General features: G+C 41.6%; 1 protein-coding gene across 1 annotated transcript; it reads right to left on the bottom strand.

Annotated features, from left to right (window-relative positions):
- Window positions 1-19,803: 19,803 nt before the first annotated feature.
- Window positions 19,804-34,183, bottom strand: LOC138847811 (vomeronasal type-2 receptor 116-like). The gene is made up of 7 exons (XM_070067625.1): window positions 34,155-34,183; window positions 33,641-33,932; window positions 31,606-32,412; window positions 25,954-26,217; window positions 24,667-24,790; window positions 21,136-22,028; window positions 19,804-19,857 (listed from the first exon to the last, which is right to left on the bottom strand). Exons 1-7 carry the CDS (start codon window positions 34,181-34,183, stop codon window positions 19,804-19,806), a joined length of 2,463 nt encoding a protein of 820 aa, XP_069923726.1.
- Window positions 34,184-72,089: the final 37,906 nt, after the last annotated feature.

The following is a 72,089-nucleotide window of genomic DNA, read 5'->3' as shown; positions in this document are numbered from 1 at the left end:
AGGGACTGAAGTCAGTGTTAGGTCTAAGGCACTCACGCTGGGTGTCATTGCTAACAAGTGTGTCTGGTAGAGAAGCTGTTCATGCCTGAGATCCACCACTCAAAATACAGCCTGTCCCCCCATATATCAACATTTGAAATCTACTCCATAGAAGTCTTTGGGCATCAGATCCTGAAAATAAGGGGCAATCCTTAATCACTGGTATTCTATATGGGAAAAGTCAGGGCCTGCCTTGTTCAGGAGCCCATGAGACAAGTGTGGAGGCCAAATTCTGCATTCTACTTTCTGTTTTCCAACTGGCAGATGTCTGTCCATCTCCATTCTATGCAGAAGAGAGCCTGCCATCATGTGTGTACTTGTCATGTCCCAGAATTTACTATTCCTAGATGTAGAAAATTCCTTTATGGGCACAGTCTGCCAATTCTATGTGTCATTAGACTTCCACATGAAGCTATATGTTATGAAAGTATTTCCTCATAACTGATGGACATTATGTTATTGTTTCCATGACCACCAAGTGTCATTTTGTATGCATAACCCTCACTTGTTTACTCAATATTAGATATTTGGAATGCCATGCATTTTGTGCAACTATATGTATTATACTGATGATCATTTTATTTGCATATTTCTCTGATGAAAATAATTAGGGAAAATTCTTTGATCATGAAGTATGTTCCCTTATAAAGCTTTTGATACTTCTTGACAAATCCTTGCTGATAAAACTACTCATTTCTGTTACCTCACAAATTCCAATACCCATTGTCTCCCCATTCTTCAGTCCATCCTCTTGCATACCTTGTGTCTCTATGGATCTGCCTGTTGTGGGGACTTCATATAAATTGATTCAAATAAACCTCTGTTGACTGGCACCTTTCACTGCACAATGTCTTCATGCTCTATCCATTTTGAAGTTTGTACCAACATGTAGCATACTTTTCTCATAATATCTTAATAACTAGGTATAAATAGGTATCGAGATACTTCTGGTTAGCTATTATAGGTTAAGAATATTAAGAATATATAATTTTAATCTTCTGGATATAAACTATACCATTGGTGTCATCTAAAACTTACACATCTGGCAAAAAACTTTGAGCAATCATAGATCTTGTTCTGCCTCCAGATACCAGATTCTCAAATCAATCTTGCTTTGTCATCAAATTTTTTAAAATCTTCCAAGTGTTAAAAATGTTTGACACAAGCAGTTAAAACCAAAATTAACATTTGGGATTGCATAAAATTGAGAAGTTTCTGAACTTCAAAAGAAACAGTCAGGAAAGTGAAGACACAACCGACAGAATGGGAAAAAATATTTGCAAACTAATAAAAGAGTGGGAACAAGAGAGGGAAGAGATGTGCAATTCGGGACATGCTCAAGCTGACTTACTGCAAATGGCAGAGTTAGAAACATACCAGGGGATTCCAATTCAATCCCATCAAGGTGGATTGTACCAATGCCATCTCACTAGTCCCGGTGATCAATTTCTATTCACAGTTGATCATGATGATAGGACTAAGAGCCAAAGGGAGCACATAAACACGATTAGTGTCTGCAAATAGTAGCTGATAGAATAAAAAAGGGAGAGAACGATCCAACATGGGAAGTGAGATACACAGCAGACCCATAGAATGGCAGATGTCCTAAACAGCACTCTGGCCTCAGAATCAGCCCTTACGGCTAGTGGATCCAGCTGAAAAGCCCATGAGAGTATTTCAGGCATGGAAAGCCAAGACACTCTGGGAAAAAACAAAACTAAATGAAAGATTTCTACAAGTGAGATCCCAGTGGAAAGAACGGGTCATCAAAGAAGGAGGTACCTTTCTCTGAAAGGAGGAGAGAACTTCCACTTTGACCATGGCCTTGTCTAAATATGATCAGAGTCGGTGAACTCAAAAAGCTTCCATAACCTTGGAGACTCATGAGAGAGCCTAGGGTGATTACTGATGCCATAAACAAGAGTGTCAATTTGTAAAGTCAACAACAGGAGTCACTGTGCACTTACTCCTCATGTAGGATCACTGTCCTTAGTGTGCTGTACATTGAGATTTAATGCTATAACTAGTACTCAAACATTATTTTTCACTTTATGTTTCTGTGTGGGAACAAACTGTTGAAATCTTTACTTAATGTATGCTAAAGTGATCTTCTGTATATAAAGAGAATTGAAAATGATTCTTGATGTGAATGGAAGGGGAGAGGGAGTGGGAAAGGGGAGGGTTGTGGGTGGGAGGGATGTTATGGGGGGGAAGCCATTGTAATCCATAAGCTGTACTTTGGAAATTTATATTCATTAAATATGAGTAAAAAATATTTGCAAACTGCAACAAATAAATGGTTGATAACCAGAATCTACAAAGAAATCGCGAAACTCCACAACATCAAAACAAACAACCCACTTAAGAGATGGGCCAAGGACCTCAACAGACATTTTTCAAAAGAGGAAATCCAAATGGCTAACAGACACATGAAAAAATGTTCAAGATCACTAGCAATCAGGGAAATGCAAATCAAAACCACAATGAGGTTCCACCTCACCCCGGATAGAATGGCTCACATTCAGAATTCTGCCAACAATAGATGCTGGCGAGGATGTGGGGGAAAAGGGACACTAACCCACTGTTGGTGGGAATGCAAACTGGTCAAGCCACTGTGGAAGTCAGTCTGGAGATTCCTCAGAAATCTGAATATTACCCTACCATTCAACCCAGCCATCACACTCCTTGGAATTTATTCAAAGGAAATTAAATTGGCAAACAAAAAAGCTGTCTGCACATTAATGTTTATTGCAGCTCAATTCACAATAGCTAAGACCTGGAACCAACCCAAATGCCAATCATCAGTAGAATGAATAAAGAAATCATGGTATATGTACTCTTTAGAATACTATACTGCAGTAGGAAACAATGAAATCCAGTCATTTGCAACAAAATGGAGGAATCTGGAACACATCATGCTGAGTGAAATAAGCCAGTCCCAAAGGGACAAATACCATATGTTCTCCCTGATTGGTGACAACTGACTGAACACCAAAAAGGAAACCTGTTGAAGTGAAATGGACACTATGGGGAATGGTGACTTGATCAGCATAACCCTGACTGTTAATGAACAGCTTAATACATTATCCCTCTTAGTAGTTTTTTTTTGTCTGTTCTACTTAATATGACTGGTTTTATTCTGTAATTAATACACAGTTATTCTTAAGTGTTGCAATTTAACTGAAATGTGATCCCTGTTAAACATAAGAGTGGGAATAAGAGAGGGAAGAATGTACAATTTGGGACATGCTCAGGCTGACTTGCCCCAAATGGTAGAGTTAGAAACATACCAGGGGACTCCAATTCAATCCCATCAAGGTGGCATGTACCAATGCCATCTCACTAGTCCAAGTGATCAATTTCAGTTCACAATTGATCATAATGAAAGGACTAAGAGTCAAAGGGAGCACATAAACAAAACTAGTACCTGCTAATACTAACCAATAGAATAAATAAAGGGGAGAGTGATCCAACATGGGAAGCGAGATACTCAGCAGACTCATAAAATGGCAGATGTTCTAAACAGCACTCTGGCCTCAGAATCAACCCTAAAGGCATGCGGATCCGGCTGAAAAGCCCATGAGAGTATTTCAGGCATGGAAAGCCAGACGCTCTGGCAAAAAAAAAAATCTAAATGAAAGACCTCTGTGAGTGAGATCCCAGTGGAAAGAACAGGTCTTCAAAGAAGGAGGTGCCTTTCTCTGAAGGGAGGAAAGAACCTCCACTTTGACTATGACCTTGTCTAAACAAGATAAGAGTAGGAGAACTCAAGGGGCTTCCATAGCCTTGGAAACTCATGACTGGTGCATAGGGAGATTACTGAGGCCATAAACAAGAGTGTGAATTTGTAAAGTCAACAACAGGAGTCACGGTGCACTTACTCCTCATGTAGGATCTCTGTCCTTAATGTGCTGTACATTGAGGCTTAATGCTATAACGAGTACTCAAACAGTATATTTCACTTTGTGTTTCTATGGGGGTGCAAACTGTTGAAATCTTTACTTAATGTTACTAAACTGATCTTCTCTAAAAAAAAAGAAGAAGAAGAAGAAGAAGAAGAAGAAGAAGAAGAAGAAGAAGGAGGAGGAGGAGGAGGAGGAGGAGGAGGAGGAGGAGGAGGAGGAGGAGGAGGAGAAGAGGAGGAGGAAATTATCAATTCCCAACTTGACTCTAACTGGGATTAAACATGACAATAGGTCTGATCTAATTTCATCATCATTTAAAAAATCATCTATTATTTTTCACTTTATGCTTCTGTGGGCGCAAACTGTTGAAATCTTTACTTAATATATGCTAACCTGATCTTCTGTATATAAAGAGAATTGAAAATGAATGTTGATGTGAATGGAAGGGGAGAGGAAGTGGGAGAGGGGGGGTTGCGGGTGGGAGGGACATTATGGGGAGGGAGCCATTGTAATCCATAAGCTGTACTTTGGAAATTTATATTCATTAAATAAAAGTTAAAAAAAAAAAGAAATTATGCGACATGTACTCCATAGAATACTATACAGCAGTCAAAAACAACGAAATCCGGTATTTGCAACAAGATGGAGGAATTTGGAAAACATCATGCTTAGTGAATTAAGCCAGTCCCAAAGGGACAAATATCATATGTTCTCCCTAATCGGCGACAACTAACTGAGCACCAAAGGGGATACTTGTTGAAGTGAAATGGACACTATGAGAAACAGTGACCTGATCAGCTATTCTGCTGACTGTTGATGTACAATGTAATACTTTAACCATTTTAGTATTTTTTTTGATCTAGTACTATTGGTTGAACTCTGTTAGTAACATACAATTATTCTTAGGTGATTAAATTTTAACTGAAAAGTGATCCCTGTTAGGAATCTGGAAAGCATTATGCTGAGTGAAATAAGCCAGTCCCAAAGGGACAAATACCATATATTCTCCCTGATTGGTGACAACTAACTGAGCATGAAAAAGGAAACCTGTTAAAGTGAAATGAACACTATGAGAAACGGTGACTTGGTCAGCCCGTGCCCTGACTGTTGATGAACAACTTAATACGTTATCCCTCTTAGTATTTTTGTTTGCTTGTTCTACTTAATACTTTTGGTTGAATACTATAATCAATACACAGTTTTTCTGAAGTGTTGAAACATAACCCAAAAGTGATGGCTGTTAAATATAAGAGTGGTAGTAAGAGAGGGAAGAGATGTGCAATTCGGGACATGCTCAAGCTGACTTACTGCAAACGGTAGAGTTAGAAACATACCAAGGGATTCCAATTCAACCCCATCAAGGTGGCATGTACCAATGCCATCTCACTAGTCCCGGTGATCAATTTCTGTTCACAGTTGATCATAATGATAGGACTAAGAGCCAAAGGGAGCACATAAACAAGATTAGTGTCTGCAAATAGTAGCTGATAGAATAAAAAAGGGAGAGAACGATCCAACATGGGAAGTGAGATACACAGCAGACCCATAGAATGGCAGATGTCCTAAACAGCACTCTGGCCTCAGAATCAGCCCTTAAGGCATGCGGATCCAGCTGAAAAGCCCATGAGAGTATTTCAGGCATGGAAAGCCAAGACACTCTGGGAAAAAAGCAAAACTAAATGAAAGATCTCTACAAGTGAGATCCCAGTGGAAAGAACGGGTCATCAAAGAAGGAGGTACCTTTCTCTGAAGGGAGGAGAGAACTTCCACTTTGACCATGGCCTTGTCTAAATATGATCAGAGTCGGTGAACTCAAAAGGCTTCCGTAGCTTTGGCGACTCATGACAGAGCCTAGGGTGATTACTGATGCCATAAACAAGAGTGTCAATTTGTAAAGTCAACAACAGGAGTCACTGTGCACTTACTCCTCATGTAGGATCACTGTCCTTAGTGTGCTGTACATTGAGATTTAATGCTATAACGAGTACTCAAACAATATTTTTCACCTTGTTTTTCTACGTGGGTGCAAACTGTTGAAATCTTTACTTAATATATGCTAATGTGATCTTCTGTATATAAAGAGAATTGGAAATGAATCTTGATGTGAATGGAAGGGGGAGGGACAGCGAAAGGGGATGGTTGTGGGTGCGAGGGAAGTTATGGGGGGAAGCCATTGTAATCCATAAGCTGTACTTTGGAAATTTATATTCATTATATTAAAGTTAAAAAATGTTTGACACATAAGCAATCTTATGCACTTCTTTGTGAGACAGGGCCATATTTCAAAACATGTATGCTGCATCAAATCACACCCTTCTAGACTGCTTCATGTGCCCTGTGTTTTGTAATATAGCATCAAGAATACCTAGTGTAATCAAAGGAAAATCATTTCTTATATCCTAAATTTTTTTCAAGTTTATGGGGTTCTCAGAAATAGTTTGGAGAGTTCTCTACTTTATTACTTGATCGCAGTTTAATGTAGATGCTGGAAAGTTGAGTTAAGACCATTGGTAAAGATTTGGTTTTGGAGTGGCATGTGGTTAATAAGTTTATACATGTACCTTTGATACTTAAGATCTCTGCATATTTTCTACAAACTTTGTGCAGGGTCTGAAGGAAACACTGGGCTGCCTTGTATTTGGAAAAAGAAGAATTAAATCCATCAGCATGCAGCTGACAGCAAGTGCTGTAAGTAACCCAGCAGTGAATAAAAATGACCTTTTCAGGGAAATTAACTGCAATTAAGCAAAATGATTAAAAGCAAGAAAAATCTCAATGTAATGCCCTTAATGTATCATTAAAACAAGTAAAATGAAGTATTGAACAGATTTCAGAAGCACATTTTTTGATAGATCTACTTAGTAAACTAAAAGTAAATGCTACTTCTGAAGTAAAAAGATTTTTTTCCTCAACTGTTTAAGGAAAAGAAACAAAATTTGACTATTTTAGGCAAAATCTCAGAATTTCAAATTCTGCATGTAAGACTAATAGAAAACTGTGAAACTAAGAAAAATGCACTTAACATAAAATCAATACTGACTTTTAGAAATGGTATAAAATTATTTCCTGAATTTAACACATTAAAATGACAATCTCTCAACCTCAACATTTAAACACGTGAATCAATGCACCCCAACAGCAGATGATTACATAGACTTATTATATCCCACGTAATCTATTGACAAGTATGAACTTCCTTAACTCTCAAATTATGGATGAAATATAAAAATAAGAAAAATTTCCTAGGAAGAGGAGCAAAAGTATCCATTGTGAGAAAACAAAACATCTACTCTCTTGGACATGAAACATTTGAGAGCTATTATGAAATACCAAGACTCATACTTTTGCTTAACATATGTAGAAAAATGAGAATGTTCAAGACTCAAATGTGATATGATAAAATAGAATTCAGTGCATGAAGAAAACAGTGAATAAAAAGTGAATGTTGTGAATATTCTGACATATTGATGTTCTGAATGAAAAAGCAAACATAATTGAATGAAATTACCTCTGTGAGTGTTAGTATATTATATGGGAAAATTACAGAAAGGGCTCATGAAAATCCCTTTGGTGAATAGATTACAGATGCTCCCAAACCCTTGGATAACTGACAGGTCAGATGTGTTCAACTATTTCAGAAGGTACTGAAAAAAAAAAAATGCTTCCCTCTTGGGTTCCATCCCTAAGTAGAAGTGAAATCCCATGTTGGCACACACCAAGGCTTTCCTGAAGGGCTCGGGAAGGTGAGTATGATCATGGACACCGTTTTCTTCAGAGGAGTCCATGGGCCATTCCATGATCTTCTTGAGCCGTTGGAACCTCACTCACACCTCCTCCATATGCCAGAGCTGAGGCACCGCTGAATGAAAGTCTGAAAAACATAGTTCCATTGTTGCTCTGAAATCCTTGTTCTCACACTTCTCCCTGCTGTTGCCCCTCTCTTTAGATGGCTGTGGAAGAACTACTGATATGGGCTGGCCTTCCATTTTGCCATCCAGGAGAACAATAAGGACACCCAGCTCCTCCCCAACCTGACCCTGGGTTTCCAACTCTACAATTCTGTTACCAGTGGTCAGTTCACCCTGAGAAGCACTCTGCACTGGCTGACTGGAAATCATCATCTCATCCCTAACTACATCTGCTAGGCACAAGGGAGACATTTTGCCATCACTGCTGGAACCACATCAGCATTTTCGGCTGAAATTGGAACAATGCTGGAGCTGTACAAAACCCCACAGGTAAATGGGTTGTGACTTCTGGTGAGAAATATTTCCATCTCCCACCAGATCTGTCACGTCTAATGCAAGGGTCATGTGGAAGCCAGTTGCACTTATACTACTATTAGTTTAAACAGATTCCACAGAATTCCTTGGGCTGTGAGAAAGAGAAGGAGCAGTGGATCCTGAGAGCCTCATCTGAGATCCCTGTCTAGGGCAGATGTATGCATCCCCATCTGCTTGGACTGTTGATTGCTGACTATTGACAGGGAATATCCACAGCACAGAGATGTCCTAGGATGACTCCATGTTAGATGTGGGGATATAAAGATCTTGTCCTGAATTTTCCATTTGGAAACCCACTGAAATGATGACAGTCCCAAAGATCATTAAGGAGTATTTGGGCCTCAGTTATACTTAGATGAGATTTCACCCTCTTCCTATGCCCAATCCTGACCTCGTCACATTCAGCAGATTCCTTCACAGGGTTCCCAGTTCACTTTGCATGTGAAACTCAGAGATTTAAATCTTAGTGTGTGTTTGATTGCCTGAGAAACAAAGAGAGGCAGGCAGTGTACACACATTCACTGGTTTAGTCACCAAATACAAACTTTGGTGCTGGTGCTGACTAACTGTGGTGAAGCCTCAGAGTCTAGCACTCAATTCAAATCTCCCAAGTAGGTGTCAGGAACCCAATCACATGACCAATCAAGCAACTACCAGGGGCTGCATTCGCAATTCCAGGATTCTGAAAGGAGACCCACTTGAAACAGGTAGTGTTCTGCACACATTACCAACAAACTCAGAGTGCAACAGCATAGGGGAATTCTGGTTTGAAAAGCAATTTTCAAAAACTCAGAGATGGTAGGTGATTGTATTCTTCAAAACAATTTAGGTTATGCTCTGAAAACAAATGAAATTCAAAGTATTAAGAGATCAACACATGAAACAGTTGTTTGTCCCTGAGGTAACATCTAATACCAGTTGCAGTGGGAGCTGTTCTCCACATGTGATATGGGGTGAGAGGTGGGAAGACCAATGTCCTGGTGATGCTGCATCCAAAATCCATGCCGCCTTCTCCCCACAACTGGAAATGAAGATACTTGGATATCTTACAATTTTCATTCTATGAATAAAGATTTACATTTCTCCTCCTAAAGCAAAAGGCATTGATGCTTGGTCTTCTCTGAACCTAGATGATAGAACATGGTCATGTCCACTCTGGAAATCACTTTTTATTCTCACTTGCCAAAACAGAAAACTCATATCCCACAAAAGTCAGATCATGGTGGTTTTCTTTCCATTCAGATCACATATGGCCCTTTCGATCCCATGCTAAGTGATAGAAAAAAGTTACCATCATTCTGTCAGAGGGCCACCAGTGACAGCTCTCTGGACTGTGGAATGCTCTCCTTGCTGCTACATTTTGGCTGGATTTGGGTGGCGATCTTTGTATCTAATGATATGAAAGGAGAGAAGTTCCTTGAGGATATTGAAACCGAGATGATAAACAAAGGTGACTGAATGGCCAATATAATAAAGCTCCCAGACACTAAGTTAAAGTATGAAGAAATGGAAATGCCCTCCCCAGCAGGGCTTTGAATTTCATCAGCAAATGTGCATATTCTATATGGTGATGTATGGAGCCTCCATATCATGGAATTTCTAAGTGAATTCTATTTAACCCTGGGGAAGGTGTGGATCATGGCTGCAAGGTGGGATATTGTGAAGGAGACACACAGCATGCTGCACTCTTTTCATGGAGGTTTCTCATTTTCACACCACAAGGGGGAAATCCCTGGTCTCAACCACTTTGTCAAGACAGTGGACTCTTCCCACTACCCAGAAGATTTCTTCCTCAGTCAACTATGGCTTCATGCTTTTCACTGCTTGCCACATGGGTCACTTTGTGGAACAATTGGAGTCTGCCCACCAAATGCTTCCTTTGAGTTTTTCCCGGGACACATTGACATGCTGACCATAACTGACTCCAGCTATTTCATCTACAATGCTGTGTATGCAGTGGCCCATGCCCTCCATAAGATGCTTTCAGAGCAAATAGAAAAAGGATCTTCAGGAGATGCAGCTCAACCTAGGATTCTTCCATGGCAGGTAACATCTCCCAGAAGAGGACATGCGTTGAACATCTGTTTGCATCCTCAGTTATTTTTATTGCAGTACCACGTGACCATGTTTTCATGTTGAAATTAGCATGATCAGGTACAATGGAAAGTGGATTCTTTCACAACACACTGGGCATAGATATATCTGTAATTGTTATCTGTGTGAGGAGGATTTGATATGGAACATTTTAAAATACACTTCTTGCTATGTGACATGATAAAAGCCTTTTAAAATGCTATATATGCTAAGAATTGCACATAAATCTACAGATAAATGAGTTTTGTTCATTTGAACACACTCATAACCAACACCCAAATTAAGAACATAGCATTATGAAAAAAATATTTCTTGGAGGTGCTCAAAGATGGTGGAAGAGGTAGGGAGCACACTGATAGTCCGGGAAAAGATAGTTTAATAAAAGTGGAGATACTGTAGTTTCAGGGAAGAGTTAGGGGAAAAAACTGCAAAGGAAACATGTCTGGAACCAGTGGGACACGGTGGACCTATGTAGAGGGCATAGGCGCCCATGGCTCGGGTACCCAGCCACCTAGTCTATGCACCAGCACTGGAAAGGAAGGTAAGGCAAAACCTCAGTAGCCTGGGACACTGGTGGGAAAGCAGCAGGAAGAGCCTAGAGGGTACGAGGCTTGAAGCCCCTTGGGGGAAAGTTCACCAGGCTAACTACAGAGGGAAAAAAAGGGGAGACCGGTATGGACATGATTCTCTCTCTCCAATAACTTTACAAAGGTGAGCAAAACAAACAGAAGGTGCCATTTTTGACATATGTAACAGCTGCCCAACTTCAGGGCTGCAACCACCCTCAGCCAAACAAAAAACCTGACTCTGGTGGGGAGAAATAACAGGAGGGTACAATCTAGTGAATGTGTGGAGCTTATGAACTGAGGGTGTGTGAAGGAACTCATGGAGTGCCTGAGATGTGAGTACTCAGTGGGAGATGCACAAACTCGGTAACCTTGGCAAACCAGTGGGAGATTGCAGGGGAATCTGAGCTTACACTGAGGACTGCACAGATCCTTTGTGTGGTTCTTGGGACAAAGCAGATGATTATTATACCAGCTGGGGCCAGTGCTCAGACACTGACTGCCTTCAAGGAGAATAGTTCAGCTGTGTGGAATTACTTCACTTCTGAATAAAAAGTGAGAGAGAGAGAGAGAGAGAGAGAGAGAGAGGAAGAAAGAAAGAAAGAAAGAAAGAAAGAAAGAAAGAAAGAAAGAAAGAAAGAAAGATTGATTTACCACACCAAAAATGGGTGTGTCACCTTTGATACACCCTTAACCCTGAAGAACTGAACAGAGCTCTTTGGCCACACCCATCACAGGCCTCCAAAGATCCACCAAAAGCAGACAGTATGCTTAATCTAGAGTCAAAGTATAACGAGAAAAGCCACCACAGCAAGGAAAAAAAATGAAGAAACCAAATAATATCTCCACAATGCCAAGCAACAAACACAGAAACTGAGGAAACAAGAACAATGAAGACATTATGATGCCCCCAAATGAACATGACACTCCAATTCAAGATTATGAAGATGATGAGATAGAAGGGATGCAAGATATGGGTTTCAAAACATTTCTCATGAAAACATTTAGAAATTCTCAAAAACAAATGCTTGAGCTACATAAATCCTTACTTGACAGGATAGAAAATCTCTCTCAAGTGGCTGGGAGGGAAGTTATTGGGGGGGGGAACTATTGTAATCCATAAGCTGTACTTTGGAAATTTATGTTCATTAAATAAAATATAAATACAAAATTTTTTTAAAAAAACACAGTAAAAAAAATGAAACCTTAAGGAGAAATCAAAATGAAAGAAGAATCTAGTAGAACAAGAAATGGTGATATTGAAGAGAAAGCAAAATGAAATGAGGAATACAATAGATCAAATGACAAACGCATATGAGAGCCTTAAAAACAGAGTCAGTGAAGTAGAAAAAGAATATCAGACTTAGAAGACAGAGCACAGGAAACTATACAGTCAAACCAAAGAAAAGGAGAGGAAATTAGAAATCTAAAAAATATTCTTGGGAATCTACAGATTAGAACTTAAAAACCCAACATTCGGGTTCTAGGAGTTCATGAAGGCATAGAGAGAAAAAAAGGATTAGAAGGCCTTTTTAGTGAGATACTAACAGAAAACATACGTGGTATGAAGAGGGCCAGAGACATCCAAGTACAGGAAGCTCATAGAATCCCCAATAAACTCACCAAAAGAGATCCTCACCATGACACATTGGCATCAAACTCACCACAATGAAACATAAAGAAAAAATTCTAAAATGTGCAAGAGAGAAATGTCAGATTACTCTCAAAGGATCTCCAATTAGACTCACAGCAGACTTCTTATCAGAAACCCTACAGGATAGAAGGGAATGGCCAGATACAGCCAACGTATTAAGAGAAAAAAAAAAAAAAAACAGTCAGCCCAGAATATTATATCCTGCAAAGCTCTCATTTGTGAATGAAGGTGAAATCAAGACCTTTCATAGCAAACAAATTGAAAGAATATGTCACCACTCGTCCAGCCCTGCAAAAGATGCTTAAAGATGTATTACACACAGAAACACAGCCATCAGTATGAAAGAAGGTCAAGGAAGAACACATCCCAGGAAAAGATCACAGGAAGTTCAAAGCATATATTAGAAATATCTTTGGGAAATTGAAGGGCAAACTTACTATTTTATAAAACTTTTATTTAGTAAATATAAATTTCCAATATACAGTTTATGGATTACAATGGCTCCCCCCCATACCTTTGCTCCCACTTGCACCCCTCCCATCTCCCGCTCCCTATCCATTCCATTCAAATCAAGATTCATTTTCAATTATCTTTATATACAGATCTATTTAGTATATATTAAGTAAAGATTTTATCAGTTTGCACCCACACAGAATATAAAGTGAAAATACTCTTTCAGTACAGTTATAGCATTAATTCACAGTGGAAAACACATTAAGGATGGAGATCCCACATGAGGAGGAATTACACAGTGACCAATTTGACACTCTTGTTTATGGCGTCAGTAATCTCCCTAGGATCTAGTCAAGAGTTGCCAAGGCTATGGAAGCCTTTTGAGTTCGCCAACTTCAATCTTATTTAGACAAGGTCATAGTGAAAGTGGAAGTTTTCTCCTCCCTTCAGAGAAAGGTGCCTCCTTCTTTGATAGCACTGTTTTTTCCAATGGGATCCCACTTGCAGAGATCTTTCATTTAGGTTTCTTTTTTTCTTTTATTTTTTTTTATTTATTTTTTTTTTTTGCCAGAGTGTCTTGCCTTTCCATGCCTGTAATACTCTCATGGGATCTTCAGCCAGATCTGAATGCCTTAAGGGTTTATTCTGAGGCTAGAGTGCTGTTTAGGACATCTGCCATTCTATGAGTCTGCTGTGTAACCCACTTCTCAAGTTGGATCATTCTCTTCCTTTATTATTCTATCAGTTAGTATTCGCAGACACTAGTCTCGTTTGTGTGATCCCTTTGACTCTTAGACCTATCAGTGTGATCAATTGTGAACTAAAATTGATCACTTGGACTAGTGAGATGGACTCAGTACATGCAATCTTGATGGGATTGTAATGGAATCCCCTGGTAAGTTTCTAACTCTACCATTTGGGGCAAGTCCGATTGAGCATATCCCAGATTGTACATCTCCTCCCTCTCTTATTCCTACTCTTATATTTAACAGGGATCACTTTTCAGTGAAATTTCAATACCTAAGACTAAATGTGTGCTAATTATAGAGTTCAACCACTAGTATTAACTAGAACAAAAAAAAAAAACACAAAATGGATAAAGTATTACATTGTACATCAACAGTCAGGACAAGGGCTGATCAAGTCACTGTTTCTCATAGTGCCCCTTTCACTTCAACAGGTTTCCTTGTTGGTGCTCGGTTAGCTGTCACCAATCAGGGAGAACATATGATATTTGTCCCTCTGGGATGGCTTATTTCACTCAGCATGATGTTTTCCAGATTCCTACATTTTGTTGCAAATGACTGGGTTTCATTGTATAGTATGCTGTATAGTATTCTGTAGAGTACATATCCCATAATTTCTTTATCCAGTCTACTGTTGATGGGCATTTGGGTTGGTTCCACATCTATTGTGAAGTGAGCTGCAATAAACATTAATGTGCAGACAGCTTTTTTGTTTGCCAATTTCATTTCCTTTCAGTAAATTCCAAGGAGTGTGATGGCTGGGTTGAATGGTAGTGTTATATTCAGCTTTCTGAGGAATCTCCAGACTGACTTCCATAGTGGCTTAACCAGTTTGCATTCCCACCAACAGCGGGTTAGTGTCCCTTTTTCTCCACATCCTAAGTAGCATCTGTTCTTGGTAGATTTCTGTATGTGAGCCATTCTAACTGGAGTGATGTGAAACCTCATTGTGGTTTTGATTTGCATTTCCCCCATTGCTAGTGATCTTGGACATTTTTTCATGTGCCTGTTAGCCATTTAAATTTCCTCTTTTGAAAAATGTCTGTTGAGGTCCAATAGGATGCTGGCCATGGGTTTTTATAAATTGCTTTGATTGCATTGAGGAATGTTCCTTCCATATCCAGTTTGCTTAGAGTTTTCCTCATGAAAGGGTGTTGTATTTTTTTCAAATGCTTTCTCTGCACCTATTGAGATATTCACATGTTTTTTTCTCCTGCAGTCTGTTAATGTGGTGTATTGATTGATTTGCAAATATTGAACCATCCCTGCATACCAGGGATAAATACCACCTGGTCTGGGTGGATGATCTTTCTGATGTGTTGTTGCATTCTATTGGCAAGAATTTTATTGAGGATTTTTGCATCTAGGTTCATCAGGGATATTGGTCTGTAATTCTCCTTCAATGCTGCATCATTTTCTGGCTTAGGAACTAAGGTGATGCTGGCTTCATATAAAGAATTTGGGAGGATCCCCTCTTTTTCGATTGTTCTGTAGTTTGAGGAGAATTGGAGTTAGTTCTTCTTTAAATGTCTGGTAGAATTCAGCAGTGAATCCCTCTGGTCCTGGGCTTTTATTTGTAGGGAGGGCCTTTATTACTGTTTCAATTTCTGTCTCAGTTATGGGTCTATTTAGGTTTTCTAAGTCTTCCTGGTTCATATAAGGTAGGTGCATGTGTCCAGGAATCTATCCCTTTCTAATAGATTTCCCTGTTTGCTGGCATACAAGTCCTTGTAGTAATTTCTGATGATTCTTTTTATTTCTGTGGTGTCTGTTGTTACATTTCCTTTTTCATCTCTGATTTTTATTGATTTGTGTCCTTTATTTTTTTAGTTAGTTGGGCCAACGGGATGTCAATTTTGTTTATTTTTTAAAAAAATTAGCTCCTCATTTGGCTGATCTTTTGTAATTTTTTTTATTCAATCCTATTGATTTCTTCTCTGATTTTAATTATTTCTCTTCTTCTACTAGATTTGGGTCTGGTTTGCTGCAGTTTTTCTAGATCCTTGAGATGCAGTGAAAGCTCATCTATTTGGTGCCTTTCCAATTTCTTGATGTAGGCAGCTATTGCTATAAACTTACCTCTCAACACTGATTTCTGATTTCTCTTTTGATTTCTTTTATGACCCATTGTTCATTCAGGAGCATGTTGTTCAGCCTCTGTGTGTTTGCATATGCTCTAGGGATTCCTAAGTTTCTAATTTCCAACTTCATTCCCCTATGGTCTGAGAATCTGCATAGTATGATTCTAATTCTTTTGAATTTGCTGAGACTTGCTTTATAGCCTAGTATGTGGTCAGTCCTAGAGTAGGTTCCATGTACTACTGAGAAGAATGTAAATTCTTCAAGAGTAGGATGAAAAGTTCTGTATTTCTGTTAGATCCATTTGGGCTATAGTGTCATTAGATCTTCTGTATACTTGTTGATCTTCTGTCCTGTTGATCTGTCTATTTCTGAGAGTGGGGTATTGAAGTCCCCCAGTACTATTGTACTGGAGTCTAAGTCTCCCTTTAAGTCCCTTAACAAATCTTTTAAATAAAATGGTGCCATGTAATTAGGTGCATATACATTGATAATCATTATACTTTCCTGTTGAATTAATCCCTTAATCATCATATAGTGCCCCTCTTTGTCTCTCTTAACAGTTTTTGTGTTAAAGTTTATTTTGTCTGATATTAAGATGGCTATGACCGCTCTTTTTTCATTTCTGTTGGCATGCTGTATCTTTTTCCAGCCTTTCATTTCCAATCTATATACATCTTTATTGGAAAGATGTATTTCTTGTAAGTAACAAATTCATGGGTTTTGTTCCTTAACCCAGTCAGTCAATCTGTGTCTTTTAAATGGACAGTTAAAGCTGTTAACATCCAATGTGACTATTGATAAGTAGTAACTTTGCCCTGCCATTTGCCGAAGATATTTTCTAATATATGCTTTGAACTTCCTGTGATCTTTTTCTGTGAGGTTTCATATTGATGATCGTGTTTCTGTGTTTCTGTGTGTAACACATCTTTAAGCATCTTTTGCAGGGCTGGATGAGTAGCAATAAATGCTTTCAATTTCTGTTTGCTATGAAAGGTCTTGATTTCACCTTCATTCACAAATGAGAGCTTTGCAGGATATAATATTCTGGGCTGGCAGTTTTTTTTTTCTCTTAATACGTTGGCTGTATCTGGCCATTCCCTTCTATCCTGTAGGGTTTCTGATAAGAAGTCAGCTGTGAGTCTAATTGGAGATCCTCTGAGAGTAATCTGACATTTCTCTCTTGCACATTTTAGGATCTTTTCTTTCTGTTTCACTGTGGTGAGTTTGATTACAATGTGTCGTGGTGAGGATCTCTTTTGGTCATGTTTATTTGGGCTTTTATGAGCTTCCTGTACTTGGATGTCTCTGTCATTCACCAAACCCTGGAAGTTCTCTGCTAGTATCTCACTAAAAAGGCCTTCTAATCCTTTCTCTCTCTCCATGCCTTCAAGAATTCCTTGAACACAAATGTTGGGTTTTTTAATTCTAATCTGTAGATTCCCTACAATATGTTTTATATTTCTAATTTCCTCATCTTTTCTTTGGTTTGACTGTATACTTTCCTGTGCTCTGCCTTCTACGTGCGATATTCTCTTCTGCTTCACCCATTCTGTTTTTAAGGCTCTCTAATGTGTTTGTCATTTGATCTATTGAATTTTTCATTTCATTTTGATTTCTGCTCACTATCACGCTTTCCTGTTCTACTAGATTCTTCCTTTCATTTTGACTCCTCCTTGAGATTTCATTTTCACAAGAGAGATTTTCTATCCTGTACAGTAAGGATTTATATAGCTCAAGCATTTGTTTTTGGAAACTTCTAAATGTTCTTATTAATTTTTTGAAATCTGTATCTTGCATTTTTTCCATCTCATCATCTTCATAATCTTGGCTTGACGTGTCTTGTTCATTCGGGGGCGTCATAATGTCTTCCTTGTTCTGGTTTCCTCAGTTTCTGCGTTTGTTGCTTGACATTGTGGAGTTATTTGGATTCTTCTTCCCTCGCTGTGGTATTTTTTTTCTTGTTATACTATGCCTGTATTAAGTGGACTGTCTGCTTTGATGCAGCCTTAGAGGCTTGAGATGGGTGTGGCCAGAGAGCTCTGTTTGGTTCCTCAGGATTAAGGGTGTGCCAAAGGTGACACTCCCAGGTTAGGCGTGGTAAATCTTTTTTTTTTTTTTTTTCAGAAGGGAAGTAATTCACACACACACCCAGAGTCAGCTTGGCTGTGGGCGGGCACAGCTGTAAGTTCACGCAGCTTTTATGAATGACCAAAATGGCACATGCTCTTTGTTTTGCTCACCTTTTAGAGGTAAGCGGAGAGAGAGAAACTCATGTTCGTACTGGTCCCTTTGGAAGAGGAGCAACTGGGACAGAATCCAGTACCCCGAGCAAGACTAGAACCCAGTGTGCCAGCGCTGCAGGCAGAGGATTAGCCTATTGAGCCATGGCGCCAGCCACTAACACATATTTTTAAAAGGTTACCAAAGAAAGAAAATTTTCGAGGACCAGGAAGCCTTCTAGAATGAAGATGGTTCAGAATGCCTGGACCAAAACATGTATTTATAGCCCTGGCCTATATTCTTGCAGAACTATGGACTTCTTGCTTATTTGTTGAACATTTTGTTTGTTGGAGCATTAAGTCTTTGAATATAATGCAAACTAAAACTATGTTATCACAAAAATAACAAAACAAATATTAGGTTCAGCAAAAGAAAAAAAGAAAATAAAACTGCAAAGCAGAATGATGAAAATCAGGGTGGCACCATGGCTCACTTGGATAATCCTCTGCCAGCAGCACTGGCATTCCATATGGGCGCCAGGTTCTAGTCTCGGTTGCTCCTCTTCCAGTCCAGCTCTCTGCTGTGGCCCAGCAAGGCAGTGGAGGATGGCCCAAGTTCTTGGGCCCTGTACCCACATGGGAGACCAGGAGGAAGCACCTGGTTCCTGATCAGCATGGCACGCCAGCTGTAAGAGCCATTTGGGAAGTGAACCAATGGAAGGAAGACCTTTCTCTCTCTCTCTCTCTCTCTCTCTCTCTCTAACTCTGCCTGTCTAAAAAAAAGAATGATGAAAATCAGTAAAATGGAAAACTACACTTTAAAAAAAGGAATGAAAGACGCATGTTGCAATGTGGATGGGTTTGGAATCTGGATCCAATTGAATGAAGCCACACTCCTATGCCACATACTGACTAGAAAGCTTTTTATTTAATAAATATAAATTTCCAAAGTACAACTGTTGGATTATAATGGTTCTTCCACCCATACCCGACCTCCCATCCCCAAACCATCCCTGCTCCTATTCCCTTTACCACCCCATTCTTCATCAAGATTCATTTTCATTTATCTTTATATACAGAAGATCAACTCTATACTAAGGAAAGAGTTCAACAGTTTGCACACACACACATGCACACACACAAAGTATAAAGTACTCTTTAAAGACTAATTTTACTGTTAATTCTCATAGTACAATACATTAAGGATGGAGGTCCTACATGGGGAGCAAGTGCACAGTGACTCCTATTGTTGATTTAACAATTGATACTCTTATTTATGACATTGGTGATCACCCAAAGCATTTGCCATGAGCTCCCAAGGCTATGGAAGCCTCTAGAGTTCACAAACTCTGACCTTATTTAAACAAGGCCATAATCAAAATGGAAGTGCACTACTCCCTTGAGAGAAAGGAAGGAAGGAAGGAAGGAAGGAAGGAAGGAAGGAAGGAAGGAAGGAAGGGAGAAAGGAAGGGAGAAAGAGAGGAAGGAAGGAAGGAAGGAAGGGAGAAAGGAAGGGAGAAAGGAAGGAAGGAAGGAAGGAAGGAAGGAAGGAAGGAAGGAAGGAAGGAAGGGAGGAACTGAAGGAGATGATTGGTTGCATGATATGAGGTCACGGGAGTTAGAAAATGACTACTAATGCAGAAATTTTTATAGAGTGATGAAGATGCATTCAATCCACAGAGAAGACTATTGCACAAATGTGAACACAGTGTGCACAATCTGAATGTATAAATCCAACTGATTTGAACAATTTAAAAATGTTTCAATTTGGCTGTAAGAATTTCACATCAATCACACAGCATTCTGACCCCATATGCTATTGGAAAAAGAAAAATTAAAACAAGGGAATAACATAACCAGTATTTTGACTGAAGAACATAGTTACTGAGTCATTCACATGTGCAAATCAATATCCCATGTATGTGTGATAAAGATACCATTTCAAAATAGCTCAACAATGAGTATTTAGTAAGATTTTTTTGGAAAACAGGGTATACCCACAGTGGAATACTGCATGACCTACCACCTCCTGTATCTAGGAAAGAAATCTCACTTAAATCACAATGCCAACAAATAAATGACAAACATTCAACAGCCAGGGCAAACAGAATGTGAAGCATGTTAATTAGATGTCTTAGCAAATAAGAACACTTACATTGTCTGCACATTGATAAATAAATAGAAATTAATTCAGTCTCCACCATTTCAGGGGTAGCTATTAAATATACAATAACATTGCTGGGGACAGGCGCAGTGGCTTACTTGGTTAATCCTCCACCTGCGGCACCAGAATCCCATATGGGCACTGGGTTCTAATCCCAGTTGCTCCTCTTCCAGTCCAGTTCTCTGCTGTGGCCCAGGAGGGCAGTGGAGGATGGCCGAAGTGCTTCAGCCCTGCACCCACATGGGAGACAAGGAAGAAGCACCTGGCTCCTGGCTTTGGATCAGGCTAGCTCCACCAGTAGCGGCCATTTGGGGGGTGAACCAATGGAAGGATGAACTTTCTCTCGGTCTCTCCCTCTCACTGTCTGTAATTCTACATGTCAAATTAATAAATAAATAATCTTTTTAAAAAATGACCTTGCTGTTGTAGCCTTGATGGCCATCAGAGGTTTCATTTAAAGCATGATTCATTTTTACTCAATTTAAAAATTTCCCTAAACTCCATTACTAACTCTGAGATGTAGAGAAACAGAAGGTTAGTGATAGAAACCAAGAGACCTCCTATTCGATGCTTCACACATCTACACCCCCAATGCTTGTACCTGGGCTGAGGTTACAACCAACAACAGGGAGTCAGACCCTGGATTTTCACATGGGTGCCAGGACCAAGTTATATGAAGATTCACCACTTCCTTCCGAGGGCCACCAGGACTCAAAAGTCCAGGTCAGGGGCCAAAACCAGAGCCAGAAATAGATGCCATGAGCTCAGATTGCTAGGCTAAACATCCAACTAACCAGTCATTTATAAAGGAAAAATCCATTTTAGCTCCTTCATATATCTGGATTGCTACTCAGCCTGCATTCTTGGTCCTAAACCCTGAAAATGTGACAGGAAAACAAGTGGGAATTTTTAGGATCCCTTAGAACTTACTCTTTTCTTTAAGCCTTTCAAAGAATTCCTTTCTGGTCTTAAGAGAATAATGTAGCACTTGGGGAGGAAGATGCAGCCCAAGAGCCCCGCACTGGAGGCCAAGATGGAGAAGACCTCCACGGCCACCATGACCTTCCCCTTGGTGCTGTGGTAGACAGGCAGGAAGGTCACCCAGACACTGCAGAACACCAGCATGCTGAACGTCAGGAACTTGGATTCATTGAACGTGTCAGGCAGGTTCCTGGCTAGGAAAGCCACAGTGAAGCTGGCCAGGGCCAAGGAGCCCAGGTATCCCAGGACACAGTAGAAGGCAGTGGCTGAACCCTTGTTGCACACCAGGATGATGTGGCCATGCTCAGAGTGTGCATCTGTGTCAATAAAGGGAGGAGAAGTCCCAAGCCAGATACCAAAAAGAACCAGTTGGATCAGGAAACAGATAGGAATGACAGAGTTAGAAGCTCCTGATACGAGCAATCGCCTGATAGTTCTTCCAGGTTTTGTAACCTTGAAGGCAAGAATCACAGTGATGGTCTTGGCCAGCACGGTGGAAACAGCCACTGTGAACACAAGGCCAAATACTATTTGCTGGAGGAGGCAGGTGGCTGTGTTGGGACGGCCAAGGAAGAGTAAGGAGCAGAGGAAGCACAGGAGGAGGGCAATGAGTAGGATGTAGCTGAGGGTCCTGTTATTGGCCTTGACAATGGGAGTGTCTCGGTGCTTCACAAAGACCCAGAGGACGGCAGCTGTGAGGACAGAGAAGCACAGAGCCATGCAGGTCAGAGCCATCCCCAGAAATTCCTCAAAGCCTAAGAAGGTCACAAGTTTCGGGAGGCAGTGGTTTCTCTCCAGGTTTGGGTACTCGTGATCTGCACACGGGATGCATTGTTCTGCATCTGTGGGGAAAAGCAAGATTCACGTTTCCATTTCACAATTTGCTCCTTTTTCCCTGTTCAGGAAAAGGGTCATAGTGAGTCCATCCTGCTCTGATGTATACCAAGAAACACTAAAGGATATTTCTACATTCCTGACCCAGGGAGAATGCTTATCTCCTGTGGAAGAAAGTCTTTCAAGGAAGCTCCTTTGCACATGGGGCTCTGTGGTCTCATTCTGTCACTCTGAGGTTTTTTTTTTTTTTTTTTTAGTGTTTGAATTTCTATAGAATGATGAATTTCCTGTATTTCATATGGGCATGAGATTCTTCCAAGCCCTCTTCTCTACAGTCCCCAGTGTCTTTCTCAGGAGGAGCCTTAGATTCACATGGGTTAGAATATTTTTCTGGGGTCATCAGTGTTAAGGTTTTTCTTACTTTTCCTCAGATGTTGACGACGTATATAAATGATATCTGATTCCTGGGACCTCTATAAATTTTTTCAGTACTCTAATTTCCTGCATGGACTCACCTTTTCATTCTTTCCATATAAATATTGTGATACTGTGATTGAATGTAAGAGAATTGTAGCTGGTTGTCTTTCTGAGGTAATATAGCCGTAAGTGGTATTTTCATGATGTCACTGAAACACACTCTTGTTAACCTGAAAGCATGGCTTTTTCACCTTTTTAGCTCATGTGAACACCACATTGGGCACCACATTGTCTCACTTGAAGTAATGCACTTCTGCTGCTACAGCATGAGAGAAGTCATTAAATACAGGCCAGTTGGTGAATATGTTTCTTTTAATCAAATGTCCATTAAACAAACAAAAATAGGGTCAGTGTTGTGGCATGATAGGTAAAGCCACGACCTGCAATGCCAGCATCCCATATGACATTGTTTTGTGTTCCAGTTGATCAATTTCCAATCCAGCTCCTTGCAAATAACCTAGAAAAAGCAGCAGAAGGTGGTCCAAGTAATTGGGACACCCACACCCATCTGGACAACCCAAATGAAGCTCCTGGCTCCTGGCTTCTGCCTGGCCCAGCCTGGGCCATTCTTTTCCTCTGGGGCATGATCAATTACATTGAGGCTCTCTCTCTTTCTCTCCTGTTCTCTGAATCTTTGATTTTCAAATAAAATAAATCTTTTTTTAAAAAGCAAAAAAAAAAATGGTATTAGTAGGACTACACTTGCAGTAAGAGTCCTACTCTGTTTTTATCCTTGGTGTTCATGCAAGAATACAAGCTTCAGGGACTGAAGTTGTGATGTAGGAGGAAAAGCCACAGCCTGGGATGATGGCATCCCATACAGGCACCAGTTCATGTCCTGGCTGCTCCTCTTTTAAACCAACTCCGTGCAAATGTGCCTGGAAAACCATCATAGGAAGGCCAAATACTTGTGCCTCTGCAAAACCTGGAAGAAGCTCTTGGTTTCTGGCTTTGGCCAGGCCCAGTTCAGACCATTACAGCTATCTGGGGAGTGAATCTACCTGATGGAAGATCTTCTCTGTCACTTTTCTCCCTCTCTGTTATGCTCTCCCTCTCTCTGTAACTGACATTGAAATGAAGAAATAAACATATTTGTGAAAAAAAAGAAAGAGAATATAAGAATCTATAAAAATTTGAGGAATTCTCTCTTAAAATTCTTTTCAAGGTGTACCCTTTACTTTTTATAGAATATGTAGGTGCTTCTGGCATCTGGCTCAGAGATGCACTAGACACACATATGCAAATGTACATTGTACAATGGGTCAGTGTATGACACATTAATTTTCTTTTTTCACTAACTTACTGCATGTTGATTATTTTCACAAAACTTAAAGTGTTTTTTTGTTATCATCTTTTTACTGGAAACTATATAACTTGTTTTAAGTAACTGAAATGAAAACAATTCTAGAGCTAAGATTATGTGAACTAAAATATCCTTTCAGAAGAATTCAAATTATTATAAATATATTTATTATACATTGAATAGTGAAACTATTTACCAATGAGACTTACTACATTTTCACATTTCTCAAAACAATTGGCTTTGATATTTAACATTGCTTAAATGTTGGCCTTTTGCAAAGGATTTTGGGTTACTCAGTTGGATCATTTTTAGGATGCTGTATCTCTATATTCACCTTGTTTGTTCTCTTACTAAATTATATACATTCAAAGGACAAAGTGGTGGCATTCGTTATGTGTACTGCACACCATGCACAATGTCAAAGATGCAACACAGAAAATAATACAGTATTCCCATCACAATTCATGTGAAGTAGAACCCTGCTCATCAGTTGTGTATGGAAAAGTTTTGATTTCAAGCCCTTTAGAAATCCAAAGGGAGCCTTAACAAACACAAATATTATATTTCTTGTTTAGACATTAGGTCTCAGATTGAGACAGTCTCCTCCAGCACCAGATGGGAAAGAAGGATGCCAGATAGAATCAGTGTCAGAGTAGAACTTGAGAGGATGAGCATCACCAGACAACAGCTTACACATAATGAGATGGTGATAGTGAGCATACAACAAGGGTATGGAAAGAGTGAGTGAAGGTGTGCATGGAAAACAATAGGGCACTATGACCCCAATACAAATACTCTTGGTTTCCTTTTTATCAAGAGAGAGTTCAGAGACTGGAGTCCTCATAGGTCAGTTCTAGGGTTTTTACCTGTATGATTGGAAATGTCTCTCTCTGGACAAACAACGCAAGTATAGCAGCAAACAGGTCTTCCTTCCTGTGGTATTTTCCTGAATCCTGGACCACACCTCTGGCTACACAAAGACTGAGGAGTCTGAGGGTGGAAGAGAAGTGATGGTCATTGTTTTATATGTCATTAGGCACTGTGATAGGATGACTCTATTTGCCTCATCACCCCCAAGGTCATCACTATGCCCTCCCTGATCTGTATCTCCTTGATTTTACCTAGACATCCAATTTGGAGTTTCTATGATTCTCATCCCTGGTTTATCAGCTGTCTAGCAAATATTATAAGGTACCTGATCACTTTAATTTCATTCATAACCACATCTATGCTAAGCATTTCTTTCTTTCTTGAATTGCTTCCTGTGAAATCTTTTCCATTCAGCTTTTAATGTGGTAATTATTTTGAGAATGTGTATGTCTGAGACTATTTTACATGCTTCTTTCCTTGATTGAGTAGATTTTATATGCCAGAAAAAATATCAAAAAATCAAAATGACTAGGTACAGTTCTGAATAACTACCTAGGAAAAGACAAGCCCACACAGAAATGGTGAGGAATGTTATAAACCATGGATTGTGCATTGATCTACTTCTGGACTTCTAGACCCAGGGAGAGCAACAACTCTAGATTACCAAAGATTTGTAATATAATGTACAGCAGCTGTATAAAACAATAACAAAATTGTCTGGAGTATTTAAACAGCACAATAATGATAAAATTTTTTATCACAGCTAAGAGGTACTATTCAGAAGAAAACCCGAACTGATTGGCAAACACAATGAAAATATAGAAAATGGGAATAGTTTCTACAAATACATGATGGATAAGTCCACTCATAATTTATTTGTATTCATACTGCATCAAAACATAATAATGACTCTCACCATATGATTAAAATATCACTATGCTTATAAATATATATCTAATACATAAAATTTTTTCACGTTATATAAATAAAAAATTTGAAATAAAATTTTGGAATTTGTGTAGACGTGCATTTAGTAATTTTATGTCTACATATTGACCTCTATCTCTATTCCTTAACATTGCTCTTTCTAGTCACTCAACCTTTGGATGCATAAATATGCCCAGAATAAAAACAACAGTATCTAATACAAATGTGCACTTCTAATACACACTGGCTCATATATGTGTAAGCAACACCATATCTTTTGGAGCCAAGATGTGAAATGGGAACTGAATGCTTATTTAAAGTCTCACACATAATATCCTCTCAGACTCTCCTCAGACCCTCTGTAGGTATCCAACATTCATGTGGATCCACACCTCCTTGAATGCTACAGGCCATTCTATCATTTCTTCATTGAGGTCCAAGCTTTGATCATGTTTACTCTCAGAGGAAAACTCCCCGATTTTAATCATCAACCGAAATCCAGCAGGAAAGTTCACAATGTTGTGGATATCATAGTGTGCCATATGGAATCTCGTTTCATGGAAGGAAACATCCTCCCCAGCACTGTTGGTAAATTGGATTTCCCTCAGAAGTGGATGAAGCTGGAGGGGAGGCACAATTGAAAAGGGAGAGAACATTCAGATTAGAGGTGGGAGGTGCACATGTACTGAGAAATCCTTGTCTCCCCTCCTCTCTATTTTCAGAGAGTCTATTTGGTGGAGGCTGACTTTGTCTGAATGGTCCCCATATTGTGGGTTCAAGCAATGAGAATTCTGCCTCTTCCCTATTAGAATGATGGGGAGTATCTGAATCCAAGCAGAGAAATCACAGGATGTGTCCCACAGGGTGGCTGACCAAGAACGATTGGTTAGAGGTTTAGGAAAGCTCATCTTAGTTCTTCCACATGAGAACAACATGGCTTTATATGTGAAATACCTTGATTGTTGTGATGGTTCTACAGGATAGTACACTTCTAAAAGTTTAACCCATTCCCCCCAAAAGAATGATATCTGTTCTTTGGCAAAATAATGGATGCAACTGGATACCATTATTCATTGTGAAATGTACTAATTCCATAAAGAAAATAGCATATAGTTTTTTTGGTAATAGGTACTACATAATATAGCATGGAAAAAAAATCCACAATGTATAAAAATGAAACTGACATCTCTGGGTTTGATTTGATTTGTTTATGACCCATGTGTAAATTCCTGTGTAGCTGTGGTATTTCTACTTTTCACTTCTGGAACATTATGATTTGTGTGGTATTAAACCCTACTTTTCACTTCTGGAACATTATGATTTGTGTGGTATTAAACCTGTGATTAAAAGTTAATTGAGGCCGGCGCCGTGGCTCACTAGGCTAATCCTCCACCTAGCGGCGCCGGCACACCGGGTTCTAGTCCCGGTCAGGGCGCCGGATTCTATCCCGGTTGCCCCTCTTCCAGGCCAGCCCTCTGCTGTGGCCAGGGAGTGCAGTGGAGGATGGCCCAGGTGCTTGGGCCCTGCACCCCATGGGAGACCAGGAAAAGCACCTGGCTCCTGGCTCCTGCCATCGGCTCAGCGCGGTGCGCCGGCCGCAGCACGCCACCCACGGCGGCCATTGGAGGGTGAACCAATGGCAAAGGAAGACCTTTCTCTCTGTCTCTCTCTCTCACTGTCCACTCTGCCTGTCAAAAAATAAAAAATAAAAAAAAAGTTAATTGAAATTAAAAGGAAATTAGTAAAGGAATTAGAGGGGATTAAGATATGAAAGGAAAAAACAATGGTTATCTTCTTAGAATTGTATCAATGAGCCAGCACTGAGGCTCAATAGGCTAATCCTCTGCCTGTGGTGCCGGCACACCAGGTTCTAGTGCCGGTTTGGGTGCCAGATTCTGTCCTGGTTGCCCCTCTTCCAGTCTAGCTCTCTGATGTGGCCCGGGAGTGCAGTGGAGGATGGCGTAAGTCCTTAGGCCCTGCATCCCCATGGGAGACCAAGAGAAGCACCTGGCTCCTGGCTTTGGATCAGCACAGCGTGCCGGCTGCAGCAGCCATTGGAGGGTGAACCAATGGCAAAAGGAAGACCTTTCTCTCTGACTCTCACTGTCCACTCTGCCTGTCAAAAAAAAAAAAAAAAAAAAACAGAATTGTATCAATGAAATACATGAAATCTGTTCTTTTATATCAGTAAATTTCTCTTTAATTTAACAAAATTTAAGCTGACCTTGTGGTGCAGCAGGTGAAGCCACTGTGCACAGTGCCCAGCAACCCTTTGAGTGCTGGTTCAAATTCCAGCTGTTCTACTGCTGATTCAGCTTTCTGCTAATGTTCCTGGGAAAGCAGCAGATTAGGGTCCAAGAGCTTGGGCCCCTGTGCTCACATGGGAGACATGGTTGAAGCTCCTACATCCTGGCTTGGCCTGGCCTAGTCCTGGTCCTTGCAACCAGTGGGGAGTGAATCAGCAGATGCAAAATCTGCCTTCTCTTTCTTTCTCTGTCTCCCTCTCGCACAGTAACTTGGTTAAACGAATTAGAAATCCAAGCATAATTTTTCTTAATAAACATTTTGCAAAGTCTGCTTGTACATCCCTGGCTGAACTTGATAGTTCTAAACTTTAAAAATGTGTATGTTTTGTATGTGCAGGTCCATTTGTATAGCAATTTCACCTCAGTGGATTTTAACAGTAATATGCAAGATTTTTATTTGACTCTCTGCACTTTGACTTTTTTGTTGAGAATACAGGTACCTTTTGAGATGATAGGGGAAATATTTTATAACCAAAAAGATAATTAAGAATACCCTGATGGTAGTTATGATCTGAACAGTGTGTACTAGCCCTTACTTTCTGAGTCTCCTGATGCCTTTGTGGGATGACCAATTCTTTAAACAACCATCATCATGTCTTCACTAACGTGAACCAAGAACTTCATAAGTAACAATAATCTTATCTTTGTAAACATTCTTGGCCAATATACTTACTTTTCTAATTATGAGGCTACCAAATCACAGCTGATATGTCAATTACTATTGTACATGAACACAGAAGTTACATAGACAAGTAAACATGCTGATGTCCATTTACATATATATATGTAGTATAGATTATATGTATTTCTTCTGTGAGACATTAAATTTATTTGATTTACTAAATAATTTGATCAGTATATTTTCCTGTACATGCATGGAGACGTTCCTAATTGTGTTCTACAATGGGTATTAGATTTATGTGAGCCAGAGTTAAAATCCAGACAAATCCATGTATATCCCAGTGGATGTACCCTGTGCTTATGTGCATGCTTAGTGATCTTGTATATAATAATAGGTTCACAGCCCCTCCTGACTGCTTGTGTCAGGTTTTCTGTATGACATCACTTCCTGGGTTAGAGTCATTTTATGATATAATGTTGACCCCACTTCTTCTATTTTTTTTTTGTTTACAGGCAGAGTGGACAGTGAGATAGAGAGAGAGACAGAGAGAGAGAGAAAGGTCTTCCTTTTGCCATTGGTTCACCCTCCAATGGCTGCTGCGGCCAGGGCACTGCGGCCAGTGCACCGCGCCTATCCGAAGGCAGGAGCCAGGAGCCAGGTGCTTCTCCTGGTCTCCCATGGGGTGCAGGGCCCAAGCACTTGGGCCATCCTCCACTGCACTCCCGGGCCACAGCAGAGAGCTGGCCTGGAAGAGGGGCAACCGGGACAGAATCCAGCGCCCCGACCGGGACTAGAACCCCGTGTGCCAGCGCCGCTAGGCGTAGGATCAGCCTATTGAGCTGCGGCACCGGCGCCATTGACCCCACTTCTATTTTCCCCAACAGCATCTCACAGAGGGCATGGGCTACAGCGTACAGCATTATAGAGGAGATATCTGCTGTGGGAAACACCATAGTCCATATTTCCTGGCTTTGCAATCATTCCAAAAGAAAATATAGTTTTGATCATTACCTTCTTCCTAGTCCTTGTAATGAGCTGTATTAAGATATTTTGCAGCACTTCATTCTACGGTGAGAAACATTATTCTTCTATGATCTGTCATTATAGAGTCTGAATTGAAAATGTTACGTGGAGCTAAATTCACTCCTTAGAGAAAGGACAGTCTCTGCAACAAATGCAGACATTTGGATTTCCACATGAGGAGATTTGAAATCTGATTGCTACCTTACACCCTATACAAATATTAATTCATCATTTTTCAAGGATCTAAGCCTAAAACCAAAAACCATCAAACTACAAAGGCAAGCACTGGGGAATCACTGCAGGACATGTGCATAATTACTTGGATAAGACCCCAAAAATACAGGCAATAAAGGTGACAATAGACACATGGGATTACAAAAGACACATTCATCAAAGTGAAGATACAACTTACAGAATGGGAGAAAATATTTGTAAAATATTCATCTGATAAAGTACTAATCTCCAGATTGTAGAGGGAGTTCAAGAAACTTAACAACCACATTAACAACATTCCTAGTAAGGAATGAACTTGGGTCGGTGCAGTGGTCCAGCAGGTTAATACCCTGGCCTGAAGCGCCAGCATCACAAATGGCATTGATTGGAGACCTGGCTGCTCCACTTCCAATCCAGCTCTTGTTATGGCCCGGGAAAGCAGTAGAAGATGGCCCAAGTCCCTGGGCCCCTGCACCGCATGGAAAACTCAGAAGAAGCTCCTGACTCCTGGCTTTGGATTGGCACAGCTCCGGCCATTGCGGCCAACCAGAGAGTGAACCATCGGATTGAAGATGTCTCTCTCTCTCTCTCTCTCTCTCTCTCTCTGCCTCTCCTCTCTCTGTGTAACTCTGACTTTAAAATAAATAAATGAATCTTTAAAAAAAAGAAATGAACCAAAGACATGAACGGGCATTTTTCAAAGGATGAAATACAAATGGCTAAGAGAAACATGAAAAGATGCTCAGGCCACTAACCATTAGGAAAGTGCCAATAAAAACTACAGTGAGATTTCACTCCACCCCACATAACATGAATATTATCCAAAATGTGAAAAATAACAAAGCCTGGAGAGAATCTGGAAAATAAGTACCTCAATAAATTGTGATGGAAAAGATTGTAAGCTGGTACAACCATAATGGAAGATAGTAGAGTGATTATCAGAAAACCAATACTAGTTGTACCATATGGTCCAGCTGTCCACACCTGGGAATGTATTCAAAGGAAATGAAATCAGCACATGAAGTAATCACCTATACTCCCATGTTTATAGCAGCTCAATGCACATTAGCTAAGATGTGGAATCATCTAGATGTCCATCAACTGATGACTGGATGAGGAAATGTGACATATACACATACATATATACATACATGTACATATATATAATACATGCACATATGCTTATATATATATACATGTATAGTGGAATATTATTCAACCATAAGAAAGAATACTTGAGATTTAAAATCGGAGATCATTACAGTAAATTATATAAGCCAGACCTAAAAAATATCAGTTTTTGTCTTATTTGTGCTAGTTAATATATAGAGTATAAAAATGTGTGGATGTCATATCATTGGCTATATAATATTAATATTGCTTCACTGTATCATATCATGTTAATGACAATATTCTCCTCTTTCACATGTTAAAAAATTGAGTTCACATGTTAAAAAAATTGAGTTGGGGATACTGAGCTCCTTTGGGATGCTAGTAATGCTATGCACTGAATTTGGGTGTTGATTATGAGTGTGATACAACAAAAACTCATTTATCTGTAGATTATGTGCATTTCTTAGTATATATACTGTATTTAAATATTTTCAACATGTTCCATAGCAGAAAATGTTTTTTAAAATGTTCAAGAAGAGATAACAAATCCTCCACACACAGATAACTATTACAGATGTATCTATGCCCAGTCTGTTGTGAAAGAACCCACTCTCCATTATACCTGATCATGGCAATCTCAACATGAAAATATGTGCATGTGGACTTGCAATAAAAATACCTGAGGATGCCAGCAGGTGTTCAATGCATGTCCTGTTCTGGGAGATGTTTACCTGCCATGGAAGAATCCTAGGTTGAGCTGCATCTGCTGGAGATCCCTTTTCTATTTGCTCTGAAAGCATCTTATGGAGGGCATGGGCCACTGCATACACAGCATTGTAGATGAAATAGCTGGAGTCAGATATGGTCAGCATGTCAATGTGTCCCGGGAAAAACTCAAAAGAAGCATTTGGTGGGCAGACTCCAATTGTTCCACAAAGTGACCCAGGAGGTATGCAGTGAAAAGCATGAAGCCATAGTTGACTGAGGAAGAAATCTTCTGGGTAGTGGGAAGGGTCAACTGTCCTGACAAAATGTTTGAGGCCAGGGATTTCTTCCTTGTAATGTGAAAATGAGAAGCCTCCATGGAAAGAGTGCAGCATCTGTTGTGTCTCGAGCAGAACAATCTCCCACTTTGCAGCCATGATCCACATCTTCCCCAGGGTTAAATAGTATTTGCTTAGAATTTCCATGGTGTAGAGACTCCTCACATCACCATATAGAATATGCACATTTGCTGATGAAATTCGGATCTCCGCTAGGAAAGATATTTCAGTTTTTTTATACCTTTTCCTAGTGTCAGGGAGCTTTATTGCATAGGCCAAGCAGACATCTTTCTTTACCATCTCGGTTTGGATATCCTGTAGGAACTGCTCTCCTTTCAGATCATTAGATACAAAGATCGCCACCCAAATCCAGCCAAAATGGAGCAGCAATGAGAGCATTCCACAGATCAGAGAGTTGTCACTAGTGGCCATCTGATAGAGCGATGGAAACTTGTCTCTCTCACTTAGCATGGGATCATAGGGGCCATAAGTGATCTGAATAGAAAGAAAACCATTATGATCTAACTTTTGCAGGTAAAGAAGGCCAATTTCTACCATCTGGGCTTAGAGAAATCCATGCTTCAATGCCTATTGCTTTCAGGAGGAGAAATGCATATCCTCATTTATAGCATGAAAGAATATGTATAAGATACCTGTGTATCTTCATATTCATCCAAAGGAAGAAGAGAGCAAGGATTTTGGACAAGGACATTGGACTTTCTCACTTCTCACCACATGTCACATGTGGGGAGCAGCCCACACTGCAACTGGTGTTAAATGTTACCTCTGAGACAAACAACCCCTTACTCTGTTAATCACTTCATAGTTTGAATTTCATTTGTTTTCACAGCATAACCTAAATTGCCTTGAATAATTCATTCACCTACCATCTCTGAGTTTTGGTAAAGTTGCTTTTCAGACCAGAATCTTCCTAAGCTATTCCAGTCTAGCTTGAAGTTATTTTGCACAGATTGCTACCTGTTTGAAGTGGTGTCCTTTAAGAATGCTGGAAATGCAGACCCTTGGAGGCAGCTGATCAAATTATGTACTTGGTTCCTGAAACCATTTTTGAGATTTTAATTTAGTGCTGGTCCCTCATTCTCAACACAGACAGCAGCAGCACCATAGTGGGTATTTGGTGACTAAACTAGTGAATGTGTGTACACTGTCTGCCTCTCTTTGTTTCTCAGTCTATCAAACACACTTTAAGATTAAATCACTGTGTTGACATGGAAAGTGACCTGGGAGCCCTGTGAAAGAATCTGCTGAATGTGAGGAAGTCAGGATTGGGATGAAGTCAGGATTGGGATAGGAAGAGGGTGAATCTCACCTAAATGCAACTCAGCACCAAACACTCTTTGATGAACTTTGGGACTGTCATGGTCCGCTGTGTGCTCCAAATGAAAGCACAGGCTAGTGATTTATATACACATGTCTAACATGGAGTCATCCTAGGACATGTCTGTGCTGTGGGTATTTCCTGTGAATAGTCAACAATCAACATTCCCAGCAGGTGGGGATGGATACATTGGCCCAAGCCGGATCTGGGTGGAGGCTCTCAGCTTCCACTGCTCCTTCCCTTTCTCACAGCCAAAAGAGATCTCCAGAATCTCTTTCAACTAACAGTGTATATGTCATGTGGCTTCCAATGACCCTTGCTTCAGGTATGGCAGATCTGGTGGCAGATGGAAATATTTCTCACCAGTATTCACAACCCATTTACCTGTGGGGTTTTGTACAGCTCCAACATCGTTCCAATTTCAGCCGAAAATGCTGATGTGGTTCCAGCAATGATGGCAACAGTCTTGCCTTGTGTCTGGCAGGTGTAGTTAGGGATGAGATAATGCTTTCCAGTCAGCCAGTGCAGAGTGCTCCTCAGGGTGAACTGGCCACTGGTAACAGAATTGTAGAGCTGGAAACCCAGGGTCAGATTGGGGAGGAGCTGGGGGTCCTTATTGATCTCCTGGATGGCAAAGTGGAAGGCCAGCACGTATTGGTAGTTCTTCCACAGCCACCTAAAGAGTGGAGCAGGATCAGAGAGAAGTGAGAGACCATAGAATTCAGATCAACAATACAGCCATGCCCTGAAGCAGCAATGGCCAGACTCAGGCTGCCACTCAGTGGTGCCTCAGCTCTGGCACATGGAAGAGGTCTGAGTGAAGTCTCAAGGGTTCTAGAAGATCATGGAATGGCCATTGGACTCCTCTGAAGCAAACTTTGTCCATGATCACATTCACCTTCCCGAACCCTTCAGGAAAGCCTTCATGTGTCCCAACATGGGATTATACTTCTACTTAGGGATGGAAAGCAAGAGACAAGCATCTCTCTTTTCAGTAACTTCTAAAATAGTTGAACACCATCTGGCTTGTCAGTTACCCAGGTGTTTTTCAACATCTCTAATCTATTCACCAAAGCCATTTTTGTGAACCTTTTCTGTAATTTTCCACTTAGTATACCAACACTCACAGAAGCATTTTCATTCAAATATATGTTCCTTGAAAATGAGCATTTTATTAAGAAGGTCAAATTGTTAGAATATTTACAAGGTTCACTTTATTTTTATTCACTGTTTTCCTCATTCACTGAAATCTCTTTTAACATTTCACATTTTATTCTTTAACATTCTCTGCATGTTTCTATAAAGCTTAAGCAAAATTATGAGTTCTTGGGATTTAGTAATGGCTCTCAAATATTAGCTGTCCTAGAGTGTTATGAATGTTTTCTTTTCACACAATGGATACCTTTGCTCCTATTCTTGGAAATTTTTTTCCTTATTTTTACAATTCATCCATAATTTGAATGTCAAGAAATACATACTTGTCAATAGTTTATGTGGAATTTCATAAATTTATGCAATTGTCTGTTGTTTAGGTGCATTGATTCATGTGTTTGAATGTTGAGCTTTATAGATTGTCATTTCAGTATGTTAAATTCATGAAATATGTTTATGCAATTTCTAAAATGCAATGTTTGATTTAAGGTTAGTACATTTATTCTCAAGATTCATACAATTTTGTATTATTATTACATACAGAATTTGAAACTTTTTTTTACCTAAAATAGTCAAATTTTGTTCTATTCAATGAATATTCAATGAATGGTTGATTCAAAAAGTTTTTTATTTCATAAACAGGGCTTACTTGTTATACACTAAGTAGACCCATCAAAAAATATGACACTGAAGACTGTTCCATACTTACTTTTACTTATTTGAATGGAAGTTAGGAACATTAAATTGAAATGTTTCTTGCTGATATCAATAGAGTGAATACAAAATGTCCATTTCTCACTCTGCAGTAGTGGAGAGCAAGCAGAAAATGGAAAGGGAAGGTTGTGAAAAGCAAAAGAACAGAAGGAACTCCAGCCCTCCCTTATCTGCATTCCTGCAACTTCTATATATTTATTCTTTAGAATTCTCAAGCACAATTAGACATTCACAGATACAAGCACAAGTACAATCTGACAGTCCAAAGCACAGTTGACACATAACTCAATGTTGGACTTACCAATTAACTGCCATCTTATCCACTGGCCTGGATAAAAAAGATAACTGGATCATGTCTGATTCTGGTTCCAGGAAGTAAAGGGGGAAAAACCCACCCAGTACCAGGTCTCCATCTCTGTAGACACTTGGTCTCATGGAATTATAACAGTTCCTGGGAGGTATGTCCTGTGAACTGTATAAAGGATTCAGGAGTAGGTTGACAAAAATCACTGAAAACAGCATGTCAAGTGAACCTACCGTAAAGTTAAAGGCCCAAATCTCTGTTGATATTAGGAGAAAATGGTCTGGATTATGTCTTCTATCTCAGTTCTCTGAGGAACTGCAGGGAGAATAGAGCTCTGTGTAGGGCAAAGCTGATCCCAGTATAGTTATACGCACTAAACCTGTAGACAGTGTGTGCTAGTCTATTGAGTCACACAGGGACACAACCAAAATCACAAGGAAGACATTTCAAAGGGAGTCACAGGGCTGAGGCCTTGCCTTAATGTCCCTGTGATCAGATCAGCTCTGGTTTCTATATATTTACTTTGTTTCATTTCTGTCCCAATCAGGAACTCATAGCATCACCCCACCCTGAGGCTATGCACCTGCTACTCTGCATTAAGGAGAAAAACTGCTTTGGAAAAACATGCTTTTGACTCTCATTCCTCCCTAGGGCATTGCTGGGACAGAGCTCTGTAAACTTTCATGCACATGGGCCAAGAGTTGTTAGGTTAGTCTAGTATTTTCATGGTTTTGGCAATTGTAGAAATAATTAGTGTTGGAATAAAAAAAATACTCAGTTTCATCATGTCAAATAATTCTTTATGAAGAAGGTGAAGGGTCACATTCACCACTTATGACCCTATATGTACCTCAGGAATTCTCTTCATGGCTGTGCCTAATATCTCTCCCAGGCCTGTAGTACTTTAATGGAGAAACAGTCTTCATGAATTGCAAATAAGTATATGGAGACAAGGGCAGTAGTTCATTTCTGCATTTACACTTATATATAATCTTATGTAATCTAATTGTGTTCAATATGCTTCAAAATACAGTAAAGTTTTGCACCATATAATTAAGCCCTTCAGAATGTATATAGGAATATATACAGCACCTGTGTATTGCGTGTGTGTGTGTGTGTGTGTGTGTCTGCGTGCTTCTTTTATCTTAAATTGCTTCTACCCCATGTGTTAGCTTTGTTCCTAATTTTCTCTCAGCTGCTGATAGAAAGTTGTGCATTTGCTGATGACATGTGTGAGGAACATTGTATTGTATGCATACATGTGAAATGAGAATTGAATGCATATTTAAAATTTCATACTTCATCTCTCACCTCACCCTCTTTCTAATTCTTCTCTTGGAACGACACCTCCTTGAATGCAGGAGGCCATTCTATCATCTCTGCATTTTGATGACCAAGCCTTGGTCATGTACACTCTTGCAGGAAAACTCTCCAATTTTAGCCAACAACCCAAGACCCAGAGGAAAATACACACACTCTGGATATCATGATATGCCATACAGTGCTGTGATCATAGGAGGATTCTTCATCCCCAGTAATGTTTGCAAATGGGCTTTTCCTTGGCAGTTGTTGAAGCTGAAGGACAGGCATAAGTGGAAAGAGAGAGAGCCATCAGATGAGAAGTGGGGGGTGGATGTGTACTCAGCAGTCCTCATTTTTCCTCAATCTCCCTATCCTCAATGTTTCTTTTTGGTTGAAATTAGTTTTTTGTTGTTTGATTTTTGTGGCCACCATGTCATAGGTTCAAATGACGAGAAGTGTCTTTCCATGAACCCTCCTAACGAAATGGGAATTTTCTTAACACAATCAAGAGAGGTGTATGATGTATTTCAAGGGTGGCTAGGGTATGGGCTCTTTGCAACTCATCCCAAAGATTTGGTTCTATCTTTATGAAAGCTATATCTAGTTCTTCAATAACATATGCAAACATGGGTTTACAGGTCCCTATGATTTTTGTGTAGGTCACACATATAGTGGTAAGTTTATTGTAAAATTCTATGTAAGTACAGTAAATGAAATTCTAGCTCAATTTTGGTTCAACAAATACAAATCTATCCATAGACTTTTCAGAAGTAAAAAAAAATAAATTAGATGGTGTAATAAGCTCTGAGTTTTTTACATATGGATATTTGCCTTTTTCCTAGACTTTAATCTCTTCAACTAATTTAATCTGTATGTCCCATGAGTTACTAAATCTATTCTACATATAAGTGATGGATTCAGATAATGTAGAATAAAATCCAGACAAATCCATGTTGCTGTGGATTCGTTCTGAGAGGAGTGCGGTGGGGGCAAGAGGCACGGAGTCACCACACAGACACCAGGTGTTGGGTGAAAACAGGCCAGAGGTGAGCAGCCTGCAGACTCATTTATTTCAGTTGTTACAGCAGCTTATATAGCCAAGGCAGCCAATCTGGTCAAGGGGTGGTTTATGCCCTAACCAATCTCAGCCTGTTGCCAGACAGGCTCCATTGCCAGGTGGGTTCTGAAGCCATTCCTGAGTAACTGACACTCACTTGCCAGTGGCCATCTTGACATGGCCTTCTTATTCCACCACATTTCCCCCTTTTTGTTTATTTTTGAGCAATGGGAGACATGATCCTTGAAAATACCATTGTTGACCCTTTCCATGTGGTCTCCCTAGGTGGCTGTGCCTCTCTTAGGTTGTCCCCAGGGGATCTTACCCATCATTGACTAACCAGCCCTCAAAATGGGAGACCACAGGAGTGCTTGCTCAGATGGGGGTAGGAATGAGGAACAATGGTAATCAGGAATGGCATGACCACACACAGGCTGTGGGCCATTTGAGTGGCTGACCTGAGCTAAGTGGGGTATAAAGCAGCAGCAGATGTGGCTGTGGGCAGGGTAGGATGATAGGGCATCAGCTTTACAATCAGTGCCAGGTGCATCTGCTAACAAGGCAGATTCTCAATTGCTCAGCTGGTTCTGGTTGACTATCAGTTGCAGCCTTGATGTTTCTGCTGGTACCCAAAAAGGCTGTCTCTCATTCTCTGGAAAGACACAAGCATATCCTCAGCCCTTTGTTAGCAGAGGGTGTTGTCCCTTCCATTCTCCAGTCAGTGAGTCTTTCCACCTAACCACAGGGGCTGGGGTCTGGGATGGAGAGGATCCCTGGTGTTTATAAGCTGGGATGACCCTTTGGGAATCAAAGTAATCAAAAGTAAGAAAATTGGGCATGTTATGAGGGCTAGTGGAGGGCTCTATGTGTCCCTTTTCCAATTGTTCCTGTACCAATTCTCTAAGGATGCCAAATTTGGATTGTAATATTGGCTACTGCTCTACCTAGATGTTTCCTGTTTTTTCTCATTCAATGGGGATTGGGCCTGGCTTTTGTATGAGGTGAGAAGTGTGTTCTATGGGGGTGAATCTTACTTGTAGGCTCTTCATCAAAGCTGTTGGCTCATGGAGATTTGTGATCCACAGTAAGAACCACTTGCATTTGTGAGAGAACATCTCTCCCCCATAAGGTCATGGAAACCTCAGCAATTAGTGGAAAGATGGTTCCTGTATCTCCACAGTCATCTCACCAAGTTACAGGCGTGATGACCTGATCAGCCAACTTTAATCCTCCAATGCCTTGGAGGTTGGGCCAAGGGAATTTTCTTCCAATGGTGCATTTTCCTTGCATTCCTAGCTTTTAAGACAGTGGAATCCACCCCCATATCAATTAAACCCAAAAAGGCAATATCATCAAAGTATAGGGTCAATTTTTGCCTCAGATTGAAGATGGGCATCGACCAGTTAATGGTGGTGGAACTCCCACTTACCTGCTGGGCCGAAGGTTGCCCCACTGGGAGTTTAAAGGCTTGGTCTTGCAATATCTTTCCCAGTGAAAGCCTTTTTAAAATCTGGAACACAGTGTTTTGGGCTTGCCCTGTCAGTAGTTGGGCAGTTTTGCTGTAGGTGTCCTGTTTCCTGACATCCCCAACAAATTGGAGGATAATTAGACTTCCTTGTGTTCAGTATGTTAATGGATGCAGTTAGGGATTATACGGTGTATCAACAGGGTTTACCTGCTTTTTAGCTACTATCCAATGAAGAAAGGCTTTCATTACAGACAGGGGCAATTGCAACATTTGCCTCTTTGGTAGCACCTTCCGAAGCTAATTGTTTGACCAAGTTGTCTTGATCAGGACCAAGTGGCAATCTTTTCTGTACTGTCTCCAAGACTCTGGTGAGGAAATCAGGGAATGATTTGCCTGGGCCTTGAACTAGGTTTCTAAAGAGCTGACTATAATTAGGAAGATTTATAGTTTATGGCTCTAAGTGCCAAATCTCTAACCTGATCAAAATAGGCACCTACTCTAATGCGGGCCTGTTCATGAGGATATATGTAGGTGCCATGTCCTGTCAGCATATCAGAGGTTACTGCAATTCCATAGGCAGCATTATTCCTTGCCACAGTTACAGCCTCTTCCTTTCCACTGTAAGGACTATGGTCTTGACAAACATGCTTTGAGCAGTGTAACCCAGTCAAAATGAGTTTGAATGTTCATTGCCCATTGTGTGAGCATCTGTTCAAAAGAGGGAGAGTTGGGACCTGACTCTTGAGAAGGCTTCTTTAGCATAGTAAGGTCATTTACTGGCATTAGAATCCAGGCCCTGAATTCTGTGTCTGTTCCTACATTAACAGCAAACATGCAGGTGGGATGGATTCTAGCAGCTGCCCTGAGAGCCTGGGGTGCCTGGGGACTGCCACAAATGTGGGGATACTCACTGGGTACAGATGGGATGACTTCACATGGGTTATTGCTTTGAGGTCATCTAAGTTCATCCCATGGGTATTTGGGGAGTGGCTGACTACGCATTGCTGTGTTGTCTGCTGTCATGTCATTTTCACTGTCAGAGTTCTCTCCCCAAGTCATCAATTGTTGCCTGTGAGGCAGAGGCCTGGAGTGACAGGCTCTTATAATTCACAGATTCATTATGTTTGGTAATCTGTGTGGGTTTCTGACAGGGGGTACCATTCCCATGTTTGAGCACTTAAGAGTGGCATGCCATGCCAACTCTAGACAAAGGAAAGAAACCCACAGCACTGCTGCCAAAACAAAACAATTCCTAGCACCTCAGTGGCTGATGGCATTATGCAGGGTGTTCCCTACATTAGACAAACAGACAGTGATGTATCAGATCATATGTATGTCCTGTGCTTAGTGGGGGACTTCTTTGACTCATTAGGTCAAGACCATCTGCTCAAATGGTGTCTCCAAAGTGTCACCTCTCTTGAGTGAGGGAAGAAGACTTGGTTCTGAATTCGGGGATGAGCAATCCCTTATATGAATTTGCTAGATGGATTCACTGCTGAATTGTACCAGATATTTAAAGAGGAAATAATTCCATTTTTCCCAAACTTCAAAACAATTGAAAGAGAGGGAATCCTCCCAAATTGTTTATATGAAGCCAAAATCACCTTAATCCCTAAGCCGGAAAAAGATGCAGCATTGAAAGAATATTACAGACCAATATCCCTGATGAACATAGACACAAAAATCCTCAATAAAATTCTGGCCAATAGAATACAACAACACATCAGAAAGATCATCCACGCAGACCAAGTGGGATTCATCCCTGGTATGCAGGGATGGTTCAACATTCGCAAATCAATCAATGTGATTCACCACATTAACAATCTGCAGAAGAAAAACCATATGATTATCTCAATAGATGCAGAGAAAGCATTTAATAAAATACAACACCCTTTCATTATGAAAACTCTAAGAAAACTGGGTATAGAACATTCCTCAATACAATCAAAGCAATTTATGAAAAACCCATGGCCGGCATCCTATTGAATGGGAAAAAGTTGGAAGCATTTCCAGTGAGATCTGGTACCAGACAGGGATGCCCACTCTCACCACTGCTATTCAATATACTTCTGGAAGTTTTAGCCAGAGCCATTAGGCAAGAAAAAGAAATCAAAGGAATACAAATCAAGAAGGAAGAAGTCAAACTATCCCTCTTTGCAGACGATATGATTCTTTACTTAGGGGATCCAAAGAACTCTACTAAGAGACTATTGGAAATCATAGAAGAGTTTGGCAAAGTAGCAGGATATAAATCAATGCACAAAAATCAACAGCCTTTGTATACACAAGCAATGCCATGACTGAGAAAGAGCTGCTAAGGTCAATCCCATTCACAATAGCTACAAAAACAATCAAATACCTTGGAATAAACTTAACCAAGGATGTCAAAGATCTCTATGATGAGAATTGCAAAACCTTAAGAAAGAAATACAAGAAGATACCAAAAAATGGAAAAATCTCCCATGCTCATAGATTGGAAGAATCAATATCATCAAAATGTCCATTCTCCCAAAAGCAATTTATAGATTCAATGCAATACCAATCAAAATACCAAATACATTCTTCTCAGATCTGGAAAAACTGGTGCTGAAATTCATATGGAGACACAGGAGACCTCAAATAGCTAAAGCAATCTTGTACAACAAAAACAAAGCCGGAGGCATCACAATACCAGATTTCAAGATATACTACAGGGCAGTTATAGTCAAAACAGCATGGTACTGGTACAGAAACAGATGGATAGACGAATGGAACAGAATAGAAACACCAGAAATCAATCCAAACATCTATAGTCAACTTATGTTTGATCAAGGAGCTAAACCAATTCCTGGAGCAAGGACAGTCTATTCAATAAATGGTGCTGGGAAAACTGGATTTCCATGTGCAGAATCATGAAGCAAGACCCCTATCTTACACCTTACACAAAAATCTAATCAACATGGATTAAAGACCTAAATCTTTGTCCTGACACCATTAAGTTATTAGAGAACATTGGAGAAACCCTTCAAGATATTGGCACAGGCAAACAATTTCTGGAAAAGACCCGGGAGGCACAGACAGTCAAATCCAAAATCAACTATTGGGATTGCATCAAATTGAGAAGTTTCTGTACTGCAAAAGAAACAGTCAGGAGAGTGAAGAGACAACCGACAGAATGGGAAAAAATATTTGCAAACTATGCAACAGATAAAGGGTTAATAACCAGAATCTACAAAGAGATCAAGAAACTCCACAAAAACAAAACCAACAACCCACTTAAGAGATGGGCCAAGGACTTCAATAGACATTTTTAAAAAGAGGAAATCCAAATGGCCAACAGGCACATGAAAAAATGTTCAAGGTCACTAGCAATCAGGGAAATGCAAATCAAAACCACAATGAGGTTTCACCTCACCCCGGTTAGAATGGCTCACATATAGAAATCTACCAACAACAGATGCTGGCGAGGATGTGGGGAAAAAGGGACACTAACCCACTGTTGGTGGGAATGCAAACTGGTCAAGCCACTATGGAAATCAGTCTGGAGATTCCTCAGAAACCTGAATATAACCCTACCATTCGACCCAGCCATCCCACTCCTTGGAATTTACCCAAAGGAGTTTAAATTGATAAAGAAAAAAGCGGTCTGCACCCTAATGTTTATTGCAGCACAATTCACAATAGCCAAGACCTGGAACCAACCTAAATGCCCATCAACGGTAGACTGGATAAAGAAATTATGGGATATGTATTCTTTAGAGTACTATACCGCAGTAAGAAACAACGAAATCCAGTCATTTGCAACAAAATGGAGGAATCTGGAACACATCATGCTGAGTGAAGTAAGCCAGTCCCAAAGGGACAAATACCATATGTTCTCCCTGATCGGTGACAACTGACTCAACACCAAAAAGGAAACCTCCTGAAGTGAAATGGACACTATGAGAAATGGTGACTTGATCAGCATAGCTCTGACTGCTAATGGACAACTTAATACATTATCCCTCATAGTATTTTTTTTTGTCTGTTCTACTTAATATGACTGGTTTAATTCTGTAATTATCACACAGTTATTCTTAAGTGTTGAAAATTAACCGAAATGTGATCCCTGTTAAACATAAGAGTGGGAATAAGAGAGGGAAGAGATGTATAATTTGGGACATGCTCGGGCTGACTTGCCCCAATTGGTAGAGTTGGAAACATACCAGGGGATTCCAATTCAATCCCATCAAGGTGGCATGTGCCAATGCCATCTCACTACTCCAAGTGATCAATTTCAGTTCACAATTGATCATAATGAAAGGACTAAGAGTCAAAGGGAGCACATAAACAAGTCTAGTATCTGCTAACACCAACCGATAGAATAAATAAAGGGGAGAGTGATCCAACATGGGAAGTGAGATACTCAGCAGACTCATAGAATGGCGGATGTCCTAAATAGCACTCTGGCCTCAGAATCAGCCCTAAAGGCACTCGGATCTGGCTGAAAAGCCCATGAGAGTATTTCCGGCATGGAAAGCCAAGACACTCTGGCAAAAAGATCTCTGTGAGTGAGATCCCAGTGGAAAGAACAGGTCTTCAAAGAGGGAGGTGCCTTTCTCTGAAGGGAGGAGAGAACCTCCACTTTGACTATGACCGTGTCTAAACAAGATAAGAGTCGGAGAACTCAAGGGGCTTCCATAGCCTTGGAAACTCATAACTGGTGCATAGGGAGATTACTGATGCCATAAACAGGAGTGTCAATTGGTAAAGTCAACAACAGGAGTCACTGTGCACTTACTCCGCATGTAGGATCTCGGTTCTTAACGTGCTGTACACTGAGGCTTAATGCTATAACGAGTACTCAAACAGTATATTTCACTTTGTGTTTCTATGGGGGTGCAAACGACTGAAATCTTTACTTAATGTACACTAAACTGATCTTCTGTAAAAAAAAAAAAAAAAAAAAAAAGAAAGAAAGAAATTTTCAATTCCCAACTTGACTCTCACTGGGATTAAACATGACAATAGGTCTGATCTGATTTCATCATCATTTTAAAAAAATCATCTATTATTTTTCACTTTATGTTTCTGTGTGGGAGCAAACTGTTGAAATACTTACTTAAGGTATACTAAGCTGATCTTCTGTATATTAAGATAATCGAAAATGAATCTTGATGTGAATGGAAGGGGAGAGGGAGTGGGAAAGGGGAGGGTTGTTGGTGGGAGGGACGGTATGGGGGGGGGAAGCCATTGTAACCCATGAGTCGTACTTTGGAAATTTATATTCATTAAATAAAAGATAAAAAAAAAGAAATTATGGAATTTGTACTCTATAGAATACTATACAGCATTGAAAAAAATGAAATCCGGTTATTTGCAACAAAATGGAGGAATCCTAAAAACATCATGCTGAATGAAATAATCCAGTCCCAAAGGGATAAATACTATATATTCTCTCTGATCTGTGACAACTAATTGAGCACCTAAAAGGAAAAATGTAGAAGTGAAACAGACACTATGAGAAACAATGACTTGATCAGCCCTTGTCCTGACTGTCAAGGAACAACTTACTATTCTGTTCCTTTTAGTATTTTTTATTCTACTTAATACCATTGATTGAACTCTTTAATTAACACACAATTATTCTTAGGTATTTAAATTTAACTGAAAATTGATCCATGTTAAATATAAGACTGGGAATAAGAGAGGGAGTAGATGTATATTTCGCACATGCTCACTTGGACTTACCCCTAATGGTGGAGCTAGAAATGTACTAGGGGATTCCAATTCAATCCCATCAAGGTGGCATGTACCAATGCCATCTTAATATTCAAAGTGATCAGTTCATAATTGATCACCTTGATAGGGTTAAGTGTCAAAGGGATCACATAAACAAGTCCAGTGTCTGCTAATAACTGATAGATTAAAAGGGAGAGAGTGATCCAACATGGGAAGTGGGATACACAGCAGACTCATAAAATGGCAGAGTCCTAAATAATACTCTGGCCTCAGACTCAGCCTTTATGGCATTCAGATCAGGCTAAAAAGCCCATGAGAGTTTCTCAGGCATAGAAAGTCAAGACACTGTGGCAAAAAATGACCTAAATAAAAGATCTGTATGAGTGAGATCTCAGCAAAAAGAATGGACCATCAAAGAAGGAGGTACCTTTCTCTGGTGAGAGGAGAGAACTTCCACTTTGACTATGAAGTGGGTCTACTTTTAAGAACCCTGGAAATGCGAATACAGACCCTGGTAGGTAGCTTGATTTGATTATGTAATTGGTTCCTGGCACATTCTTGGGAGATTTGAATTGAGTGCTAGACTCCTATGCTTCACCACATCCAATCAGGTGCAGCAGTATGGTGGGTATTTTGTGACTATACCAGTGAAGGGGTTTGAATTCTCTGCCCCTCTTGTTACTTATTCTGTCAAATGCACACTAAGATTTAAATCTCTTAGTTTCACAGGGAAAGTGAACAGGAAGTCCACAGCCTACAGAATGCATGTCACAGTCTGGTGATCCAGACAAGGACACAGCTCGAAGCCAAAGGGAGAGATTTCTAAGTCAGTCACAGTGCTGAGACCTCGCCTATGTGTCTCTGTGGTCAGAGCAGGTCAGAACTCTGTGTCCTTTTATTGCTATATCCCTCTCCATCCCAGGAAGTCAGGGAAACCCCCAGCCCTGATGCTCTGCACTGTGACTGGGAAATAAATTGTAAAGGATGTGTGGAGGTTAACATCTGTGCATTGTCTCTCCTGATGCCAGGATTTGAATTGTCTTTGTGCATGGTTCTGACTTTTCTTCACCAGGATGTGTGAAGGGCTGACTGTACCCGAGGTCCAAGTGTTCTATTCCTCTCCTATTGAGCTTACCTGAGTATTGGAGCCTCCTGCCTGCCAATATCCTAAGTTATGATTGTCAATGGGCTTTCTCTGGGTCAACAGTTTCTGAGCACAGGACCCTTTATTGGAAAAGGGCTTGCACTGAGATATTTGGAGAGGATTAGTTTTCTGAAAGACCCGGATATATGACAAGATGACCTTTGGGGGAACACATGACAGGATAAGTGGGTGAAGTGGGAGGCAACTCTGGAAGAGAGCACGTCACTATGAGCATGGTGTGGTCAGAATAAGACTTGCCCTGACCATCTCATGGTGTGCAGGAAGGATATCTACTCTCATCCCTGTCCTTGAGAAAAAGTAAACACTGATTTAGATGTTATCGAGAGCATACTCATGCCTGGGCACACTTGGTAGCCAGTCTCAACAAAGGTGAGCCTTCCCACAGTGAGCTGGGGACACACAGGATACAGGCAGTCAAGTAGTCTATAAGCCCTGGCCATGGCCATCCATGCCCCTGAGCTGCATCTCTATTAAAAATATATGTTTGCTTTACTTTAGATGTTTTGTAGAGAATTCTAAAAGTATGCTTCCCTCTGTTTCTATAAATTGACATCTAAAACTGATTTAGATAAGCAGATTATCTTAATAGACTTCAATACATTAAAATTTCTATGATCCAACTTGGTGGAAATGATTTGCCATAATGTTTAGAATGTTTACCTTATTTCAGTATTGTCATTTTTAAGAACAATGGAAGTTTTATTCAAGTGTTTTAGTATTTGTGTAAGTGTGAAAGATTCTGGGATGAGTGTACTCATTAGCAAAGCAATTAAACCATTAGAGAATATTATCATTGCTCAATATTATTAATGACTATCATTACTTAGTTTTAGAAAACATTTTTAACAAACATAATATAAAATAGTTTATGAAATAGACACAAGAAAATAGTCATTAAAAAGTAATCAATTAAGTAATTTCATGTAAAACTCATATCACATAAAATACTAGTATACTGGTTAAAGTTTATAAGTTATATTTGCCTAGAAATTTAACACTCAACATATTTAGATTTAAATATATTGTGTATTTGGATAACAGAGAGTATTGTTTCTTCAGTATCCTCATTATTTTCATAATATCCACATGGGCCTCGGCAGATCAGAAGTCCCCACCCTGCGGGGAGAAGAGGGATTCGGGCAGCCCCAGCGTTGGGCATTGAATGTGGGGGACTGGGATGGGCTCAGGGCTGCAGGGCTGCAATGAGTTAGGGGCTTTGTGTAACAGGTCTCGCTGGTCTCAGCTGACCGAGTCCCATTCTCCTGCAGGCCACAAGGGACACAAGGCAACCTCCCCAAACGGCAGAGACTGCAGCAGGGTCCCAGGCCAGGTAAGGCATTTTCTATGCTCTCCCCTGACTGCCCCCACTAGGAAAGGCTCCCCCTTCCAAGGCTGACTGGAACGGGGGAGGGACTTTCTCTAGGATGCCCAGGCCTGCAGCCACCTCCGCGCTGGGAGCAACTATGCCCCTCCACTGGGACTCCTGCGGGACAGCTGCCTCCCCTCAACACACTCCGTGTTCCCCTAGGTGCAGAAGCTGCCCAGGAATGGCGGCCGTGTCCATGCCATGCTGTAGCGGTGCCCCGTGGAAGCTCGAGGGTACGTTTTGGGGTCCACATGACTTGTTGGGATCCAAGGTGTAGGGAAAGTCCATTGGTTGAGCTTGCTGAGGGTGTCAGGACGGTGAGGTTTCTGGGTGGTCATGCAGGGCTGGATTGGGGGCTGGGTTTGCAGTTCGGGCTGTGGCCTGCCTTGTGCCCTGCCAGCCACTGCATGACAAGCCCTAACTGCTGGCTTTTCCTCCCCAGGGCCCGCAGAGTGCCAGCGCCCAGATGATCGTGGTGGTCCTGGAAGCGGGAACAGAGCTGCAGCTTTGGCTGGGAGCTGAGGGCCTGGTGCTGGCCCCACAGACAGCCCTGCAGCTCATGCTGGGCCATGTGGTGGTCGTGGTGGTCCCTGAGCAGGTACTGACAGCAGCAGAGGGGCTCTGGTTCCCTGGCCAGGCCCGCTGACTCCTGCTCACAGGTGTTGACCCCACCTGGGAGATCAGCATGGAAGACGGGTCTGCCGTTCCCCAGGGAGCAGACAGGGCGGCTGGTGCTCCCCACGGTCCCCAGCTACCGTCAGCACGCCCAGCCAATGCAGCACCAGGAGCCCGCTCCTCTGGCCACCCAAACACCCTCTTCCTCACCCCTCGCTACAGCTACAGAGCCGCCGCCCCTCGGGGCACCTCCCACATGCCCAATCCTCACCCAGAGAGGCATCCTCTGCCAGCTGAGTTCCAGTTGAGTCTCCATGGCCTGGAATCCCTGGCCTGCTCTGCCCTCAGCCTTCTGCCTCCCTCTCCCTCCCCAGCCCAGGGCCCAGAGCCCCTCCCATCAAGGCCCGCCCCAGGCCAGGCTGCAATGCATGCAGAGGTCTCTTCCAACACTGATGCCCCCAACCCCTGGGAGCCCTCAGGCCCCACACAAACTGCAGACAAGCTGACAGCAAGACCATGGACACCTGCCCCTTCTGGGATTGCCACCTCCCTGACTTCACGCCCCGCTGAACGAGGGGGACACTGTGGGTTTGGGGGGCTGTGGAGAAATGCCTTGGGCTCTCGCCAGACTGTCACCACCTGGAGATGCTTGGAGGAGAAGTGGAGCTCCGGATTCACTGGATTGGGGGTGGGGGTGGTGGTGGGATGCTGCCAGTGACCCTCCCGTTGTGCTGGCTGGGGAAGATGGTGGAAAGGCTCCTAGCACTTGCCTTGTTAGTGGCTGAAAGAAGAGACTCCAAGTTCACTCCATAGTGAGAGAACTCACCAACTGTGACCCGCTGGGAGGATTGTCTCCACTGTTGTATCTGGATGAGAATTGTGTGTGCTGTCATTGTCTCTGTGGAAAATTCACCATCAAGAACTGAGACTTACACAGACATTGGAACATGTTCTGCTCCATGATACAGTTTGCCCATAGACAATCATTCTCGTGTTTGTAACTCTTGTGAATCCTATCAATACACTTTGGTATTCAAATGTTCTATGGAGATGTGCTCTCTTTGTGATCTACTCCCTGGGTTGATCATTCAGAAAAAGGGGAGAGAGTCACAACGTGTGATTTCTTAGTTTCTAAGGATGCTACTTGGATACTTTGGCTGGAATACAACAGAAAAATGAGTTGTGTGTGTGTTCTATTTCTTTTCTATCCCAAGCATACATTTCAAAAGGCACCTTGCAGATGACCACAAAGGGATACCTATTGTTTGTAAAGAGTGATTTTATTTCTTTGACAGACATAGAGAGAGGTAGGTGCAGAGAAAGAGACTGGGAGGGAGGGAGAGAGGGTGAGAGAGGGTGAGAGGGGGGAGAGGGAGAGAGAGAAAGAGAGAGGGCGAGAGAAAATCTTCCATTTGCTGGTCTACTCCCCAGTGGCAAGAGCCCTCCTGGGTCTCTCACAGGGATGTCAGTGCCCAAGCATTTGGGCCATCCTGTACTGCATTCCCTGCCCTGGCCATGGCAGAGAGCTGCATCAGAATGGAGCTGCCAGGACTCAAACCAGCGCCCGTATGTGTGCTGGCACTTCAGGCAGCGGCTTTGCATGCTATGCCAAAGCACTGGCCCCTGGAGGATTTTTTTATTTATTTGACAGATAGATTTATAGACACACACACACACACACACAAACCCACACACACACAGAGTAGACAGACAGAGACAGAGAGAGACAAATAGAAAAGTCCTCCCTCCTTTGGTTCGCTTCCCCAGATGGCTGCTAGGGCTGCTAATGTGCCGATCTGAAGCCAGGAGCCAGGTGGGACGCCTTTTTTTTTAAGATTTATTTCTTTTATCTTAAATGTAGAGTTCCAAAGTGGTAGGTCTTCCATCTGCTGGTTCACTCGCCAGATTGCTGCAATGGTGGGCAAAGCAGAGCGAGGTGAGGTGGAAGACGCAGCCCGCCAGCGGTGGATGGGGTCCCAGCTGCCTCCACCTCCCCTTCTCCTGGGTGAGGCTGCCTCCCACTGGGCACCACTGTCATCCAGAAGGTTGGAGCCAGGTGCACGGGGACCACGGGCAGTTTGTGGGGATGAGAAAGCAAAGCTGTGTGTTGCAGGGTTTGCTTTTCTTGGAGAGCAGAGTCACAGAGAGTGAAGGAGAGAAGGGGAGGTGGAAGATGGTGTCACACTTGCTCTTTCAATTGTTCTCAGTAACTCTTTCTTTGAAATCAATTAAGAAATGTTTCAGAACAGTCTGGTCTATGACCCCAAGAAAGTTCACATGACAAAGATTAGATGACATTGCCTGTCCCTCGACACCATGGAGTGAAGACCCATGAGATAATACTGTTTGAGGTTGTGGCCATGTTTGGAGTGAACCAGCAGGGGGAGGGCTTCTCCCCAGCCCTCCCCCCACCAGCCCTCCCCCCACCCCATCTGTAACCCAGCCTTCCAAATAGATCACTGAATCTGAAGGAAAACATCCTGTGAGTTATTGAGTGAAATGTGTGTGAAGGCAGAAGTATACCAGTGGACACTGGGGAGTCACAATCATTCTCTACTCACCAGGGAGGGCTGGCTTGCAGAATGGAAGGACACAGGTTCTCCCATCGTCACAAGTTTTGCCTGGCTGCTCTCAGTGTGGGATGCGCACACAGCCTGTGGATCCTTGGACAATGCTGCTGGAGCTCTGTCGATGGCTCGTCCTTACGAGAGGAAGACAGTACACAACCAACTCATCAGGAACTCCACAGCTCCTGGGATAAATGCAGTCACTTTCCCCGGTCACAATCCCATCAGCGGTTAAGTCACAGGCCAAGGGAAAAATCTGGGTGGGAAACATATTTTCTCTCTAGAAAACAATAGCAAGTTTGCAGACACACCAATTTGCATAGGGCATCGGTTTTCATAGGCTACAGGAGAAACTGTGCTGCTGTTGTGGCCCAGGGGAGGGAGCCACCTGTGGAAATGCCCACATCCTATAGAGGCACAGGTTGGAGTCCTGGCTGCTACCCTTACAATCCTGCTCCCTGATGCGCCTGGAAAAGCAGTGGGAAGAGCCAGTGGATGCAAGATGGCTCTTTTCATTTCCCTTTCACACTGAACCTCCGCCTTTCTCAATCAATACGGAAGGAAGGATACCAGTATAAAAGATGGGAAAAGATTGATCTCAAACATTCCATCCTGGGGCTGGGGCTGTGCTGTAGCAGGTCAAGGCACGGCCTGCCATGTCAGCATCCCATGGGGAAGCTGGTTTGAGTCCTGGCTGCTCCACTGCTGATCCAGCTCTTTGCTACAGCCTGGGAAGGCCAGAGAGCATGGCCCAAGTCCTAGGGCCTGTGTACTCATGGGGGAGACCCAGTCGAAGTTCTTGGCTACTGGCTTCGGATCGGCACAGCTATGGCTTTGCAATTCACTGGGGAGCGAACCGGTGCATCGAAGAATTTTCTCCATCTCTGCCTCTCCAGGTCCCTCTGTGTAACTCCGACTTTGAAAAACATAAATACAAAAAAAAAAGAAAAGTGTTCTTTTAAAAATCCATTCCTGTCCTCCACTGGGACTCCTGCGGGATAGCCACCTCCCCTCAACAAATCCGTGTTCCCCTAGATGCACAGGCTGCCCAGGAATGGTGGCCGTGTCCATGCCATGCTGTAGCGGTGCCCCGTGGAAGCTCGAGGGTAAGTTTTGGGGTCCACGTGACTTGTTGGGATCCAAGGTGTAGGGAAAGTCCATTGGTTGAGCTTGCTGAGGGTGTCAGGACGGTGAGGTTTCTGGGTGGCCATGCAGGGCTGGATTGCACACCCATAACCCAGAAGAACCAAGCAGAGCTCTCAGGCCATACCCATCTCAAGTCTCCAAGGCTCCTCCAACAGCAGGAAGTCCACTTAACACAGACATAGTATATAAAAAAAAATACCTCACAGTGAGGGAAAAGGAATTAACCATGCCAAGCAATAAACACAGAAATCGAGGGAACAAGATCAAAGATGACACTATGACGTCTCCAAATAAACAAAACACCCCAAGCCAAGATTATGAAGATGATGAGATAGAAGAAATGCAAGAAGCAGATCTCAAAAAATTTATGATAAGAACATTTAGAAGTTTTCAAAAACAAATCCTTGAACTACAGAAATCCTTATTGGACAGGATTGAAAATCTCTCTCATGAAAATGAAATATTAGGGAGGAATCAAAATGAAACGAAACAACTAGTACAACAGGAAACTGTAATAGTGATGAGAAATCAAAATGAAATGAAGAGCTCAATAGATCAAATGACAAACACAATAGAGAGCCTTACAAACAGAATGGGTGAAGCAGAAGAGAGAATATCGGACTTAGAAGATAGAGCACAGGAAAACATACAGTCAACCCAAAGAAAAGAAGAGGAAATTAGAAATCTAAAACATATTGTAGGGAATCTACAGGATACTGTTAAAAAACCCAACATTCGGGTTCTAGGAGTTCCTGAAGGCATGGAGAGAGAGAAAGGATTAGAAGGCCTTTTTAGTGAGATACTAGCAGAAAACTTTCCAGGTTTGGAGAAGGACAGAGACATCCTAATACAGGAAGCTCATAGAACCCCCAGTAAACATGACCAAAAGAGATCCTCACCATGACACGTTGTAATTAAACTCTCCACAGTGAAACATAAAGAAAAGATCCTAAATTGTGCAAGAGAGAAACGTCAGATTACTCTCAGAGGATCTCCAATTAGACTCACAGCAGACTTCTCATCAGAAACACTACAGGCTAGGAAGGAATGGTGAGACAGAGCCAAGGTGCTAAGAGAGAAAAACTACCAGCCCAGAATATTATATCCTGCTAAGCTCTCATTTGTGAATGAAGGTGAAATAAAGACCTTTCATAGCAAATAGAAATTGAAAGACTTTGTGGCCACTCGTCTGGCCCTGCAAAAGATACTTAAAGATATGCTACACTCAGAAACACAGAAACACGGCCATCAATATGAAAGAAGGGAAAGGAAGAACACCTACCAGTAAAAGAACATGGGAAGCTCAAAGCATATATTAGAACTTATCTTTGGGAAATGGCAGGGCAAATCACTATGTATCAATAGTCACATTAAACGTGAATGGACATAACTCTTCAGTTAAAAGACACCGATTGGCTGACTGGCTTAAGGAACAATACCCAACTATTTGTTGCCTACAAGAAACACATCTCTCTAACAAAGATACATGCAGACTGAAAGTGAAAGGTTAGAAAAAGATATTCCATGCCAACAAAAACCAGAAAAAAGCAGGTGTAGCCATATTAATATTATACAAAATAAACTTTAATACAAAAACTGTTAAGAGAGACAAAGAGGGGCACTATATAATGATTAAGGGTTCAATTCAACAGGAAGATATAACGATTATCAATGTATATGCACCTAATTACAGGGCACCGGTCTATTTAAAAGATATGTTAAGGGACTTAAAAGGAAACTTAGATTCCAATACAATAGTACTAGGGGACTTCAATACTCCACTCTCAGAAATAGACAGATCATCCAGACAGAAGATCAACAAGGAAACAGCAGATTTAATTGACACTATTACCCAAATTGATCTAACAGATATCTACAGAACTTTCAATCCTACATCTACAGACTTCACATTCTTCTCAGCAGTACATGGAACCTTCTCTAGGATTGGACACATACTAGGCCATAAAGCAATTCTCAGAAAATTTAAAAGAATTAGAATCATACCATGCAGCTTCTCAGACCACAGCGGAATGAAGCTGGAAATTAGCAACTCAGGAAACCCTAGAAAGTATGCAAACACATGGAGACTGAACAACATGCACCTGAATGAACACTGGGTCATTCAAGAAATCAAAAGAGAAATCAAAAACTTTCTGGAAGTAAATGAGGATAACAACACAACATGTCAAAACTTATGGGATAGAGCAAAAGCAGTATTGAAAGGCAAATTTATAGCAATAGGTGCCTATATCAAGAAATTGGAAAGGTACCAAATAAATGAGCTTTCACTGCATCTCAAGGACCTAGAAAATCTGCAACAAACCAGACCCAAATCTAGTAGGAGAAGAGAAATAATTTAAATCAGAGAAGAAATTAGCAGGATTGAGTCCAAAAAACATACTACAAAAAATCAGCCAAGCGAGAAGCTGGTTTTTTGAAAAAATAAACAAAATTGACACCCCATTGGCCCAACTAACAAAAAAAAAAGAAGAGAAAAGACCCAAATCAATAAAATCAGAGATGAAAAAGGAAATGTAACAACAGACACCACAGAAATAAAAAGAATCATCAGAAATTACTACAAGGACCTGTATGCCAGCAAACAGGAAAACCTATCAGAAATGGATAGATTCCAGGACACATGCAACCTACCTAAATTGAACCAGGAAAACATCGAAAACCTAAACAGACCCATAACTGAAGAAGAAATTGAAACAATAATAAAGGCCCTCCCAACAAAGAAAAGCCCAGGACCAGATGGATTCACTGCTGAATTCTACCAGACATTTAAAGAAGAACTGACTCCAATTCTTCTCAAACTATTCAGAACAATTGAAAAAGAGGGAGTCCTCCCAAATTCTTTCTATGAAGCCAGCATCACCTTAATTCCTAATCCAGAGAAAGATGCAGCATTGAAAGAGAGTTACAGACCAATATCCCTGATGAACATAGATGCAAAAATCCTCAATGAAATTCTCGCCAATAGAATGCAACAACACATCAGAAAGATCATCCACGCAGACCAAGTGGGATTTATCCCTGGTATGCAGGGATGCTTCGACATTCGCAAATCAATCAATGTGATTCACCACATTAACAGACTGCAGAAGAAAAACCATATGATTATCTCAATAAATGCAGAGAAAGCATTCGATAATATTCAACACCCTTTCATGATCAAAACTCTAAGCAAATTGGATATAGAAGGAACATTCCTCAATACAATCAAAGCAATTTATGAAAACCCACAGCCAACATCCTATTGAATGGGGAAAAGTTGGAAGCATTGCCACTGAGATCTGGCACCAGACAGGGATGCCCACTCTCACCACTGTTATTCAATATAGTTCTGGAGGTTCTAGCCAGAGCTATTAGGCAAGAAAAAGAAATTAAAGGGATACAAATTGGGAAGGAAGAAGTCAAACTATCCCTCTTTGCAGATGATATGATTCTTTACTTAGGGGACCCAAAGAACTCTACTAGGAGACTATTGGAGCTCATAGAAGATTTTGGCAAAGTAGCAGGGTATAAAATCAATGCACAAAAATCAACAGCCTTTGTATACACAGACAATTCCATGGCTGAGGAAGAACTTCTAAGATCAATCCCATTCACAATAGCTACAAAAACAATCAAATATGTTGCAATAAACTTAACCAAATATGTTAAAGACCTCTACGATGAAAATTACAAAACCTTAAAGAAAGAAATAGAAGAGGATACCAAGAAATGGAAAAATCTTCCATGCTCCTGGATTGGAAGAATCAATATCATCAAAATCTCCATTCTCCCAAAACCAATTTATAGATTCAATGCAATACCAATCAAGATACCGAAGACCTTCTTCTCAGATCTGGAAAAAATGATGCTGAAATTTATATGGAGGTACAGGAGACCTCTAATAGCTAAAGCAATCTTGTACAACAAAAACAAAGCCGGAGGCATCACATTACCAGATTTCAGGACATATTACAGGGCAGTTGTACTCAAAACAGCATGGTACTGGTACAGAAACAGATGGATAGACCAATGGAACAGAATTGAAACACCAGAAATCAACCCAAACATCTACAGCCAACTCATATTTGATCAAGGGTCCAAAACCAATCCCTGGAGAAAGGACAGTCTATTCAATAAATGGTGCTGGGAAAATTGGATTTCCATGTGCAGAATCATGAAGCAAGACCCTTACCTTACACCTTACACAAAAATCCACTCAACATGGATTAAAGACTTATATCTACGACCTAACACCTTCAAATTATTAGAGAGCATTGGAAAAACCCTTCAAGATATTGGCACAGGCAAAGAATTGCTGGAAAAGACCCGGAGGCACAGGCAGTCAAAGCCAAAATCAACTATTGGGATTGCATTAAATTGAGACGTTTCTGTACTGCAAAAGAAACAGTCAGGAAGGTGAGAGACAACCGCCAGAATGGGAAAAATATTTGCAAACTATGCAACTGATAAAGGGTTGATATCCAGAATCTACAAAGAAATCAAAAAACTCCACAAGATCAAAACAAACAACCCACTTAAGAGATGGGCCAAGGACCTCAATAGACATTTTTCAAAAGAGGAAATCCAAATGGCCAACAGGCACATGAAAAAATGTTCAAGGTAACTAGCAATCAGGGAAATGCAAATCAAAACCACAATGAGGTTCCACCTCACCCCGGATAGAATGGCTCACATTCAGAATTCTGCCAACAATAGATGCTGGCGAGGATGTGGAGAAAAAAGGACACTAACCCACTGTTGGTGAGAATGCAAACTGGTCAAGCCACTATGGAAGTCAGTCTGGAGATTCCTCAGAAACCTGAATATAACCCTACCGTTCGACCCAGCCATCCCACTCCTTGGAATTTACCCAAAGGAAATTAAATTGGCAAACAAAAAAGCAGTCTGCACATTAATGTTTATTGCAGCTCAATTTACAATAGCTAAGACCTGGAACCAACCCAAATGCCCATCAACAGTAGACTGGATAAAGAAATTATGGGACATGTACTCTATAGAATACTATACAGCAGTCAAAAACAGCGAAACCCAGTCATTTGCAACAAGATGGAGGAATCTGGAACACATCATGCTGAGTGAATTAAGCCAGTCAGTCCCAAAGGGACAAATATCATATATTCTCCCTGACTGGTGCCAACTAACTGAGCACCAAAGGGGAAACTTGTTGAAGTAAAATGGACACTATGAGAAACAGTGACTTGATCAGCTCTTTTCCTGATGGTTGATGTACAATGTAATACTTTATCCATTTTAGTATTTTGTTTTTTTTCTAGTACCATTGGTTGAACTCTGTAATTAACACACAATTATTCTTAGGTGATTAAATTTTAACTGAAAAGTGATCCCTGTTAGGAATTTGGAAAACATTATGTTGAGTGAAATAAGCCAATCCCAAAGGGACAAATACCACTTGTTCTCCTTGATAGGTGACAACTAACAGAGCACCAAAAAGGAAACCTGTTAAAGTGAAATGAACACTATGAGAAACGGTGACTTGATCAGCCCTCACCCTGACTGTGGATGAGCAGCTTAATATGTTATCCCTCTTAGTATTTTTTTTGTTTGTTCTACTTAATATTTTTGGTTGAATACTGTAATCAATACACAATTCTTCTTAAGTGCTGAAACTTAACTGAAAAGTGATCGCTGTTAAATATAAGAGTGGGAATAAGAGAGGGAAGAGATGTGCAATTCGGGACATGCTCAAGCTGACTTACCTCAAACAGTAGAGTTAGAAACATACCAGGGGATTCCAATTCAATCCCATCGAGGTGGCATGCACATATGCCATCTCACTAGTCCCAGTGATCAATTTCTGTTCACAATTGAACGTTATGATAGGACTAAGAACCAAAGGGATCACATAAACAAGAATAGTGTCTGAAAATACTAGCTGATAGAATCAAAAAGGGAGAGAATGATCCAACATGGGAAGAGAGATACACAGCAGACCCATAGAATGGCAAATATCCTAACAGCATTCTGGCCTCATAATCAGCCCTTAAGGCATGCTGATCTGGCTGAAATGCCCATGAGAGTATTTCAGGTATGTAAAGCCAAGACACTCTGGGGCAAAAAAAAAAAAAAAAAAAAAAAAAAAAAAAAAAAAAAAAACCTAAAGGAAAGATCTCTACGAGTGAGATCACAGTGGAAAGAATGGGTCATCAAAGGAGGTACCTATCTCTGAAGGGAGGAGAAAACTTCCACTTTGACCATGGCATTGTCTAAAAATGATCAGAGTCAGTGAACTCAGGGGGCTTCCATAGCCTTGGCAGCTCATGACAAGAGGCTAGGGTGATTACTGAGGCCATAAACAAGAGTTTAATTTGTTAAGTCAACAACAGGAGTCACTGTGCACTTATTCCTCATGTAGGATCTCTGTCCTTAGTGTACTGTACATTGAGATTTAATGCTATAACTAGTACTCAAACAGTATGTTACACTTTATGTTTCTGTGTGGGAGCAAACTGTTGAAATCTTTACTTAATGTATGCTAAACTGATCTTCTGTACATAAAGAGAATTGAAAATGAATCTTGATGTGAATGGAAGGGGAGAGGCAGTGTATAAGGGGAGGGTTGCGGGTTGGAGGGATGTTATGGGGGGAAAACATTGTAATCCATATAATGTACTTTGGAAATTTATATTCATTAAATAAAAATTAAAAAAATAAAATATCTCATACATTTGTGGGTTAAAATGACCAAAAATATACCTATTGTTTTTAAGGATTTATTTTATTTATTTGAAAGAGTTACAGAGAGAGGGAGACAGAGACACAAAAGGGTCTACCATCTGCTGGTTCATTCCCCAAATGGCCACCTTGGCCAGAGTTGAGCTAATCCAAAGCCAGGAGCCAGGAGCTGCCTCCAGGTCACTCAATGGGTGCAAGGGCAAAAGGAGTCGGGCCATTCTCCACTGCTTTCTTAGGCCATAGCAGAGAGCTGGAGTGAAGTGGAGCAGCTGGGACTTAAACCAGCGCACAATGGGGTGCGGTGCTGCAGTCCAGGGATTTAACGCACTGCACCACAGTGCCAGCCCCATAATGGATAAATATTTTTGGTGATGGATATACTGGTTAGCAGGTTTGGGTCATTGTGCACCACTCACATGTATGAAAATACTACACATTTGTAGCCAGCATCATGTCACAGCTTGTTAAACAGCCCTTGTGCAATGCCAGCATCACACATTGGAGCAGGGGTTTGGATTCTGAACGCTCCATTTCCCATCCAGCTTCCTGCTAATGCACCTGGGAAAGTAAGAAAAGATGGCCCCAGTGCTTGGACCCTTGCATCCAGGTTGAGGCCCTCTAAGTCCTTTCAATGTAGAGATGGCATCCTGCAGACTTGCTCATTGGCACTGCTAAAATATGCCTTGAAAATTGTGTGTGACAGTGAACACAAGAACCAAAATCCATGAGGGCCAGTGTGGTGGCCCAGCGTACATTGCCACCCACATGGCTGCAGCATTCCAGCTGAGTGTCCTCAGAGCACAGGTTGCTGCACTTCTGATCTAGCTTCCTGCAAACACTCCTGGGAAGGCAGTGGAAGATTGCCCAGGTGCTTGTGTCCCCACCACCTCTGTGGGAGATCCAAATGAAACTCCAGGTTCCTGGCTTCAGTCTGGTCCAGCCTCTAAATTTTGCAGCCATTTAGGAAGTGATTCATGTATGAGAACTCTCCCTCTTTCTCTGTCTCTCCTTCTCTCTCTGTGATCTGCATTTCTAAGAAAGAAAAAATAAATACAAAACACATGGAAATGATTATTTGCAGTTTTATTCAGTCCAAGAAATCCAAGGATTGAGCCCCATAATCCAGATCAAACATACTCCAGATCAAAGTCCTTCCTTCTGAATTCTAAATCCAGGGTGTGTTTCACACATGCAGAAGGACTCCACAAGAAACTTCAGTTCATATAACACACCAGGTATGAACACACGTTTCACAAGAGTTACAGGCCCCAGATTAACCTGACAATCCCAAACTGTCCAAATTCACCTTCAATAAATGCAAGATGTGTAAGAACTCATAGTGCTGCTATATTGATTGTCATCACAGTGACCTGGTATTTACAATTGGAATTGGGTATTACAATGGTGTCACCAAAACTCTCATCCCATTGACAGCTGAGGACACTGGAAATCATTGACACTGAAAATTCATCACTGCCTCTATTTCTCCAGTGCCTGAGGCAGATGTGAGAGCACACGGCATTTCTCCACAGCCCACCAAACCCAGAAGGTCCCCCTCATCAACAGGGGGTGAGGTCAGGAAGGGGGCAATCCTGGAAGGGGCAGATATCCATGGTCTTGCTGTCAGCTTGTCTGCAGTATGTGTGGGGCCTGAGGGCTCCCGGGGGTGGGGGGCATCAGTGTTGGAAGACATGTCTGTGTGCCTAGCAGCCTGGCCTGCGGCAGGCCTTGATGGGAGGGGCTCTGGGCCCTAGGCTGGGAGAGGGAGAGGGAGGCAGAGGTCTGAGGGCAGAGCAGGCCAGGGGTTCCAGGCCATGGAGACTCAAGTGGAACTCAGCTGGCAGAGGATGCCTCTCTGGGTGAGGCCTGGGCATGTGGGAGGAGCCCTGAGGGGCGGCGGCTGTGTAGCAAGGGGTGAGGAAGAGGGTGTTTGGGTGGCCAGAGGAGCGGGCTCCTGGCGCTGCATTGGCTGGGCATTTCAAAGATGGCTGTGGGCTGTGGGGAGCACCAGCCACCCTGTCTGCCTGAGGGACACACACAGCGGCTACTCCCTGGGGAACTGCAGACCTGTCTTCCATGCTGATCTCCCAGGTGGGGTCAGCACCTGTGAGCAGGAGCCAGCGGGCCTGGCCAGGGAACCAGAGCCCCTCTGCTGCTGTCAGAACGTGCTCAGGGACCACTACAACCACCACATGGCCCAGCGTGAGCTGCAGGGCTGTCTGTGGGGCCAGCACCAGGCCCTCAGCTCCCAGGCGAAGCTGCAGCTCTGTTCCCGCTTCCAAGACCACCATGATCATCTGGGCGCTGGCACTCTGCAGGCCCTGGGGAGGAAAAGCCAGCAGTTAGGGCTTGTCAAGGAGAGGCTGTCAGGGCACAGGGCAGGGGACAGCCCAAATTGCAACCCTAGTCCCCAAACCAAATCTGCATAGCCGCACACAAACCTCACCATCTTGAAACCCTCAGCAAGCTCAACCTATGGACATTTCCTGGGTGCTTGAGCCCCCGCAGCTGGGTTGGACCCCAGGACTTTTATTGATTGTTACTTGAGGCAACACTTCACTGTGGACTGAACATGGCCACACCTGTGTTGGTTCAACACCTCTGGGTACACAGAGTATGTTGAGGAGAGGCAGCTGTCCTGGATGAGACCCAGTGGAGGGGCTGATTTGGGGACTCCTAAGCCCAGGACAGCATAGCTGCTCCCAGAGCTGAGGTGGCTGCAGGCCTGGGCATCCTAGAGAAAGTCCCTCCCCCTTTCCAGTCAGCCTTGGAAGGGGGAGCCTTTCCTAGTGGGGGCAGTCAGGTGAGAGCATAGAAAATGCCTTACCTGGCCTGGGACCCTGCTGCACTCTCTGCCTTTGGGGAGGTTGCCTTGTGTCCCGTGTGGCCTGCAGGAGAATGGGACTCAGTCAGCTGAGACCAGAGAGACCTGTTACACAAAGCCCCTAACTCATTGCAGCCCTGCAGCTTTGAGCCCATCCCAGTCCCCCAGATTAAACCCCCAACACTGGGGCTGCCCGAATCCCTCTTCTCCCCTGAGGGTGGAGACTTCTGACCTGCCAAGGCCCATGTGGATATTACAATATCAATTATGGCTATACCAACCACTCAGCTTAAAAAGGAGTCTGCTCTGCTGTTCTGCAATCTGGGTCCTACCTGCAGATCCTTTAGCACAGCCTCAACAAGAGCATCACTGGACCCATGGGAGTGATGTTCCCATCCCTGGAACTGTGCTCACCTCAGCACATGCAGAAACCTTCCAGACATCTCTCTCTCTCTCTCTCTCTCTCTCTTTCTCTACTTCTCCACCCCCCCACACACTCAATCTGTCACCTAGACACTCTCCTCCAACATACCTGCTGTCTCCAACTGGGCTGCTGGTCCCTTCTGGACTGGAGGCACTGGGGCTCCTTGGGCACCAGCAGCCACTCATGGTAAGGATTCTCTGGTCTGTCTGTGCCAACCCCAGGTGATGTCTGCTTCCTGCAGATGTCCCATTGGCTCCTGCTCCTTCTCTTCACCTGAGTCAGAGGGTTCCCTCCATAGCTGTTACCCCAGACAACTTGAGCACTGGGGAGGTGATCCTGTGGCCTTTCACTGGCAGAGTGAGCTCAGACAGTGGGAGCTCCTGGGAACGCCTCCAGGTGTGGTAGGCAGAGGTAGAGCCAGCTGATTTGCCAGGGAGGAATGGTAGCCTTGGCTTCCTTCGGGTATTTAAAGCCTGATGGGCTGATGAGAGGTGGAGTTTGCTGTGCAGCACTCAGTCAATCGGGATAATGATAGGCTGTCAGTCTGTCTCTCCATGACAGTCAATCAAATATAGCCAGCCCTAGCCCTGTGAGAAAATTTCTACATGGAAAGCTAAGACAATTTGTAAAACACACACACACACACACACACACACACAAAACAAACACCTAAATGAAAGATCTCTGTGAGTGAGATCCCTGTGGAAAGAATAGGCCATTAATGAAGGAGATACCTTTCTTTGAAGGGAGGGGAGAACTTCTACTTTGACTATGACCTTGTCTAAATAAGATTGGAGTTGGTGAAATCAAAAAGCTTCCATATTATTGGCAGCTCATGACAAGAGCCTAGGGTGATTACTGATGCCATAAACGGGAGTGTCAATTGTTAAGTCAACAACAGGAGTCACTGTGCACTTACTCTCCATGTAGTACATCTGTCCTTAATGTGCTGTACATTGTGATTTAATGCTAAAACTAGTACTCATACAGTACTTTACACTTTATGTTTCTGTGTGGGTGCAAACTGTTGAAATCTTTACTTCAGATTTTCTAAATTGATCTTCTGCAGATAAAGATAATTGAAAATGAATCTTGGTGAATGGAATGGGAGAGAAGTTATGGGGAGGCAAAAGCCACTGTAATCCAAAAGCTATACTTTGGAAAAGTATCTTTATTCAATAAACGTAAAAGAAAAATCCAATCCAGTAAGAACTCCCTATGGTATGCAATTCTGTTAAACAAGTGTCCTTACTCCTTGATATGATTCTATTTTCCATAGTCTTGTCCAATTTTAGAGGAATTGACTTTTTTAAAGAGTTATTTATTTATTTGAAAGTCAGGGCTACACAGAGGGAACTGGAGAGGAACAGATAAATAAAGTTCTTCCATCCATTGGTTCACTCTCATTTGATTGCAAAGGCTGGAGCTGATCTGATTTGAATCCAGGAGCCAGAAGCTTATTCCAGATCTCCCACATGGGTGCAGGGGCCCAAGGACTTGGGCAATACTCCATTGCCTTCCCAGGCAAGAGCAGAAGTTTGAATCTGAAATGGAGCAACCGAGATTCAAACTGGCACACATATGTGATGCCAACACTGCAGGCGGTAGTTTTACCATGCCATAGTGCTGGCTCCATGATTTGATTTTTGAATTCAATCTTTTAACATATTTACTGGTTTACTTACCTATTTATTTATTTAGAAAGGCAGAGTAGCAGTGAGAAAGGGAGACCCAAAGAGACATCTTGCATTAGCTTGTTCTTTCCACTGCTTTTACAGACTCTTCAGGGAGCAGGATTGTAAGTGTGGCAGCAAGAATTTCAACATGTGCCTCTAAGGTTTGTGGGCATTTCTGGAGGTGGCTTATTCCCCTTGGGCTGCTACACCAACACAGTTTCTTCTCTAAATATTAAAACCAATGTCATACGCAAATTTATGTGCATGGAAACTTTCCATGTTTTACATATGGATAATGTGGTTCCCACATATATTTTCCCTTGGCCCATGGCTTATCCGTTGATAGGACTGTCTACTGGGGAAAGTCCTTGTATTTTCCAGGGATCCATGGATTTCCTGATGATTTGGTTATCTACTGTCTTCCTCTATAAAGGAAGAGGTTACAGGACAAAGTCATAAGAAGGGGAGGTGAAGGCAGCTGGGTCCCCATCCATGGCTGGAGGTCTGCATCTTCCACTCTGCTCAAAGGGTTTTGTTTTCCAAGGGGAGGCTGAGAAGAATGATGATTCCCAAGACCTTGCAAAGGAAGCAAGAAGTGCTTGTGACCAGCTGTGTCTTCCAGAGCCTTGTCACTTGAGTCAACACCCACTCAGGCAATGCAGTCCAGCGCCAGCCTGTGGAGGGGAACCTGGAGAAACCCCAGCAGGTCTGTGTGCTCAGACTACTGCAGGGGTTCCGTGCCAACAGCAGCGAGGGAGAGCCTTTACCCACTTTGGATTTTGCATATGTCTGCAAGATGACAGCACCAGCAATCCCAAACAGATCCCCAGGTCTGGCTGGTGCTGGGGGTCTGCAACCCAGGTCCAAGCCCACCCTTGAGCCAGCCTCAGAGATGGCAGTGATGCTTCCACCAGCAGATCTGGGTGTCTCCTGTCCTGTCTACAGCCAACAGGTAACTCCTGAGGACATCGAAAGGCAGACGAGGAAAGTGAAGAAGCTGAGGAGGACACTGGCTGAGGCCCTGCAGGCAGACAAGATCATCAGAGTGGGAGAAAAGGTGGGGAGGGGAAACTGACCATAGAGACACTGGAGAGAAGGAGCAGCCACTTGGTGCGGGCTCTGTAGGGGTAGGAAACCCTCCAAGAAAGAGCTTTCCATGTTTGTCTTTGTGTGTAATGCCAGTTCTGCCCCCTTTATGGATCCAGCAATCCTCAACTTTTTTTATTAAACTCTTTGATAGACAGAAATTGTAGAGTGCCCCTCTTTTTGTGCATGACTGCATAAGTTTTCCATGAGAAAGGAACTCTTTCAGTGGTTCAGTTTCTCTTTACAGTGTGTTTTTTTTTAAGATTTATTTTATTTATTTAAATGTAGAGTGACAAAGAGAGAGGGGTACTTACAGAGAGAGTGAGCTCTTCTATCCTCTAGTTCACTCCCCAAATGTCCCCATGCCATTTGAATTTGACCCCTTAAAATATATCATAATGTTGCCCCTTAATATTCCCCAGAAGTCCCATCTGGGGTGCCACATATATGATCGGAATTTGGACCTCTATGTCTGTCTACTTCATCCAGACAACTAAGGCTGATCCCAGCCACAACCAGAAGCCAGGAATTCTACTTTTGTCTCCTACATGAATAGCAGAAAATCAAGTACTTGTATCATCACCCTATGCTTCCCCTGGCACATTAGCAGGGAGCTGGATTGGAAGTTGAGCAGCTGAGATGGAATTGGCTCTCCAGTATTGGATGCTGGTGGCTCAAGCAGTGGCTTAACCTGTTGTGCTGCAGCACTGGCCCCTATGTGGCTATTTTATTTTATTTTTTTAAACTTTTATTTTATAAATTTCAAAAGTACAACTTTTGGATTATAGTGGTTTTCCCCCCATAACCACCTTCCCACCTGCAAACCATCCCATCTCTACTCCCTTTCCCATCCCATTCTTCACTAAGATTCATTTTAATTATCTTTATATACAGAAGTTCAATTTAGTGCCTACTGAGTAAAGATTTCAACAGATTGCACCCACACAGACACACAACTATAAAATACTGTTTGAAGACTAGTTTTACCATTAATTCGCATAGTACAACACATTAAAGTGAGAGATCCTACATGGGGAGTAAGTGCACAGTGACTCCTGTTGTTGATTTAACAACTTACACTCTTATTTATGACATCAGTAATCACCTGAGGCTCTTGTCATGAGCTGCCAAGGCTATGGAAGCATCTTGAGTTCACAAACTCTGACCTTATTTAGACAAGGTTGTAATCAAAGTGGAAGTTCTCTCCTTCCTTCAGAGAAAGGTTTCATTTTTACATCAATATCTCCATGGGTAACCCATTGAGGGGTTATTGTCATACTTATTTTTCTTCTTCTACTACTTAACATTGAAGGAAAAGATGGCCCCTGCTCCAAAGACTCTCTTTCTTTTATGTCCATTTGAATCATTTTCTTTTTAAAAAAATAGTTTATGTATTTATTTAATTTTGACATAGAGTCACAGACAGTAAGAGGGAGAGACAGAGAGAAAGGTCTTCCATTGCTGGTTCATTCCCCAAATGGCTGCAGTGGCTGAAGCTGTGCTGATCAGAAGTCAGCAGCCAAGAGCTTTTTCTGGGTCTCCCACTGTGGTGTAGGGGCCCAAGCACTTGATCTATATTGTACTACTTTCCCTGGCCTTTTCAGAGAGCTGGAATGGAAGAGGAGCAGCTTGGACACCAACCAGCACCCATATTGGATGCTGGCACCACAGGTGGAGAATTAACCTACCATGCCACAGGGTCAGCCTCTGAAGTATTTTCAAGTGGCAATTCGTACATTTGAAAGCTCAGTCAAGCTTCACCTCTGTCATTTTGATTGATGCCATTGTTTACAATTCTTCTAGCTCAAGCAGCTGAAGAATAAAATCTTTTTAAGGAATATGTGTTGTGGGGCAGCTAAGGGGAAGTATTCTCTCCTGTCTGATGGGTTCAGAGGTAGGCTGTCCATTGAGGCCCAAGACCAGTTTTTGGGTCTCCTGCCAGGTGCAATCTCTCTCCTGTGAGGTGAAAAGTGTCATGAAGAAGCTGCTGGCAGTTATCCCAAGTCAGTTTGTGGGTGAAGAAAGTAGACGCAAGAGGAGAGATTAGAACCTGTGGTTTTTCTGAGAAAGAAGGGTTTTGCTGTTGCCAATTATAGAGATCACTAGTGAAAAAGGGAATATAGATCATGCAGGGGGTCCTGCCCTCCCCAAATGGGGAGGTAACTTGACATAAAGGGAAGACTGGAACCTCTGGCAGCTCTGGGTAAAGATAATACCTCATCCCACTCTGTGTGTGCAGAGGACTAATGAGGCCAGTCTTCTCCAGACCCTGTCAATAGAGGACACACTGAGGTCCTCAGAGTTACTGGTGTTGACAGGCCCTCAGGGGACATTGGAGTGGAAGAGTCAGGGGCACTTATGGTCATAGGCACAATCCCAAACTGGGGAGTGTCTAGGACATCTGAATCCTCTGGCAGACTTGGAATGACTGAAGGGGGTGAATTATCCTTCCCTTGGGTCACCAAAACACTCTTTCCTTTTGATGACCTTATCTGTTTCTTTAGGCTGGTTTTTAGCCATGTTGGGGGGGTCTATGTGAAAATCCATCCAGACCCCAATATACGTGGCCTGGGCAGGATGATCTGGCTTCCCAAAAATCACCCTTTGAAACTATAAAACTATAAAGATATAAGTGGTTCTTTCCGGTGGCCACCCAACATTAAAGATTGGCCACTCCTGCTCACAATAAAGGTGGACATTAAGAGCATTTATTTCATATCCAAAAGATACAATTGCATGTTTTTGACTTCCTCAAAGTCTTTCAGGAAGAAACACAATGTGGGGTCAGCTGGAAGAGAAAACCCCTGTCCCATCTCCTAAATGAGTAAAACACTGAGCACACAAGGCACAACAGTGAATGAACAGATAAAGATGACTCCTATACAAATTAGGCTGAACCAAAACCAGAAAACCAAAACCAGAGGTCTGAGATGACGTCTAAAACTCAGACCTGGTTCTGGAAGTAGTGCTGTGTCCAGCCTTCCAACAATCCCTGACAGGTCAACTCACAGACCAGAAACCAGAAGAAATCAATAATGATTTCTACTCACCGGGGAGATACCAGACAACTCCTTTGATTTAAATTTAGCGAAGACTCTGAGAAACTGTGCTGAAGTGTCAGAAGTCAGCCCAGAGCTGAGGAACATCTCCCAGAGGCCGCCCCCTGAACGTCCTCATTGGGCTATGGAAGTACAGGGGAGAAATGTATGTTATGGCTTTTTCAAGTTTTACTTAGGTATAGTATACAAATTTCGCACATTTCATGCATATATTTTGATGACTTTGGACATCGAACACATCATAATATCAGTACCATAATCAAAGAAGTAGGCATTCATAGGAACCCAAAATCCCCTTAGGCTGGGTGGTAAAAATACCACCTTAAGTGTGAAAATGATCATTTGGATAGAATTAAGTGTTAAAGTGATCATATAAATAGGATCAAGTGTCTGGTAATAATAATAATTTTTTTTAACTTTTATTTAATGAATATAAATTTCCAAAGTACAGCTTATGGATTACAATGGCTTCCCCCCCATAACATCCCTCCCACCCGCAACCCTCCCCTTTCCCACTCCCTCTCCCCTTCCATTCACATGAGGATTCATTTTCAATTCTCTTTATATACAGAAGATCAGTTTAGCATACATTAAGTAAAGGTTTCAACAGTTTGCTCCCACACAGAAACATAAAGTGAAAAATAATAGATGATTTTTTAAATGATGATGAAATCAGATCAGACCTATTGTCATGTTTAATCCCAGTGAGAGTCAAGTTGGGAATTGATAATTTCTTCTTCTTTTTTTTTTTTTACAGAAGATCAGTTTAGTATACATTAAGTAAAGATTTCAACAGTTTGCACCCCCATAGAAACACAAAGTGAAATATACTGTTTGAGTACTTGTTATAGCATTAAGCCTCAGTGTACAGCACATTAAGGACAGAGATCCTACATGAGGAGTAAGTGCACAGTGACTCCTGTTGTTGACTTTACAAATTGACACTCCTGTCTATGGCATCAGTAATCTCCCTATGCACCAGTGATGAGTTTCCAAGGCTATGGAGCCCCTTGAGTTCTGCAACTCTTATCTTGTTTAGACAAGGTCATAGTCAAAGTGGAGATTCTCTCCTCCCTTCAGAGAAAGGTACCTCCTTCTTTGAAGACCTGTTCTTTCCACTGGGATCTCACTCACAGAGATCTTTCATATAGGTTTTTTCTTTTTGTTTTCGTTTTTTGTTTTTGTTTTTGTTTTTGTTTTTGCCAGAGTGTCTTGGCTTTCCATGCCGGAAATACTCTCATGGGCTTTTCAGCCAGATCCGAGTGCCTTTAGGGCTGATTCTGAGGCCAGAGTGCTGTTTAGGACATCCGCCATTCTATGAGTCTGCTGAGTATCTTGCTTCCCATGTTGGATCACTCTCCCCTTTATTTATTCTATCGGTTAGTATTAGCAGGTACTAGTTTTGTTTATGTGCTCCCTTTGACTCTTAGCCCTTTCATTATGATGAATTATGAACTGAAATTGATCACTTGGACTAGTGAGATGGCATTGGTACATGCCACCTTGATGGGATTGAATTGGAGTCCCCTGGTTTGTTTCTAACTCTACTGTTTGGGACAAGTCAGCCTGAGCATGTCCCAAATTGTACATCTCTTCCCTCTCTTATTCCCACTCTTATGTTTAACAGGGATCACATTTCAGTTAAATTTCAACACTTAAGAATAACTGTGTATTAATTACAGAATTAAACCAGTCATATTAAGTAGAACAGACAAAAAAAACTACTAAGAGGGATAATGTATTATGTTGTTCATTAACAGTCAGGGCTATGCTGATCAAGTCACTGTTTCTCATAGTGTCCATTTCACTTCAACAGGTTTCCTTTTTGGTGTTCAGTCAGTTGTCACCGATCAGGGAGAACATATGGTATTTGTCCCTTTGGGACTGGCTTATTTCACTCAGCATGATGTGTTCCAGATTCCTCCATTTTATTGCAAATGACTGGATTTCGTTGTTTCTTACTGTGGTATAGTATTCTAAAGAGTACATATCCCATAATTTCTTTATCCAGTCTACTGTTGATGGACATTTAGGTTGGTTCCAGGTCTTGGCTATTGTGAATTGTGCTGCAATAAACATTAGGGTGCAGACCGCTTTTTTGTTTGCCAATTTAATTTCCTTTGGGTAAATTCCAAGGAGTGGGATGGCTGGGTCGAACGGTAGGGTTATATTCAGGTTTCTGAGGAATCTCCAGACTGACTTCCATAGTGGCTTGACCAGTTTGCATTCCCACCAACAGTGGGTTAGTATCCCTTTTTCCCCACATCCTCGCCGGCATCTGTTGTTGGTAGAATTCTGTATGTGTGCCATTCTATCCGGGGTGAGGTGGAACCTCATTGTGGTTTTGATTTGCATTTCCCTGATTGCTAGTTACCTTGAACATTTTTTCATGTGCCTTTTGGCCATTTGGATTTCCTCTTTTGAAAAATGTCTATTGAGGTCCTTGGCCCATCTCTTAAGTGGGTTGTTCGTTGTGTTTTTGTGGATTTTCTTGATGTCTTTGTAGATTCTGGTTATTAACCCTTTATCTGTTGCATAGTTTGCAAATATTTTTTCCCATTCTGTCGGTTGTCTCTTCACTCCCCTAACTGTTTCTTTTGCAGTACAGAAACTTCTCAATTTAATGCAATCCCAATAGTTGATTTTGGCTTTGACTGCCTGTGCCTCCGGGTCTTTTCCAGCAATTCTTTGCCTGTGCCAATATCTTGAAGGGTTTCTCCAATGTTCTCTAATAACTTCATGGTGTCAGGTCGTAGATTTAGGTCTTTAATCCATGTTGAGTGGATTTTTGTGTAAGGTGTAAGGTAGGGGTCTTGCTTCATGATTCTGCACGTGGAAATCCAGTTTTCCCAGCACCATTTATTGAATAGACTGTCCTTGCTCCAGGGATTGGTTTTAGATCCTTGATTAAATATAAGTTGGCTGTAGATGTTTGGGTTGATTTCTGGTGTTTCAATTCTGTTCCATTGGTCTATCCATCTGTTTCTGTACCAGTACCATGATGTTTTGATTACAACTGCCCTGTAGTATGTCCCGAAATCTGGTATTGTGATGCCTCCAGCTTTGTTTTTGTTGTACAAGATTGCTTTAACTATTCGAGGTCTCTTGTGCCTCCATATAAATTTCAGCACCATTTTATCCAGATCTGAGAAGAAGGTCTTCGGTATCTTGATTGGTATTGCATTGAATCTATAAATTGCTTTTGGGTGAATGGACAGTTTGATGATATTGATTCTTCCAATCCAGGAGCATGGAAGATTTTTCCATTTCTTGGTATCCTCTTCTATTTCTTTCTTTAAGATTTAGTAATTCTCATCATAGAGATCTTTAACGTCCTTGGTTAAGTTTATTCCAAGGTATTTGATTGTTTTTGTAGCTATTGTGAATGGGATCGATCTTAGAAGTTCTTCCTCAGCCATGGCATTGTCTGTGTATACAAAGGCTGTTTTTTGTGCATTGATTTTATACTCTGCTACTTTGCCAAACTCCTCTATGAGTTCCAATAGTCTCCTAGTAGAGTTCTTTGGGTCCCCTAAATAAAGAATCTTATCATCTGCAAAGAGGGATAGTTTGACTTCTTCCTTCCCAATTTGTATCCCTTTAATTTCTTTTTCTTGCCTAATAGCTCTGGCTAGAACCTCCAGAACTATGTTGAATAGCAGTGGTGAGAGTGGGCATCCCTGTCTGGTACCAGATCTCTCTGGAAATGCTTCCAACTTTCCCCATTCAATAGGATGTTGGCTGTGGGTTTTTCATAAATTGCTTTGATTGTATTGAGGAATGTTCCTTCCAAACCCAGTTTGCTTAGAGTTTTCATCATGAATGGGTGTTGTATTTTATCAAATGCTTTCTCGGCGTCTATTGAGATAATCATATGGTTTTTCTTCTGCAGTCTGTTAATGTGGTGAATCACATTGGTTGATTTGCGAATGTTGAACCATCCCTGCATACCAGGGAGAAATCCCACTTGGTCTGCGTGGATGATCTTTCTGATGTGTTGTTGCATTCTATTGGCGAGAATTTCATTGAGGATTTTTGCATCTATGTTCATCAGGGATATTGGTCTGTAACTCTCTTTCAATGCTGCATCTTTTTCTGGATTAGGAATTAAGGTGATGCTGGCTTCATAGAAAGAATTTGGGAGGACTCCCTCTTTTTCAATTGTTGTGAATAGTTTGAGAAGAATTGGAGTCAGTTCTTCTTTAAATGTCTGGTAGAATTCAGTAGTGAATCCATCTGGTCCTGGGCTTTTCTTTGTTGGGAGGGCCTTTATTACTGTTTCAATTTCTGTCTCAGTTATGGGTCTGTTTAGGTTTTCGATGTTTTCCTGGTTCAATTTAGGTAGGTTGCATGTGTCCTGGAATCTATCCATTTCTGATAGGTTGCCCTGTTTGCTGGCATCCTTGTAGTAATTTCTGATGATTCTTTTTATTTCTGTGGTGTCTGTTGTTACATTTCCTTTTTCATCTCTGATTTTATTGATTTGGGTCTTTT

The sequence above is a fragment of the Oryctolagus cuniculus genome (assembly GCF_964237555.1).
Source record: "Oryctolagus cuniculus chromosome 16 unlocalized genomic scaffold, mOryCun1.1 SUPER_16_unloc_1, whole genome shotgun sequence".
Classification (NCBI taxonomy): Eukaryota; Metazoa; Chordata; class Mammalia; order Lagomorpha; family Leporidae; genus Oryctolagus; species Oryctolagus cuniculus.
Note: the sequence above shows the minus strand (reverse complement) of the source record. Positions and strands in the feature narration are given on the sequence as shown.

What these genes read in the sequence shown, in the direction of transcription:
- LOC138847811 (XM_070067625.1), bottom strand. Translation starts at nt 34,183, where the DNA reads ATGAAGGCTTTCCTGAAGGGTTCGGGAAG. An exon ending in AGCTGTACAAAACCCCACAG is followed by an intron (nt 32,413 to 33,640) that starts GTAAATGGGTTG and finishes CTTTCTATTCAG; the next exon opens with ATCACTTATGGCCCCTATGA. An exon ending in AGACATTTCCAATCATACAG is followed by an intron (nt 22,029 to 24,666) that starts GTAAAAACCCTA and finishes TTTTCCCCACAG; the next exon opens with ATGCAGAACAATGCATCCCG.